General features: G+C 35.1%; 1 protein-coding gene across 2 annotated transcripts; it reads right to left on the bottom strand.

Annotated features, from left to right (window-relative positions):
• Nucleotides 1-4685: 4685 nt before the first annotated feature.
• On the bottom strand, nucleotides 4686-9820 carry LOC131067429 (uncharacterized). Of its 2 annotated transcripts, XM_058002434.2 has the most exons (4): nucleotides 7431-9820; nucleotides 5350-5466; nucleotides 5147-5248; nucleotides 4686-4972 (listed from the first exon to the last, which is right to left on the bottom strand). In XM_058002434.2, the coding sequence occupies exons 1-3, from the start codon at nucleotides 9255-9257 to the stop codon at nucleotides 5189-5191; spliced, it is 2004 nt and encodes a 667-aa protein (XP_057858417.2). In that variant the 5' UTR covers nucleotides 9258-9820; the 3' UTR covers nucleotides 4686-4972; nucleotides 5147-5188. The 2 variants fall into 2 exon arrangements, with proteins under 2 accessions (XP_057858417.2, XP_057858416.2); XM_058002433.2 differs by having other exon boundaries at nucleotides 4686-5248; nucleotides 7431-9818.
• Nucleotides 9821-72089: the final 62269 nt, after the last annotated feature.

The raw sequence follows: 72089 nt of genomic DNA on the forward strand, positions 1-72089 counted from the left end.
TGAATAAAAAAGAATGGAGGAGAGAAAAGTGTAGAAAGAATGTAGGTGACTATTCTGATTGAGATAAAGTGCAATGAAGACCGTTGACCTTTGTCCTTGATGTCAAAAGGTGAGAGAAAGTTATGTTTTTTGAGTGTTGTCATCAATGACAAAAGGGGAGATTGTTGACAGTTGTTGTCATTGATGTCAACACTTAGCTTGTGTGTGGATGACATACTCAGTATTGTGTTGTGTTTGTCAAATAGTGGAGAAGTGATGTGGAGAATATTGGAGATTGTTGTCAGTACAATTATGGTGTTATACATTGGTGTCAACCCTATGCTAATGGAAGTATTAAGATGAGGATATGATGATTAAAATGATTAGGATGATTAGTAATATTATGGTTGAATAGGATGAAGTGATTAAGATTAAGAGGAATGAAATGTATGATTAGGGGGATAGAATGATTATGGATGATTAAGATGAAAAATAATTAGGATGGGAAGGATGAAGTGGACTACTAAATGGATAACTGGGATGATTAGGATGAGAGAATTAAGATGGGCTATTGTGACAAGAAGTATGATTAGGATGAAGTTGATAAATGGAATGTTTGAGTTAAAGATGATGTGGAAAGATGGACTTGGAGGAGACATAGTATTAAGAAGAAAGACAAATGATTTGTTTAATTTCAAAATATTTTGATTTCTATAGGGTTTTTTTTTGTTTCTTTTTTGCTTTTTGCTTTTTGAATTTTATGATTTTTTTGGATTTTTTATTAAATATGAAGAAAACACAATGAAATAATGCAAAAGACATAATCCTATAACTCAATTTGGACAATGTGTTTCCCCCTATGGTTTCAAGTGTGGAAGGCGAGTAAACATTCAAATATATAAGACACACTAACAAACCTACTCAAGTGGGATAGTCAATCCTTGTAGGTACGAGGCACCACAAAAAAATATAGCTTAAAAGTCTCAACTAGGCTTCACAAGTTCAACTATGGGTATCCTCCATATATGACAAGGGTAAATGAGGCCTAATCCGTAGATGAAAGAAAATATTGACAAACATTTGGGAGGCTTAATTTGTTGATGAAAAAAATTATTACCAAACATATGAGAGGAGAAGGTAACCCACTCTCCGCCTTCACTTCTCTAAGGTGCCTAAAGTTCTTAAAGGCTTAGCTACGATTGACAATATTTTACTTCTAAGAGGCATGTCTTTTGATTCACCCCATGATCTTTATACTCTATCGAAAAATGGGAGTTGAGGTCATCCCCTAGAGTGATCACCTCTTAGAGAAAGCCCTCTAAAAAAGAAAACAAGACCACTTATTTCAAATCCTCAAGAGGAGAGCATATGTAAGTGGGCCTTGAGGATTGAAACACGTATTCATTTTAAAACCAAATCCATATTTGAAAGGTTAATTTGTGTCCACAAGTCGAATGAGCCAACCTACTTTTGGTGGTGAAGCAGAGCCATGCAAAGTTAAGTGGTAGAATCAAATAGTTGCACTTTCAAAGTGGTAGTGGCTTGGCAGAGATCCATGGTGGTGGCCTTGTATGAGAAAGTGTAGCTTGGCAGAGCTCTAGGGTGGTGACCTCATATGAGTAGTGGTAGAAGCAAGCTAATTGTTGATCACAAATGTTAAGGAAGCAAGTGATAAAAGTAATGACATCATTCCACAATGATATCTAGTCAATGGCGGGCATGGGGTGAAGCTCTAAATTCTAAACATGCATGTTGAGCTTTCCTTGTGATTGAACACTAGTTTATTGAGGAAAAAACTATGTTCATGGTCTTGGAAATGACAACTTGTCATCCAATATGAAAGCATATTGGAAAGTGATCCAAGAAAGATAATTTTCACCAAGGTTTAAATTGGCAAAAGATAATGTTGAGAAAGTAGAAGAAGGATTGAGCAAACATCATGGCATGGTCTAGTCTTTTTAAAACCTTTTTAGGTCTAGCCTATAAATTGCTCAAATCGTACCACATCATATCATATTGGTAGTGGCCAAGATTGGGTTCATAAAGCTCCAATTTATTTCACTAGCTATCTGACACATAGGCAAGGCCATTTATTTTTCATAAGCCATCTCTATCATATTAAGGTCTTTACACAAAACCCAAGTGGTGGTTGGAATTGAACTAGCAATACATCTCCAAAGAGGATATCTCTCCACAACATCATTTGAGGCATAAATAATATAATAATCCCAAAGGAATGATTATTAATGTTGAAAAGGGCACATGGCACTCTATTCGTGGGGTCACATCCTTGGCCTACTAAAAGTTGAAGCCATGTAGGAGATAGAAGGGTGACAAAAATATACCATCTTGCTTCATGTTGGCTACATAACACATGGTTGGAAGGCCATATCACATGACAATTAGCAAAAAGATATAAAATAACCTCTTGCAAATAGAGAATGTCTAAACCTATGAATTGCATATGAGCATAACAAATGGAGTACTTGTGTGGGGGGGTCCATTAGCCCCCTGAAATTCTAGGGAATACTATTCATAAGTGGGTGTCGAAAGGCATCTTGTAGTTACCAACTCAACCTGAGTAGAATGACTATTTTACAATATCACTTTCTAGGCTTCAAAGATTCCAATTTAGAAGTGAAGAGGTACTTGCTATCACTTGGTCAACAATTCTATGTCCTCTATATACCCTTGCAAACTATAAGACCTCCTTTTCTTGATAGGAGGAGGTAAAGTAGGATGAACATTTATAGTAGTTAGTTAAGCCACAGAAAATGTCATGAGTTAGGTAAAAGCCACTTCCACCTCACTAGATTCCTCCCTAAAGGAGGAGGTTATAACCCTACTAAATTGAAGAGGTTTTTAAGCATATTGTAATACTTGATTCCCCAAGCTAGGTAGTGTAGGAGAAGACTTGTTTTGACCAAATTTCTTGGCCTTGTAGCTAACAATAGTAGGCCAGCCTTCCTCTTCTTTCGCAAAAGGTGGCACCTTAGAAGAGAGTTGAGCAATGGCCTTTGGGTGCAAAGAAGCCATGGGGAAATCCTTAATGTTATGTTATGATGATTCACACTGATGGTGTAAATTATGTATCATAAGTACACTTATCTTAAGTTGACTTAGGATAATGCATTCGTTGTAGTTTGCATATGAGACACTTAGTGAATTATGCATCTAGGGAAGATGGTTGTAGGAGAAACTCCACCTTTTGTGGTGTTATCTTGTTATCACATTCCACCTTTGGTGGTTGATCCACCTTTAGTGGTATTATCTATTGTTTCTTCTACCTACCCTTACCTACTCGTGTATCTCATTAGGCCACATGTCATGATTGTGTGCTCTCATAGCCTTGTCTTTATAAGAAGGCCCATTTACATTGTATGTAATCCGATTGATTTTTTTTGCATCTTGTTGAGAATACAGTTTGTTCTTGTCTATCTATGTCTCTCTTGTGTTGTTCTATTCATTGGGCTCTATATCTTAGGTACACTAATGATAAATGTTTGTAAGGTTGATGATATAATGAAAACATTGTGTATATCTGGTTTTGTCAACCCTGATATCAATAGTATCCTTGTGTTCCTTGGACAAGTCCACCTCAACACAAACCCATTACTAACAATGGGCAAAACAGAACCTCTTTGGTTCAACACAGACAACTAATCCTATAGAGGAGGCTATTTGACTTAGAAAATTCCAGCAACATGGGGGTGACCTAGAAAATTCAACCTAGAGAAGGACTTTAAAGTACTTATTGTCCAAGAAAAAAAAAACCATGTGTCCACGGTTTGAAAACAAGAGGTGAGGAATGGACAAGCCAAGGGCCATAACTAAGCATTGTCTCATCATGATTAGCTTCAACGAAACAAAAAAGAAAAAAGTCTTTGGTTAGGTTTTGCATGGTGACAAGGCGGATCCCATGTGGGGTACAAGCTTTGCCAATCTAGTCTTTTAGCATACTTTTAGGGGCGACCCTACCCACAAAAAATCCAACCAAAGTAAAGGATCCTAGCCAATGTCACGTATTACCAGATTTTGGAATATGAAGCACAACATTCAATGGTCATGGTGTAGTAGAAGACACCTCATGAAAAGCACAACATTCAATGGTCATGGTGTAGTAGAAGACACCTCATGAAATATTTTTGGAACAAACTTCCGAGAAGGCTTGGACAAGGGTGCCATTGTTTGTCCCTGTCAACCCTTAAAGTCCAACAATAACAATTGCAAAGGGGGAAAACATTTAGACGTAGAAGTGAGAAGGATGTTACAATAAATGCAAGCAAATGCGTAAAACTTCTACTTTTATGAAGCAAAATGACATCAACAAAGACACACACAAGAAACCCTTGTAGAGTTTTGAGGAATTTGAATTAGTGTAATGTTGTGATATTTGAAATCATCAAATATATTGGTTTTTATATACACAAGATAACGTGCTAATATGTTAAAATAAATAAATAAATAATAAAAATTTCATTCTACAACCGCAGCCCTTGCTAATTGCTGGAAACATTTGTCCTTAATTTCACTGACTGAAACTTTTTAATTTGTTCTCTAGTTCCTATCACAGATAAAAACTACAAAATAAAAAAAACAGTCAAATTCTTCAGACTAATGGAACAAAATAGAAATATAGAACATCACACGTGATGTAGATTCATCGTCACAAGAACACAGGAGAAGCCTTCAATCAATCCATCAAGTAACAGCTCAAAATATTTGTGTTTTTATATAAACTCTCAAATTACAAATATACAAATGGAGAATAGGATTGTTAAAGACCAAACTAGGCTTTTTAACAAAATACCCATTCTCGATCACAACAATTTACCATTTTTCTCCTTAGAAGGTAATGGAGTTTTCACAATCAGACTCATCTCTATGCATTTCCACCTCACGAAACGCCATAAATTGGGTTGAATGAACAAAAATGCAGGCTATCAAGTGTTGTCTTGATTACTAAATTTGGCACCCAATGAGATTTAATATGCTGATAAGAGATTGAATAAATTATAATCAATGGCAAAATAAAAATGGAGCTAGAAATTTCTCTCTTGTAGCACACAAGTTATGTGCTTTCTGCCCAAAAATATTTCAGAACTCACATCCAATTCATGAATGCAGGAAAGAAAGAATTTTGCTGAATATGGAACCATTAGCAGACCTTTGGTATTACAGTCATGGCCTCACTGATCCTTGAAATGCTTCAACGTTTCTCCATCCCAGATGATTGCAACCAAGGCAAAGCTTTTGTAGGCTGGGAGTTCTGTCATAAAAGGGTAAAAAAATTAAGTTACCTTGTTGAAACTGCCCAAATAAGGAGAGATTTTCTATTTGTTAAGATATATGTTGGCTTGAGAAGCATACCTTTTTTTTTCTGATGCACTGTATAGTTTGTGTTCCACTTTTCCTACAAAAGCCACTTTTGTTGTCATGTCTTATAGTACTGGCAAATCCACAGGTGACCATAAAATTCCTGAGTAACTGCCATGACAAGGAGATATTTCCTTAGATTATCTAGATTATTCAAATTCATAGCAAAAATGTATTCAATCAATCCAAAATATAATTAAGACAAGATTTTCCCCAACAAAAGTGGAATTCCTAACATGTTGTAACTATCAATAAATGTAGGAACATATCTTAAAACAGCTACTTTACATGGTTTGTTAATGAATCGAAGAGAGGTTGAGCTGAATATAAGATGAACCAGGAAGCAAAATGGTAGAAACATGATGCAGCTAATAATATAACCAATGGATGAGATTTTGGAAGTGTAAAAGAAAAAAGGGAATCCAAGACTAATCCATTTCTACATAGAACATGTATCCATACGATTCCATAGTCACCTGGAAATGGAAGGATAAAGGAACAGCGATGGTAGTTCGAATCAGGTTAAGGATGTTAATGAATAGGGTACATCTATATCGCATAGAAATACGATCACCAGAAAAATGAGGGTACATGAATGAGGACATTGTCCTCATCCCCATCTGTCTCTTGGTGACGATGTCTTTGTTGGAATGTGTCCAGATTCGTGCATGGTTTAACAGTCTCTTGTGAGATTCTTAACTGGTATGGTAGCAGTTTCCTGAACAGGTGCATCTTTGGGAGAAATGGTCATCTCAACTCCCTTCAAGTGGTACCTGAGCAAGGTCACTGGTTTGAACCCTTTGGGTAACGCTAAGGGGGAGATTATTGGAACGTGTCCAGCATCTCCCTTCAGGATTCATGACATGATTTAACAGTCTCCTATGAGATCCTTAAATGAGATGGTAGCGGTTTCCTGTCCAGGTGCATCTTTTAGAAGAAACGGCCAGCTCAAGTCACTTCAGTCCTCTAGTCCCCCTAAAAATTTGGGATATAGGGACACAAATGCATTTCAAATGAGGGTAAGGGAGTAAATGTATAGGGTACATTTATATTATATATAAATACAATAACCACAAAATTGAGGTTACAGGAATGGGAACATTGTTCTCATCCCCATACTGAAGTCTGTAGGTGACTACGTCCCATAGCCTGCTGAGAATTAAGGATATAGGGACAGAGATTCATTTCAATTCAGGGTAAGGGAGTAAATGAATAGGGCACATTTATATTATTATAAAATACAATCAGCATAAAATGGAGTACAGGAAAGGGAACATTGTCCTCATCCTCATACCGAAGTCTACAGGGGACTATGTCCCATAGTCTGCTGTTAATGCAGGGGTCTAAGTCCCATAGTCTGATGGTAATGCAGGGGAATGGGGACAGGGATGCCATTTTGAATCAGGGTAAAGGAGTCAATGAATAGGTTAAGCCTATATTACATAAAATTTAAACAGGATCACTAGAAAATGGGGCTACAGGAATGGGGACAATGTCCTTGTCCCCATGCGTAAAGTTTCCAGGTGATTGTATTGGACAGTGTCATCAATTCCAATGTGGAGTTGAAATGATCCCCTGAATCTAGGACTGATACCTCAGGCTGCTGCTCAGCCTCTAGTGTGGCTATGGTAGAACTCTCAACACAACCTCTAGAGACTGAAAAGGTTGCACCTTCTTCATCTCTAATGCAATGTTGAAAGTAAACTGGCAAAGCAGACACTTTTAAAGTTGCTTGATACTTGGATACCATGTGTCTTGTCTGGTCGAACTTCATTTATACTTGTAGAAGCTATCCTGTTCTGGTCTTCATACCATATGAAGAGACTTGCAACAAAAAAGTTCCCATATGTTTATCCATAACATTTTCTTAGGCCTTGACCGTGATAACTTCAATTATATAATCCATGTAAAAGAGATGTAAATTTTCAGAAGAGTCCCTATTGTCAATCTCTAGTTCTACCTATATGCACAGCAGGGAATTGGCCAGTGTAGCATAAACTATTTTACCTACCAAAAAAGAAAACAAAATGAATAAAATCATTAAAATGTCATCATTGTCAGAAGTAGAAGCATACCACGGAGAAAAATTGCATCTTGGCGGGATTCGCACTCTTGGAATGCTTTCCACAAGATCCCTTATATTTCACCGCTTTCACATATTCTACAGATGCCTTATTTTCTATACCATTCTTATAATGCCTCTGCGCATTGATTGGACTATCATCTTTCACTGGAGTAACAGAAATATTGTTCACACAGTTTTTAAATCTTCCAAAAGGAATCACTTCCTTTCTAGATCTACTTTTTGGTGAACCTGTGGGGAGAAACTCTTTGCCAGGATTATAGTCAGGCAAACTCAAAGGAACCAAGACCTTGCAAGAACAGTTTGATGACTTGTCATATCCTGATTCTTGGCCCACAGTTGCAACGTTCAATTCTTTTGAAGAGATGTGATCAGTAAAACCAGTATGGCTATCATCATCATCGTCCTCCTCCTCATCATCATCATCATCTTCTTCTTCATCTGTATATTCTTCATCTTTCTTCAAATTTGGATTTTGGATTTTCCTTACCTTCTTTGAATTGAAAATATCCAATACCTTATCTTCTGAAGATAGGGATCCCTGAGAATTCCAAACGCTTTTCTTTACTATTGAAGAAACTCTTTTCAGTGAATATAGGGGACTTGAAGCTTGCACAGAATGAGATCTCATTAGTTCTTGATGGTATTTACGCGAGCTGCTACGCTGTCCTGACAAACTTTTCTGCACTAGGGATGACCAAGAACCGTCATTCTCCAAAAAATCCTGCTTTATTGTCACTGGCATATCATTTTCTTCTTGCACTTTAAAGTTAGAAAAGGCACAATCCTCCACTGGAACTGCATTGGACATATCTACCACAGATATGAGACAGTTTGCCAGAAGGGCAGGAGGGGATTCAGAATTCGAAGGCCTACTGTAATCTGAAACAGAATTATTGCTTGAGAAAGGGCTACCTGTGCATGCGGTCTTGGTCATTTTGTGAGATTTCTTATCAGAAGTATGAAGCCCAAGTTCTGTACTTTTAAACCCCATCCAAGGACTATGAAACCTTCTTGGGGCAAGCTCTGCACTTCGAGTCATCATATGTCTTCTGTCCATTGGATACCTACTGCTTCTATCATCAGCAAAACCACCAATTCCCACCATGTACTCTTCAATAGTTTCAGGAAACATCAAATCGTAACTTCTCCTAGAATATATCTCTTGAAAGTCTTGAGAAGAATAAGTTGTCTTGCAAAGTTCAAGCAATTCCTCTTCGTCTTCTTCTTCCCATATGGATTCAAGATCAGAAGCTGCAAAATCCTTAGCCAATTCACGCTTGTAGATTTCCATTCCTGTTGGGACTTTGGCGACTTGGTTGATGGGTTTGGATGCCCTGCCTTGCATGGGAAATTTGTATCTTCCTGATAGGCTGTTTAGCGTTTTTCTAGAAGACTTCTGATCGCCTACATGAGGATACAATTTTGATTGTCTAATGGGAGGCAATCTAAGGGTATACTCGGGATTTTCTACAGATGGGTTCTTGGGTTTCCCTGGCTTTTCTTCCCAGTGAAAAGGAATGGATGCTATTACTGCAACTGAACCAGATGGGCTATCTAATTTCTGGCTTTGCACACTATTGCAGAGCATGGCATTAGATTCCAATGGAAGCTTGAGCTCCTTCTCTTCACATCCTCTGCAATTTATCTCATTTCCAATCAAAGTACTGTTGATCAAGCTTGAATTCTCTCTGTCTGATGATTCATCTGTCCCTATACTATCTTCTGTACTTCCAAAGCTTGGGCTTGGGGGATTTTCTTTCTCAAAATTGCCAAGCCCCTTTTCAGAGAGCTCTGAAAGAACTTGATCAAGCAGCATCTCTCCTTAAACTTCAAGCAAATTTTCGACTTCCAAATCAACTAATGCTAGATTTTAGTTTCTCAAATTGTTATAACCTAGGCCAAAACATATGTTCTAATAAAACCCAAAAGAAAAAATAAAGAAAGAAGGCACCTTTATCCTCCCATGACTGTTACCGGCAGCATACTAGCCAGTCTTCCCTGCTGGCATAGTATCAAACTTTGCATGTGAAAAAAAACGTAAGACAGTATTCTAGTTCTAATAGACTTGGTACGTTCGGTGAAGCATCCACATCAAAACTTGTTAATCAAAGAAAAAGATGTTGATACAAAAACTGCATCGCTAAAGTTGATAACTGTCTTCCTACCTGCTCCGATTGACTAGGGAAACGGGCCTATAATCATGTCACATTATTACATAAAGCCCTGCAAAGTTTTAAGCTGATGGTAGTATGCTACAATCATAGGATAAGCTCATTCCCGGGCTAAGAAGTGCATTCAACACACTCAAGTCATGGCTTAGAAACAACACTTTTGAAGACCATTATTCACAGTGATGATTTTTTAATGTTCTAGAATGAAACTACTGGTTAAGTGTTTGAAGTCAATCATGTTGTGTTCTAAAGTTGGTTGACATGGCTACTTATGTAGCCGACCAGGGTTCAATCACAATAGAAAGCTAGGTCCCGGCTTCTGGAAAAGAGATCACCACTTGTATTGTGGGCACCTTTTACATCATGAGAATTTCTCATATTTGGACTTCAAATATACAATCTCGCAGGCTTTTTAAAACTTTGTTATCCAATATATTTATGAAAAAATAAAATATAAAATGACAGTTTAGGTATTTTGTAAGACAATACTTTACTGTGAGATTTTATCATGCAAACATCTTACGAAGAATTTGATTTAACTAAGTAAAAGTCAGTACTTTTCAAAGCCTAGAATGTTTCATTTCAAATATTTTTAGTAGGGTATAAATATTTATAATTCTTAAATATTATTTCATTAATGTTTAAGGTGTTTATATAGCAAAGTGATTGGTAAACGAAGTAGCATAATTTATCTTTTTTTATTTTATTTGTTATATTTTATTCATTTTGACATTATCAATTTTGTTCTTAGTTGGTCTAATGGTAAAGAACTTGTATTCTTGAAAGAGAGGTCACAAATTCAAATCTTGTATGGATAGGATATGATAGCAATTGTATAAATGTGTTTAATGTACAATGTTTAACGAATTTGTTCATGTTTCCTATGACCTTGAAGGTGATCTTTTAACTCTTGAAACAAAAAACTCAACAAACCATACATATATAAATACATAGATAAGGAGGATGCTCCCATAATATAGATATACTTAAATTCTAGATGTCACTTATTATGATAACTGAAATAAGAAAATGAATATTAAGAATATATAACACAAAATGATAACAAAATTTGTGTTACAAACAAGAAATGAATATATATTCTTAATACTCATAAGAGCAAACTAGATGTACTTTTTTACATTGAAGAGGGACCATTTACACTTGGACTTGATCACATGAGGAAGGAAGGACAATGAGGGAATGCTTTGAATCTTGGTAAGATCAATGTCATGTACAATTTAGTCTATTCAATGAAAACATATTTTTCAATATTTTGAAAAATATAACTGCCCATTTATGAGCTCATTTTGAATATTATTAAAACTTCTATTTTAATTCTTTAGGACTTCTTAATTAAACAATGACTCCCAAATATCATTATAATATGGTTGAAATTACTTCTTTCCATTGATCTCAATTTCCATGTCTCTAATTTGAGAGGAAAATCCACATTATTAAATAAAATCTCCAGTACTATTAGAATTTTCTCTTACTATAATGCTTGGCAGCTTGTTCCCCAAAACAATAGTTTTAACAATTTAAAAATGAATCCCATGAATAATAGTGGCATTGAACTCTTTCTTTTAAATTCATATTTCCCTAAAGTCTAAGAGTGAAATGAAAGGAAGGCATGCATGTGAATATAAAGCGGTGGATGTTCGTGCATGGTATGTATGATGGGACGTCCACAAGTGTTAAATCAGCAATTCGGTTGAGCGGTGGGCACAAGGAGTACCATGTCCCCCCATGTGCATTGTCTTTTATGGACCAATACCTATACACTTTTTGGTGGGAAAATGGGCTTCCACTCCCTTTCCCACATCAAATTAATTTGACCTAATTTGGTATTACTTTTTATCTTTCCTTTAAGCATCCCAACTATACACAAAATTAGAAATATACTTCAAGAAAAAATGTCACTAAATATATAATCATAAAAGTGATGAGCACTTAAATTCATTTGAAATGTTGTTAAAATAGTTATTATGAGAATGAAATTAAAAAATTCAAGTTATTAGAATAATAAGATTCATATGATAAATTGGTATTGACATAATGTGATAGTTTAGATGTAGTGTTGTTATTCTTACTATTAAGGTTTGAATTCTGTTGGGATATTATTATTGAATATATGTGTTGGGAATGAGATCGCAAATGAGGTCCTCCATTTGCGACCTTATTGATTCATAAATCTGGATCAAAAGAAATTATCCCTTTTTCCAAAAAAAAGACTCATATGAAAAGGTAGAAAAAAAAACATTCTTTCAATCATTCTTATGTATAGATGATATCACATCTTAGTTAAGGATCTTGATTTGGTTGTTTATGTCCTTCATTCTCTTTTTTGTATGATCTTTATTTTGAATATATGTAAGAAATTGCTTAAGGGGTTATTATGGAAATTGTCACTTTCTTGAGGGGAAGGTCTCTTGTGAGGAGAAAGAAGACTTTTACTTCTTCCTAAAATGGTAATAGGAATATAGTTAGCTTCATTTAAGGAATATTTTTTTCTTGCAAGGAAAGTAGAGCTTGATATTCTCTACAGAAATTGCCACTCTTTAATCTTGAACCTCTAAAATCACAATTATAAGTACATGTTTTTAGGAATATCAAAGTGGCAATTTTTATCAACTCAATTTTATCCATCTTGAAATAATATTTCTAAATGAAAGATATATTGCTTATGTAAAATTTTACATAAGGTTTTTTGGGATATCAAGAAGAATCATAATATTCCATGCCTAAAGATTTGAAGAAAGAACAAATACAATGGCAAGTATCTAGTGATCAAAAGAAAAATTAAAATAAATGCCTAAAGGAATTCACTTTCTTTCTATTAAATTTTAGGTTCAATCCAACTTCATATCTTTCAATATAATAAGAATGTCATCTAAGATGTATCTATTAGTTATGAAACATATTTATAAAGGCGGACAATTAATGGCAATTGAGATAAAGAGCCTTTGATACAAATCGATTAAAATATTTAGGCCTCTAACTAATAATTAATTATAGATAACCTATATTGGAAATGATTTGATGTTTAAATGTGAAATATTACAACCATTAATTCCCACATGCCCTTTATAAATAGCTAAGGAAGCCATTAAGACTAGCTAAAAACTTTTTCCAATAGTGTTTTTTTATATTAAATATAGAAGATTAACATCAATACTACATCAAAGATCAAACATTATACTAGCTAGACAAGATTCAAAAGACTACCTATGTAAGGACCATGCAGGGTCATAGACCCTTACACTAATTGACTTACAAAACTAAAGTTTTACCAAGACATTTCATCATAATTAGACCTGATTCATAGGGCTTGAAACTATCTTTTCTAACTAAAATGATTGAAATATAGCTACAAAATATGACTTTTCCTGTTACATGCCAATCATTACAAAACAAAGCTTTTGTTGTTACCTAACTATCATTATTAAACATGTCTTTCTTTGATGCATGGTCAAGTGCCATAACTATAGCTACCTTATGACAAGCCAGATTTTAACACATGATCTATTGCACCATCTTCAACAATGTTATTGTTATGAACTCTAGTTTTACCTTTTGCATCATCTTTTTTCTTACACTTTGGAGGAGACCCATAGTCATTATAGCTCTTTTAAAACTTAGGGAAGGCCCTTGAAAACATGGAGTGTTCAAATTTATTGAATGGGGGTGAGTGTAAGATCATGGGGAGCTAAAAAGCATTAATGACCAAAAAAATTGTGTTTTTTTCCTTACCAAACATGCCAAATTCCACTTTGACTTTTTGTATGGGTTGAAAAAAATTTGAATTTGGTTTGTAAATACCAAACCAAAATGGACATTTGTTAGTAACGGACATCCATCAATATAATGGATGTTCGTTTCTTAATTATAAATTTTAGGTAATTGCAACATCTTGCATACTTCCCTAAGTATGGAGTAGGTTCTCCAATTAGATTGAGGAAGATCATATTCACTACTTAATGAAGCCCAAGATTTGAACTACCCTTCTACCAAGGTATCGTGAAAAGATCTAATCCCTTTCAAAGACCAATTCTTTGCAAAACAACCTTGAATTAAGACAAGGGGTTAATTTTTATGTTCTAGATTCCACTAGATGGATGTGTATGCATGAAGCTTGTTATTGTTTTCCATTATACCACTATTACTAATACAACCCTTCACCATCTCCCAGACTTTGTAGATGCCCTTAAACATAGTGGACCCTACAAGAATAACTAAGAAGTTGCTAATAAGTAGGTCACATAAGGGAAGTAGCTTCCATTATTTTTCTTGCTTAGGGATAGAGAGCTTGGTATTATTTCTAGATAACACCTTATAAGGCTCATTTACTTCAATGGCCTTAATAATCCACTTAGCAACAAGTGCAACCCCATGAAGCTTCAAATCCTTAAGACCCAAAAGTCCATAGGGTTTATCTATGCAACACCAATCCCATTTGAGATAATGTTTTTTCTTCTTCCCCTTTCCATATGACCATAAGGATTTCCTAATCATTTTTTTAATGTCATTAACTTGATAATTGTTGAATAGCCAGACAACAGAAAAGTATAGGGTATAGGAGGATAAGATTTTCTAGAAAATCTAAAATCTTCTAGCCAAAGACAAGAACTATTTATTTCGTTTGTCTATCTTGCATTCAACTTTGTTTTTGATCCAAAGCTACATATTCCTTAAGTCTAGATCATTAAATACACAAGGGATTCCAAGATATCTAAGTATCTTATTGGGAGCCCCCCAATGCAATTCATACTTAATGAACCACCCATGAGGGGAATCATGTCATCCTAGAAAAATAGACTTTGATTTAGATATCTTTGCACCAACTCAACAACACAAAAAATGTTCAGTTTCTGCATAAGTAGCCCAACATTCTCCTCTTCAAGTTCCAAGATTAAAGTAGTATCATCAATTAATTACATATTAAGGAGGTCCTCCAAATTAGGGCGGGATTGACCCCTAACTTAGGAGTCATAGAGGAATCTCTCAAAATATAAACAAAGCATCAAAAGCAATAATAAAAAGTGTAGGGGCAAGTGGGCATACTTTCCGAATAGATCTCTCCAAAGAAAAAGTTTTAGATTATAACCCATTTATATTAATTTGGGCCACAAAATCCTTAAGAAGAATCTTCACCATCTTACATAATCTATTAGGGAAGCCAAAGGCTTCAAGATCAATTACTAGGAATGACCACTCTACCATATCATATGCCTTCTCAAAATGCAAGAGAAACATAACTGCATTATGGGTAGAGTATCTGGCCCTTTCCATGGCCTCCTATCCAGTTAGGATATTTTCAAGAATGTGTCTACCTTTAATGAATCTAGTTTGAGTGTTACTAATAATGTTGGGAAGAATCTCAACTAGCCTCAATGCCACAATATTAACAAGGATCTTATAAGAATCATTAAGCAAAGTAATTAGGTGCCAATTCTTAATCAAATACCTAACACCATCCTTTGGGAACAACATAATCAACCCCTTTATTAATATTACTTCCTAGAGAACCACTTTCCACAATTTCCTTATATAATTGGAGCAAGTCCTAACTTACCAAATCTATGATTTTCTTGGAGAAAACCATCAACTCCTGGAGACTTATCATTGTTGAAGACCCATATTGCTCTTCCAACTTCATCCAGCTTCATTTCCTTATTAAGATTACAGAAATCTTCCCTGGAACTAATTTTTGGAATGAGTTGTCTATATATATTTCTTGCTCTTTGATTATCCACATTATTTCCTTCAAAAGAGAAAATATTTTGTAGAAGGTAAAGAAATTATTTTTAGACTCTTCATTATCAAATGTCATTATATATTTTACCTAAAATTCATCAACTATCTCCCTTATATTCTTATTTTTAATGCATCTAAAGAAAATTTAGAACCCTTGTCCCCACTTTTCAGCCAATTCATATTTGCCCTAACTTTTAGTCTTCGAATCTTGTTAGCTTGCAACCTGCTTAGAGAGTGTTTGGCATCCGCTATATCTTCACATAACTCTATATTAGCATGGTCATTTTGCAATTGAGCCTCATAGACTAATAATTTCTCATTGAAATTATCTTTCAACTTTCTTTTGTCTAAAGCTCTTTTTTTCCAATGGTTCGAAAAATTACTTTCCAGTTGTTGACATTCTATTCCCATCTATCTATAACAAATTTATCTTTTAACATCCATCTATTAACCTCTCTAAGAGTGAAGACAACATCATTGTAGTCCTCATCTTTTAGGAGGTTGGTATGAAGAATAAAGCAATTGTGATCATTAATATTATTATTCACCATACTATTAATTTGAATATTGACTTGGATAGGGTGATGGTCTGATAAGGAATAAGGGTATACCTTAACAATGCACCCATTCTCTTCTTTATTAAAGCTAAACACATCCTTATTTTAGGGTAAGTGCACCAAGATGGGGGACCAAAAAGATGCCAAATATGGTGTGCACCCTATTTGGCACATGCCAAATTTAAAGTTATACATAAAAAATAGCATTCTCATTCTCATTTTTGTTGTGCACCCACTACAAGTCTCCATTTTATTGCTCCTCCAAATTGCTCTTGCGAAAAGAAGAAGCTATTTTTTGCCCTTGAAGTTGTGAAATATTCATCAAAATATCGTCATGATGCTGAGGAACTCGAAGTGGTATGTATTTTTTATTTTTTAGTGTCAATTTTTTTATTAAATTGTAGATTGAACTAGCTTTTTTAATTAAAATTTATTTTAATTTCCAAGAATTGATATTTCACCCCAAAATGTTGAAAACCCTCAATCAAATCCTCACGAAGACTCTCCTAAAGAACAAGAACGGAAAATACCTCCTTCAATTCCCAGACATCCCCTAGGTACATAAGAAACATACTAGGGCAAATAATAAATAACAAACAATAGCTTAAGGAATTGATCACAAGGCTTAAAAATCTCGCTACAAGACTTGTGTGCTCTTTTTGCAAGCCCCTGAACCAATTAACCTTTACACCTTGGATGCAAGAGGTTCCCTATCCATTGTTGTTGCCATGAACGGATAAAGAATCATTTTTGGGATAGGTGGTGGATGGTATTTGATTAGGCTCTAGGCAATAATTATGAGGTACCTCAATACTCTTTGAGGAAACTCTATTGTGATTTTTTCCTTAACGAGATCCCAAACTATTAATTATGGGAGGTAAAATTTATTCTAAAACATGTGGAATGCATTCAAATGGACACTCCAACTAAATAGGACCACACCACCTTTGATTGAAGGAAAGATCCATAAGCATAGTGAAGAGTAAGAAAATGTTTCATTCTTCCAAAGCTCCTTGATATTTAGGTATGCTCATAATGTAGGAGAGACATTTTTGATTGAATGTTGGTTCCTCAAATGTGATATTTCTCAATTTAATAGGATATACTTGAGTTTTTTCTTATATATTATTGTCTAAATGGAGAGGTAGGTTTACACATATTTTCAACCATGGGCATGGATGGTTGGGATTTGATCATAATATGCACGACTACAATGAATTTGCATGTGAGGAACATATGAGAAGAATGCAAGTAGAGGGAGGGGATTAAACCAAGTTGATGGAGGACTAGAATTAACTTTCCTTGTATGCAAACATAGGATGAACACATGTTGATGCTTGGGGAAGGGCAAGTGGAGGATAAAACTTAATTTCTAGTAGATCGTCAAGATATTCATAAATTTGAATGGAGAGTGGAGATAATATATATATATATATATATATTCAAGTGGTGAGGTGGAAATCATTTAAGTTATTTTTAAATGATGTGAGAGTAGAACATGTATTAGCCTAAATAATACTTAAATGAGTGATTTATTTAATTAATTAGTAGTGGAAGGTTAGTCTCAAATAATTAAATAAAATTTATTTAAGTAATTATTGGTGTAATAAGATAAGTTTTATTTTAATTAATTGATGGAGAGGAATTAGTCTAGTTAATCAAATATAAAAAATTTAATTTAATCATATGATGAAAATTTATCTAATTAATTAATTAATTACAATGAAACGGTGATGATTAGTTGATGATAGTCTTAGCTAATGTGATGCTTCTTTGTATCCAACCTAAGCTATTACTTTCAATCTTTTTGGCTTGGAAGTGCCTCCTCCAAGTTGTTTTTTGAAGTACTTGATTATTGTCTTTGAAGAGGTACACACACACACACACATGTATATATCTATATATATGTGTGTGTGTATACATATATACATATATATACATACATACATATATATATATATATATACATATATATATATATGTATATATATATGTATGTGTATATATATATATATATGTATATATATGTATGTATATACATATATATGTATGTATATACATACATATATATACATATGTATATATATGTATATGTATGTATATATATACATACATATATATGTATATGTATGTATATATATACATATATATGTATATGTATGTATATGTATACATACATATGTATATATATGTATATGTATGTATATATATACATATATATATATACATACATACATATACATATATATGTATATGTATGTATATATATACATACATATACATATATATACATACATACATATATATAGATGTATATATATACATGTATATATATATATATACATATATATATACATATATATATATATATATACATATATATATACATATATATACATATATATACATGTATATATATACATATGTACATATATATACATGTATATACATGTATATACATGTATATATATGTATATATATCTATATATATGTAATATTTATATATGTATATATATGTATATATGTATACATATATACATATATATATATACATATATATATACATATATATATATACATATGTATATATGTATATATGTATATATACATATATACATATATATATATATATGTATATATATATGTATATATATATATGTATATATATATATACATGTATATATATATGTATATATATATATACATGTATATATATATATACATATATATACATATACATATATATATACATATATATACATGTATATATACATATATATATATATGTATATATGTATATATACATGTATATATATATATATACATATATATATATATATATGTATATATATGTATATATATATATGTACAAGTGGTGAGGTGGAAATGCATTTTTATTTATTTTTACATGGGATGACTCTATGGAATGTGTATTAGCCTAATTAATTAAATGGGCAATTTATTTAATTAACTAGTAGTTGAAGGATAGTTTCAATTAATTTTAAAAAAATTATTTAAATAATTATTGATGTAATATGATTAGTTTTATTTTAATTAATTGATGAAGAGGAATTAGTCTAGTTAATCAAATAAATAAAACTTAATTTGTTAATTATTTGATAAAAATTTATCTACTTAAATTATCAAATTAAGTAAATATTAAATATGATGAAATGATGATGATGCTTGATTAAAATGTTGGAACCAATTTTTAAATATCTACACTTATATAAGCAACTTCAATAACACCTTGTAAAATATTTTTTATTGATAATAAGGAGTTCAACAGAGGAGCCCAAAATAGCTCAGAACGAGTACATCAAAAAATGAGTCACCACCGGAAATTACACTTTAGTACATATATGGAGAGAAAGTAAATATAACTTAAAGAGGAGCATTCCAGAAATTGTCCACCCAGGCAGTCCAACCGAGAGGGCCTTCCATCCAGATTATACTTTTGTGAGCTTGCACCTGGGAGAGTAAAGCAATCTCGTCCATCCTCGTATTAGCACTCTTTCTGATTTCTTCCTTGAGTTTATTGCACGCACTTTCAAAAGCCCGTAGGTCTTCAAGGGTTCTTCGCCACATATAACCATTCTTTAGCTCATAGTAATAGAACGTAGCTTGTCCCGCCTTGAGAAACCTTTTCAACTTCTTCCTCTCCATAATCATAGAAACCTAAACCTGCATGAAAATTTTAAAGTGTGTGAGTTTCCTGGAAAACTCCGTAAGAGCCCTTGGCTTACCTTGGTATTTCTCCTCATTCCTGCACTTCCAAAGCTGCCACAAAATATTAGAAGAAAGCATGTTCCAGAACATATTAGCATCTTTAGGAATACCAGAAATATGACCAGTGATAATATCAAGAATACTAGCAGAAATCAGATAGAAAATTCCAAACATGCCCCATATTTCTTTGGCAAAGAGACAGTCAAATAGAATATGCCTCCCAGTTTCGGGGAGTCTACACAATGAGCACAAATCAGAGTCAGAGTTGCAAAATTTAACGGGGAGCTTATCAAGTAAAACCAGCCATTTAAAACAATTAATTTTTGGCTCAATAGGCGTCCTCCATAAGAGAGAGAACAGCTTGTTCCAAACTTTAACATCTAAAGAAGAGTACCAAACCTTGTTAACATGATTAATGATATCATGAGACTGATTGAGAACAGCATAAATATCCTTGGCTTTGATTTTTGACAAGACCACACCATTCGGCCACCTGCAATGGAGATATCTATGAGAGTCGACATGGCACATTGTAGGAATGTTTCTGACGGCCAATCGAATCATACTGTATGTCTTCTTTTGAGAATCAGGTATGTTAAACTTGTTTTTGATAGTCTCCCAGGATAGAAGGTGATCAGACTCAAAGAGATTAGCGAACAGCTTGATCCCTTTCATAGCCCAAGCCTTGGCAGAGCATCCTTGCGAAAGAGCAAGGGGCTTCCCATGAACAATAAGATTCCACCAAATAGACCTTTCACCATGCAGTTGGTCCTTATAATAACTGTCCTTATTAGATAAGTGTTTCTTAGCAATATCCCAAGCCTTCCAAATTGACTTAAACGCAGCCGAACCTTGAACAGTGACAGGAAAGTCACCAAGAAGAAGATCACCTAACGGGAGATTTTTCCAAAATTTAGCCTTCCTGGGGAACCCTCTCTCAATATTATGTCTAACAAGAACCTTCCAAGGGTTATTACCTTCCAAGGAGTGAAATATCCATTTAGAGGAGAGAGCGATACCCTGAATTCTGAGATCCTTTAGGCCAAGTCCCCCGAGAATCTTATCAACATGACACCAGGACCATTTAACAGAATGATGCTTCTTAACACCTTTGCCATCAGACCAAAGGAAAGTTCTAATAGCACTTTGAATTTCTTGAATTTGGTAGTTGCTAAACAACCAAGCAGACGAGTAATATATACTGTATGATGATAATATTTTTTGGCAAACTTGGATCCTACCGGCTAGCGAAAGAGTTCTATTGTGCCATTTATTAAGCTTATTGAGGATCTTGTCCTTGATCCAAAGCCACATATTTTTGAGGGAGGGGTCCACAGAAAAGGGTATCCCCAGATATTTCACAATTTTACTAGGGCCGCCCCATAAAAAGCCAGAACTAGCAAACCACTCAGGAGGAAACTCATCCCAACCAAGACATATTGACTTGGCATGGGATATACGAGCTCCCGAAGCAGAACAAAAGAGATCCAATTTACCTTTAAGAGCATTGAAGTTATTCTCAGTAAGAATGAAGAAAAGAGCAGTGTCATCTGCAAACTGACAATTCAGGAGCTCATCATTATTAGGAAGGCAGATACCTCTTACATTAGGGGAAACAGAAAAATCCCTGAGGATAAAAAATAAAGCTTCAGACGCAATGACAAATAACGTAGGGGCTAACGGACACCCCTGTCTGATAGACCTACTAAGGGGGAATGAGGGGGAGGGAATACCATTGACCTCAACAGTAGCACAGGCGTCCTTCAGGAGGGTTTGAACAGCAAGGCAAAAAAAAGGGGGGAATCCAAAGGCTTCCAACATCATTAAGACGAATTTCCATTCAATTCTATCATATGCCTTCTCAAAGTCAAGAAGCAGCATAGCAGCGTTCTGTTGGGAAGCCTTAGCCCAATCCATGGCTTCCCAACTGGTGATCAGATTTTCAAGAATATACCTGCCTTTAACGAAGCCGGTCTGTGAGGGATTAATAAATTTAGGCAGAATATCGACTAATCTAAGAGCAAGGACTTTGGCAAGAACCTTATATGACACATTGAGCAATGTAATGGGCCTCCAGTTTTTGATGAGAGCCTTATTGCCCTCTTTAGGGAGCAGCTTGATAGTGCCTTTATTAATATCTGGTCCTAGGGAGCCTTTAGAAATAGCTTCATTATATAAATCCAGAAGGTCTTTACTAATCCAGTTTAAGTTAGCCTTATAGAATTCCACAGGGAAACCATCCGAACCCGAGGCCTTATCATTATTCAGGGCAAGAACCACAGCCTCAATCTCACTTAAGGAAATAGGCTCAGCCAGCCTGGTGACATCATTAGGATCAAGCTTAGTGGGAATAAGCGACCTACACTTGGATCTATAATTATCGGCCTCCATCGAATCATCAGAAGAAAACAGAGTTTTATAGTAGTCAGCAAACGCACATGATATAGCATAAGGGTCGGAGATCTCCTGGTCATCTATGGATAGCATATCAATGTATTCTTTACTATGCTTGTGCTTAAGGAGATTAAAAAAAAACTTAGAACCTTTGTCACCCACCTGTAACCAGTGCGCCCTAGACCTAATCTTAGCTCCCCTAATCTTAATCTGTTGGTGATTTCTAAGCGCATCTTTGGCTGCAAGAACCTGGGATAGCCGATTGGGATCAGAAGGATTGGCCTGCACATTATACTCAGCGATTTGCAAGTTAATGTTCAACTGTTTTTCAGCAAACCTGAAGTCCTTGGCCTTCTTTTGGCCAATCGTTTGAAGGAAGCTCGTCCAAGTAGAAATATTGTATAGCCACCTATCCAACTTAGAACAATTCCAAAAATTAAGTTTATTAATACCATTGATAATCTGCAATGCAACCAGGACGTCATCGTCCATAAGAAGACTGGTATTAAGAATGAATTTGTGCTTCCTGGGGGAAGGATTGGCAGGAGTAGAAATGAAGTTAACACGAGCAAGAATAGGGTGGTGATCAGAAAGAGTAGTGGCAATAGTTTTAACAATGCTGCCAGAATCACAAGGAATGAAGGTAAAAAAGAATTTGTTCGCATAAAAATGATCAAGTCTAGAATAGATCCTGGAAGGACCCTGTTGAAAGTTGCACCAGGTGTGCCAAAGGCCTTGGTGGGTGGCTTTATTACTAGTCAGCGGGTCGAAAAGGTTCTTGGTACTAATGAATCTATTCCAGTGATCCAACTCATTATTATTCCAATTAAACGAATTACCACCAATTTTATCCTCCTGCGATTCTATCATATTGAAGTCACCCCCAAAGAACCAGGGGATTTCAGGCAGGGAGCATAACCAATCCCACAAATTACCTCTTTCTATGGCATCATTAGGAGCATAAATAGAGCATATGCCAAAGGGGAGGTGGTCCTGTTCAAGGATACACCACACCGCCCTTTGACATGGGGAGCAGCCATGTTGGACGATGGACTTTTCCCACTTAGGGTTAGCCAATATGGCGACTCCCCCCCTGCCTCTATCATGATTTGTGTAAAATTTAACTGCATCCTTCCATATGAAATTAAGATTAGTATCTAATTTGAAACCAGTAGATTTAATTTCCTGTAACATAAAAAAATCAATGTTCTGCTGAGAAGATAAAGCCCGCTTAATAACAAATTTCCTGTCAGGAGACTCGAGCCCCCTAATGTTCCAAGATAAGCAATTCATGAGGAACTTAGTTAAGCTGAGGTGACGCAAAATTACCACCTTTAACAGAACCAGAGTCAACATCCATGTAGGGAGTACCAGCTTGGCTTTCAATGGGTGGACCCGCTGGAATGACTTCCAGCATGTATCCATCCTCAATCTCTTTAAAAAAATTTTGAGGAGTCTCCTTTTTCTTTCCAGAACATCGGGTGGCAGAAAGCGAGACGACAGTCTCTTTCCCCGAATTGATATTGTTACTTCCAAGATTACCCGCACTCACATGACGGTTAGCGGTAGAGACAGCCCCCAGGTGGGTATTAGTATTATGCATGTTCTTAGTAGTACTCGCCTCTTTCCTTATCCCTGAACCATGATTTGCTTTCCGCTTTTTTTTATCGCGAACCAAAATAAAACCATCATCGGAATTAAGATCAATGCCAGAAAAGTCCACAAGGGATGGTTGGGTTTCCACGGTGGGGCCAGAGACATCACGGGGCGTATTGTCGGAAACCAGTGACAGGGTTGAGCACACAGGGTTACTATTGTCAACGGCACTGGTCGGGGCGGATGCATTATTAACCTTAGTACCTGCATCAGTATTTTCTTTGGGAGGAGGGGTACACTGGACGCCAGAAGGGCTTCCATCATTAACAGGTGGGGTAGTATGGACGACTTTAGGTTTTCTAGGAAGATTCCTCTTAATAATAGGACAATCACGCCTAAGATGGCCTTCCTTGCGGCAAAGGAAGCATGCATTCAGACCACCCAAGACCTCAAGAGGACAGGTAAAAGACTCATTCGCAATATCAACCACAATAGACTCAGGGATTTCTTTGCCAGGTAACAGAGAGATGAGCAGTCTAGCGTCCATATTGGGGACAAGCCGTGCAGATTCGTCCATACGGATCGTTTTTCCAAGCGGCTCCATCAACTGAGGCAAAAAATGCCAAAGAAAGGGCGGAACTTTTTTAACTAATACCCATCTGGGGGCAGCTAAAGCCAGCACCTCGTCATGGAGTACATCCGGCGACCATGCAAGAGCCCTAAAAGTTGTTGCACCCACAGACCAGAATTGTCTTTTCAAAACTTCCTTTTGAGCCTCCGAATTAACAAAAAATACAACATACAGACCCTTTTGAATCTGTCTACAGAACGAAATATGGTAACCTAGCTTATTATTCCAGAAATTGTGAAACCAATCATCCATAAATTTCCTTGGCGGGCACTTATCAATTTCAGTGGCCGAAAAGAAAATTGCAAGATTACACAGCCTATTCTTTTCCTTTAATATTTCATCCAGCATATCAGAGTTAGGAATAATAGAAAGAGATATAGAGGGAGCCGAGGGGCTCTTACCAGCTTCTGATGGCGCTTCATTCGAGCTAGGGGAGATAACATCAAACCTGGCTTTACCATTGAAACCAGTCGTGGAAGCCACAGCCTCAGAAAACGATTTAGGTCGAGAAATGGTGGGTGCAATACCGGCTTCACCGTCATTGCAACCATCAAGTAAATTCTGCACTCGCGATCCATTATGATCGCCTGTGTCTTCATAACGCGTCGTAGAGGGGGGAGCTGGGGAAGCGGGCCGAGGTGCCAGGTGTTTCCCGGAGCCGCCGGGATCACCCGCGGCCGCAGGTGGAGATGCCACCATCAGGCAACTTGCCTGATAGACGTCAAGATTTTTTCAAACTTGCTCTGCAGTTTTTCGCACCTACTTTTAATCCGAATTTTCCTATTCCCAATCCAATCAAACCTTGTAAAATATTGGCAAAAATATCTACACTTATATAAGCAACTTCAATAACACCTTGTAAAATAATGAAAATGCCAATAAAGACACCTTCAACAATACTATGTAAAACTAATTAAAAAAAATCAGTTGAATTATAAAAATTAAATCTACATACCATTATAGTCAAACAATAACAAAATTTAATAGTATTTTGTAAAACAAATTAAAATCTATTAAATGATGTAATTAAATAATATATTTTAAAAGTCATAAAAACCATTACAATCTAGAAAACATTAAAAATTATTTCCGTCATCATCAAATAAAATATTAAACAGGCCAGATCAAGAGGATCAAATAGTAGAAATCGGTAAAAATGCGTTATGATTTGCAAATTTTGTATTTTTAATCAAATATGTTTTGTATGAAGAATAAACGACTTCATATAAAATCAACCAAAAAAAATCTCTTTACAAACTTTAAAAAAAAAAATATCCACTTAAAATCTACCCTCACAATTACCTAAAATAAACAATAATAGTATATTGCATTTCTATATATAAAACCTATTTTAGAATGTATACTATATACTACTTTGAGTCTTATCTAGTTATAACTAGAATATAACTAGAATCTCAGCTAACCCAACTACTTAACAAATAGTTGACCAAATATGTTATAACATTGTCTTATGTCATAAGATTGCGCGTGTTTGATATTATACAAACGTGTGGGACTTAAAACAATAACTTTAAATTATTTGACCGAATCGTGATTCTGTCTGCCTTGAAAAGCGGCGCGATGACCGGAAGTTTTACCTAGTTTCAAATGATAGGTATCATATGAAGAGAGTAGATAAAGCAAAACATGTATAAACTATATTTAAATACTCTTTTATGTCAAATCATAGTGACAATCTAACAACTTTCACCCTGATCTCATCTCATTGTCATATATAGTTAGTGTTCGGTATGGGGTTGTTTATTTAGGTTTCTTCTCTCTACCTAGGAGTTACTTTTCCTTTTTTAATACATCAATCAATTATTTTTGTATTATTATTATTATTAAATATTTTAGAGTAGGGTTGGAATGGTAAAAGATGTTGAAATTAATTGTTTAGAATTTAGAATAATAAACATAAGTACTTGGCTTTAAGTTCGATGTGAAATATAATTTGGTTAAGTGTTTTGAAGTAATCTATTGTTGTCATATAGTTTTAGAGTTTGTTAAAGATGTGTATCATAAGTTAATAACGTATTTGTTCTTTTGTCAAGGTTATTCTTATGATTGCGAATATGGTCTCGTGAGTGCAGATCTAAACTAGGCTTGTAAATCTAATATTTTCTTATAGATCCAATCTCTGATAAATTTCAAAACTTTGCTTTTTATTCATCTTAGAGTACTCTATCTATTTTCATATAAAATTGGTTCTTATGCTTCTTTGTTTTGCCCATTGCATGGATAATTATGCCCTCTTGTCAAACCATATAAAGGATGTCAAGGATGACTTTTGAATAAGATTGAGGACAACAACTAGTCATGTGTGTGCGCCCTACAATTGCTAATGCAATACTAATATCACTAGATACGTCTTTTTAGGTCTACCATGTGTGCTAAAAGGTGTTTGATTCATGTATTCATCACATATTCTAAATAAGTTAAGGTGTGCCCTTAAATACAACACTTGAGTGGGTAATTCAACCATTTCACACTTCAAGTAAGTTCATAATGGTCAATTGGAAGGAAAGCAACTATGCCCAAATTTGAATTTAAATTTCCAAATAAAGAGATCATTTGTGCTTGTGAAGATCTAATCTTGGACATAAAATGGACAAGTTGAGGATAAGGCTCATACCCTACGAATGAGTGCAGAAGAAAACAAATATCCAAGATCAATTCATTATCTAAATTTTAAAACAAAGAGATATTTTTTGCTAGTGAAGATCTAATCTTGGGCATAAAATGGATAAGTTGAGGATAAGGCTTATACCCTTCGAATGAGTGCAAAAGGGAACAAATATCCAAGATCAATTCATTTGCCAATTTTCATATTAAAATAATCATATTTTTATGGTAATTATTGTACTAGGGATGAATAGATCAAAGTGAATCTAAAACAAAAGGGGAATGTTTCAAGTTATTCAATTTTTACCTTTATATTGTACCTTCACTCCAAATTACAAGTGAACTACTATAAGAAATCATGTCAAAGTAAACACACACAACATGAAAGAATTTAATTAAACACATAAAATGATACATGTGCATAGGGAAGAAGACATCAATAAGCATCCATGGAAGTTATATTGAATAGCTTCACTTATTTAAATTGTAGAGGTAAAAAGATCTATGAAATAGGTATCCTTAGAAGTGATGCTAAACAACTAAGAATTTTTATTTTGGTCAAAAATTAATTCTATAACCCAAAAATTGAGCTTTTATATTTTATAGTTTGAGAACTACATTCTCTATACACTTAAATTAGGAGCAAGGTTAAGACACCTTTCTTAAAATTCTCCCACTTGTTGAATACCTCACAAGAGAAAACAGAGTATCAACACTATTAGCTAATTATAGTGAGTTGAAAGTCCCATAGACTCATAACACCACCTACAAATTTTGGTGCTCACTAACTTCATCAATGCAAATGAAAAGTTTCAAATTTATCTAGCATCACCCTCCCATCCTCTACCATTTAATGAACAATATGATATTAAGCATCAATATATTTTTTCTCACATGAAAGTTTTGGTTCTATGTCAAACATATGCCACTTTAACATAGAGCTTCCATAACCAAATATAATCACTTAAGTTAGGTGGCATCCTTATATACATCAATAGCCACCATACACTTTTATTCTATAGTAGAAAAATCAACCAAAAATTGCTCCTTGCTCATCTAATTATAGCACCACCAAAAATAGTAAAAACACATTCAATGATGGTTGTCGATTACCTAGATACTTACCATGATAACAAATATTCAAGGAACTTCTTCATTGCATCCAAGTATACTCTTCTAGGATTAGACATGAAACAAAATGAGGAACACCACACTTTGGCAATGCATGACCTTGTGTAGATCATAATATACATCAATCCCAACAACACTGGAATAAGATACTTTGGTCATATCTTCCATCTCACTAGGAGAAATTAAATACTACTTAATTGATAACTTAGCAATAATAAAAAATAGTAACACGAAAAGGACTACAAGTTGACATATTGAATGTCTTCAACACATAGTTCACATACTTTGGCAAAACCAAAGTTTTTTATTAGCTTTATCTTTTCTAATCATCATTCTTAAGAGGAACCTAGTGCACCTAAGTTCTATGTTATCTCAAACTTTGTTGAAAGTTGAGACTTCAATTTAGAACTCATACCCTTTTTCTGACCAAGAAGAATAATATCAACATATAACACAGTAGGATGATCCCACAATAGTGTATCTTGGATTGGTCAAATTGAGACATTAAAATCAACATTTAAAACCAAGAATTTACCTTCTACCACCTATAGCAACTAAACCATTAAGGATTGAAGATGACACAAAGTAGTGGTTTTTAAATTTCATGTGTAGATTCTAATTTATTTATTTTTAGAAGAAATTTGTGAAATTTTTTATGTAAATTTTTTTATAGTTAACACCATTTTTAAAGAGTGACATTTATTGCATAATATATAGCATTTTTACAAATAGGATAAAGTTATACATTATTAAACATAGACTAGTGACAAAATATGTAGTGGCCGCATATTTTTCATAATTTTCTTGTATACTTTATTTTATATTAACTTTTGAGGTGATATTAATTATAACTTAGTTATAGTTTCATTTCATAACACATAATATTTTTTGTATATAGGGGAAAGGACCTAGTAGTTGAGCATGTACCAATTGTTGTGAGGGTTGTTGATAACTTTTGTTCTAAAAATTGAACAAATAAAACCTATTGTTTGAAACAAAAAATATCAATTTTTGTTAAGAAATGTACCAACAGTTGTTAGGAAATGTACCAATAGTTGACTAGAAATGTACTAATATTGTAAAAAGTAACCAATCAGGTGATGCCATGTCAGCTGCACAACTATTGGGGTCTCTTTTGCACGCCTATTGGTCTCACTTTTTTTTGGGGCTGTTTTGGACACCTTGGCAAAACGCATGCTGATGTGGCATCATATTTGATGATGTGGCCCTGAAACCTTAGTTATAAGCAAGGGACTTGCCAAGTAAGCTGCTGTAAAAAAATCAAAGTGACTTGAAATTTCCAAGTAGGATTTTGAGAAGCGCGAAGTTAGGGTGCACAACTACTGGGTCCTTACCCCTATCTAATTAGATTTTTAAATTGAAACCAAGCCATTAATATATAATGTATAGATAAATTTTATGTTTTTTTTCTATTTTTCTATATTTCTATGTTTATGGAACAACCTTGATTTTTGGTGAAAAATCTATGTTTAGTAAAAAAATAGAAACTAAATATAAAAATTAAATTTTAAATATATTTAAAATTCTATTTTTATAAATCTTACTCTAAGGGCTACAATTTTGAAAATTTTCTTTTCATGTTGATTCCATTTGTCTGTCCAATCCAAGGTTTTGAAATTTTAAAAAATAGAAAATTTGAGGACCAAGGTGTAAAGGCCCATCCAGGAACCTTCAAATGAAAGTCCCTTTCCTAACTTTAAAAATAATTAAAAAATGAAAAAGACCATTATTCACCTAATATTTTTAAAAGAAATAAAGAAATCACCTTTGAACAAAGGTGTTGCTAATTTTTTTCTCTCCATCCATACAAAGCTATAATGTCTCACAAGTGGGACACACTATTGTGGGTCTTGCCAATAATAAGGAAGCAATCACCATTCGTATTATAAAAGATGCAACAATCTAAATTGGACCTCAAAATTTTGAAACTCAACACAAAAGCATTAAAACATTGGTGCCACGTCTTAGGAGATTGCTCAAGACTATAAAATGATTTATTCAACTTACAAAATAAAATTTCCTTTACCTTTTCAATATGGCACTTTAGTTATGCCATATAAATTTCTTCCTCCAAATCACCATGAAATAAATTTATCTTCACATCCATCTATTCAACCTCAAGAGAAAATGCTATTGCTATAAATAATAGAAATAAAATGGATTTCATAGTAGAAATTGAAGATAAAATCTCACCTAAATCAACTCCCTCAACCTATGAATATCCATTTGCAACCATTCCCACCTCATACTTATCAATAACTCAATCTAAAATAATTTTATTTTTAACACCTATTTTCATCCAATAGATTTATGTTCATCAAGAAAAAGTTCTAGATCTCATGATGAATAGTACTCCCCCTCAAACACACACATAATATAAAAATTAAAACTTTCATGAAGAGTACTCCCCTTCAAACGCATAAAATCACAACAATATCAGCAAGGAATATCACTCTCCCTCACTCATCCACTCTCAAATCAAAATGCACAATTACAACTACGCATGCCAAATGCAAACAAGTTGAGACTTTTTCTCTTCAAAAAATGTACCAATATAAAATTACATCAACTCAAGACCCTCAAGACATATTTTTATGTGTAACGGTGCAAAAGTGACCCTATAAAGGGAAGAACTATTTTTTCTTGAGAGACAATTTCACAACATACATTCAAATATCTCCAACTAGTGAAACTGGTGAAGATGTCTAACTAGAGAAACTGAAAGAGCAGACAGAGAGAGTATTCGGTCTAAGTCTGAGTATCTTGGTCAAGGACGCCAGCGCGGAACATAGACCTCTATGTGGCATGTTGTAGTCTCATACAGACCGTGAAAAAAAAATACTCAAACACGAAAAACCCAACTTTGTTCTTCAAATATCCTGCAAAACCCAGAAGTTAGAAACATGACAGTGAATAGAAGATAATAAATATGAATGAAATAAATAAAGCACAAGCAAACCCTCATGTGTTTGAATGCTTCTAATAAACATGCACACAAGAAGAAGATAAAAAAATGTTGGGAGTTGTGTTTAGAGGCCTGCCTCAGTCAGACCCATGTTTCGGTGTTTCCACCTCCATGAACAACCTAGATAGATAGATAAATCAAAAGATAAATAGCTAGAATGATAAAATGATCAAATATATAGGGGATGTGATAAATCCCAAGATTCTCAAAGATGAGATAGATAGAATGATAGAAAGATATTACCAAAGAGGGTTGAGAAAGCCAAGAGAGTTGCCAAAGGTTATTGTGAGATCTTGAGAGTGTTGTAGCAAACTAGATACTATTGTAACAAGTGAGAGAGAACAAAAGAAATCTATGAGAGCACAAAGAATGAGAGATCTTTATTGAGAGAACCAAGAGAGATTGCATGAATGAAAGAGAGATTTAAATGAGAGACTAAGAGGGAAAGAAGAGGCTAGCGAGTCGTTTAGGAGATTTGAAGCCATTTCCACTAACCAAGATAGGTGTCAACTGCTAAAATGTGTAGAATTGGCTTTTGAATGATAAGATGTTGTAGGGCGAATGCACGACACACCACTATCTGCATGGTGCGCTAGTGTTTAGATGAATCATGATAAAAAATGATAAGTGGCAAGAGAAACCTGTGACTAACACAGAACAAAAGTTGAAGGATAACTACTGGAAAAGGTGTCCTGAGCATCCTGAGAGGGAAAAGGCTGATGTAAGGGATAAAATGAGCCAACTCAAATTCTATGGGAATGGACACTAAAGTGGCTACAAAAGTGTAGGTGGAATTGCAAAGGAGTATGCAATTTTTTACTCTACATTATGGTATTATGGGATGCACCACATTACTCATACATTCAAAAATCAAATTGGGACAAAAAAATCCAAACTATGCAACTTCTCTACAAACTAAAGCTTTTACACTTTATCTCTAATATCTTCTTGTTTTAATTATTCAATTAATCGATCTGAAGTCTTCATATACATTAAAATATCAAATAAATATATAAATACTTTTTGATATTATGTCTTCCGAAGTCTTCATATACATTAAAATATCAAATAAATATATAAATACTGTTTGATATTATGTCTCCTTGGTTGATTAATTCTTGTAATATGCCCACTACCAAATTTCTCCTATTTGCATCAATCCAATCTATTTCGATTCTAACCTAATTTTCAAATTTGTGTCAATATTGGTCCAAGACCAAAAGCCAAATAAACATGGGTTGTGAATGAATTTGTATATTAGTCCTCCTTGACTAGAAATGATAACCTTGGTGACCACATACAACTCCAACAACTACAAAAAAATTGAAAATATTCATTGTGATGAATATTGTGTCAGTTTCTATTATTTAAAAATATATTTGACAAAGCAACCTATCGCCTCCTAAGAGATACGAGTATGGATTTGCTCTCAGATTTGGATAAGCAATCCCAGTGACTTGACTACACCTAGACAGAGGATTTGAAATGATGATATGCAAGCTAGATGAGATTGATTGTGCTAGACTGATACAAGAGGCTAATTAAGCTAATGATATACATGATTAAGCTATGATGATGATGCAATTAAGCTAGAAAAGAGATTGATTAAGCTACATGATTCAACAGTTATGCTAGAAAATGATCAAATTAAGCTAATGCAATTGCCTATAACAATAATGCTCAAATGATATGCCTATAGTAACCATGCCAAAATTGATAATCAGATGGGATCCTTTGTGCTCCAAAATGGGGGATAATTATAGGATTTCCAAGGCTAGGGGTGAGGTGGCAGGAATCAACGGTCAAGATTGAGTCTGAAGATATCAAGGGTGAAATTGGAGGAGGTTGGAGAAGAGGTTGGAGAAAGGGACACTTGTCATCTCTATGGTGACAAGTGTCAAGGAGCCTTGCTCATAAGAAGGCAAGTGTTCATGGGAGGAGACACATGGCCAAAGTGCCATGTGTCTCAAGGGAAGAATATCCATACCATAAGAGGTTAGGATAAGGAGGTTAGGATGTACAAGATAGGATAGGGTTAGGAAAACCCAAGGTTAGATGGAATGGGTAGGTTAGGTGGTTAGAATTTAGGAGGCATGTGGGTAATTTGAATTTAAAAATTCAAATAATAGGAAAGACTAATTAATTTTCAACAACTCATAAATTGATTTGTTTTAATTAATTAGGGGATTAGAAGAATTGATTTAAATGGGGGGAGTGTAAGGAAGTTAAGTAGCAGAAACAACTTCCTACACTAACCTTGAGAGGAGGGTAATGCAAAACTTTTTCAGATCGTTACAATAGTTACAGAAAATACAAATAGATATAATAGCAATCATACCACAACACAGTGATTTACGTGGGGAAAACCCTTTCGGGAGAAAAACCCCACCCTCCAAAAGCAGCTCAATATTTTATTCAGCAATCAAAAACAGATTACAACATACTTGCAGAGCAAGCTCTTCGCAGGAGTACCACTAATCAGAGATTCAGAGGCAACTCAATAGCCATAAGACTCTTTCACACAACCTCTATCTCACACACCTCATAAATAGGAGATACAATACAAGAAACCGTCAAACGGTATTACAAAACCATGGGCTAAAACCACCCAATAAGGTGTAGCCGACCTTATCTCCCTTCTAGACGCCCTATGACATGTTAAAGCACACATCAACATGTGTCGCTCCCCTTTACAACTCATTTATGTATCCGATACAAATTATTTTTCCTATTTCAGGAGTACAAACTTCCGGAGGCCATAACTTGAGAACCGGGTGTCCGATTGACGAACCGTTTGAAGCACCGGAAAGCTCGCAAAGTGCTCTATCACCTCGTAACCGCTTCGTTGGTTACGACCACTTTTCAGGGCGTTTCAGAGCCTCTAAAGTCCCCAAAATTAAGTTTAAATATTTTATTGCACCCCTCCAAGACGAAAACATTAATATCTTCAAAACTAGCTGTGACCTTGCGACGCAACTTTACCGGAATGCTTATCTAACCAACCAGAAGCTTTAGGGAGAGTTTCGCACCATTTCGTGCTCAAATGAAAACTTACTATAAATAGTAACCTCGCATAAATGCAAGGTTGAGACACCATTTTTCCCAACAGGGAGGATTAATTAATTTGAATTAATTAATCAAAGGGGACTATTGAAATGAACCTATTAAATAAATCCTTAGATTTATTAATAAGTAGATGAAAGGGAGAATTTAATCAAATTGCCTAATTCAATTAAATTAGGAAGGGGGATTAATTGAATAATTTATTATTTAATTAATTATCTTCAGACCATTTTTAGGTGTATATATTTTTCCCCTCTTTGAAGCGAGGTGTGATGACGCGTTGATTCAAATAATAATCTCGTTTTGATGATGATATTGGTTCGATAGGATGCCCTAGACATTGATTGATAAATTACAGTACGATGATGCCCCCTTGAGAGATCAATTGAGATAATTGATTTTTGGAGTGTATGAATTTTTTGCAAAATTGATATCCCAATTAGAAATGATTCGATTTCTGCAACTGTGGTTGATGAAAATATGAGTTCTACGATCACGGTGATGTGATTTCTGATGATTGATATAGCTTGATGAGATTGATAAGATCAAGATTTAGTTTGGTTTCAGGAATGATACCTCCTGTATAAGACAAAGATGATCAAAGTGTCTAGTTTCAGGAATGATATATCCTATATAAGACTTGATCAAAACGTCTGGTTCCAGGAAAGATGCATCATGTATAAGACATGATAGAATCAATTTAGATGTGATTGATGAATAGAATTGATAAGGTTGATTGAGTAAAGAACTGATAGTTTGTTGATATCAAGTTACAGGAGGATTCAGATATGCTGATGTTGGTTCGGTTGAGGGGGTAACATAAGATTTGCGTTGGGTCCACAATATCTGAAAAGAGATGAGTCATCATTCTAATTGTGTACACGCTTATGATGATAACTTGATGATTCCTATGATAGAGTTTAACCTTGGATAAAATGAGCTTGTGGGATCCCATGCAAGAATGAAATGAAAGCTAAATGCAAATGAAATGCAAAGCAACAACCGGACCAATCACTGGGTTGTTGTGTTTTGTCATCATTTAGCTTTTTAAAATGTGGGAAGTGATTGCAAACATGGATGGTATAATTAAACCATGATGACCTGAGCACTACTTTCCTGGATTTTGATATTGCAAGTTAGCACAAGCATCGAAGTATAATTGAACCAAGATGACCTAAGTGTTGCTTGCATAAAACAGGCAGTATTAACCATTTCAATATGCAAATTGGAAATGTCTTTGATGATACTCTAATGATCATGTCCTTAGACAAATTTGCACATATTAATAATTAATTTACAGACAATAAACAAGAAAAATATCATGTTCCTTCCTTGTTCCTTTGGTCAGAGACATCCTGGAGTCACTCAGAAATCATGATAGCAAAAATCAAGATAGAAAAGTTGAACAATCATGTTAAAATCATTATCCAAAAGATATCATCCATTGAAAGGTGTGTGATGTGCTTAGACTAACATGTGATAGTTTGATGGTTGACAATTTGATCTTGTGTTCAACGTTGGATGTGTCTCAGTTTTCGCTTGATAAGAGTTGCCTGACTATTGTTCTCCCTATTTTATTAAGCTCAAAATGATCAAAAAATTTGCCCCCAACTACGTGTAGGATTTTTCTCCAAGCCTAGAAACAAATTCATTATGATATACCCAATGATCCAAACCATGGTGAGAAATCATCCGGGATGCCTGTGTATGTACAAAGGCTTTATGATGGATATGAACAACGCTGATGGAAAGGAATGCAAGCGGAAGGATGCATGAATCAATAGATGGAAGAGCTAGCTGACAGATAGCGCATGTTTGCCAGGTTTTCACCATCTGTTTTTATTGCACTTTTTCTCATATTTGATTTTTTGTTTGGAATTTATTTATTTATTTATTTATTTTTGCTTTTTAACTATTTTTGGATTTTTCTGCTTTTTCATTATTTTTGGATTTTTTTTCTTTTTCACTTTTTTTGGATTTTTTGTTTTTTCAGACATAAAACTTCTTTAGATGCATGTTATTCATGGGTTCCTCGAGCTGATCCCTGTCCGATGTTGATAGTTGATATGCTCTTGACCCAAATACTGTTGTGACCACAAACGGAACTAACCAGTTTGGTTCAAACTTCCCTTTCTTTTCTCGATCTACCTGGTTGCATGGAATTTCTTTGAGTACTAGTTCCCCAACTTGAAATATTCTCAGTTTGACCTTGTGATTGTAACTGTGAAACATTCTTTGTTGATATACCTTTAAATGATCAAAGACATTTTGTCTTCATTCATGGATTAATTCTAACTCCTGCAATCTAGATACTCGTTGTTTTTCATCTGGGATAAGACCTTTTAATGATACTCGTAGAGAAGGTATCTCTACTTCTATTGGTAATATTACTTCTTATCCATAAACAAGAGAGAAAGGTGTGGCACCTATTGGTGTGCGGATACTAGTACAGTAGGCCCATAGAGCAAGGTTTAATTGAATATGTCAATCTCTTCTAGCATCATTCACGATCTTTTTGAGGATTTTCATAATGGTTTTGTTTGATGCCTATGCTTGCCCATTCCCTTGTGGATAGTAGGGTGTGGAAAATCTGTGTTGGATCTTGAATTTCTCACATAGTTCTTGGACATCTTGATTCTTGAATGGTTGCCCATTATCAGTGATAATGGTCATGGGTATTCCATAGCGACAAATGATGTAGTTCAAGATAAATGCAACAATTTATTTTCCTGTGATATTGATGAGAGGTACTACCTCAATCCATTTTGTGAAATATTTTGTAGCTACAAGGATGAATTTGTGACCATTGGATGAAGAAGGATTTATCTTTCCTACTAGATCAAGACCCCATTGGCAGAAAGGCCAAGATGTTGCCAAAGCATGAAGTTCTTGTGTTGGTGCATGAATCAAAATTCCATGGATCTGACATTGTTTGCACGTTTTAGCTATCTGAAAAGAATCTCATTCAATAGTTGGCCAATAATAGCCCAAGCATATGAGTTTTTTCCAAAAGGGTAAGACCACTTGAATGAGTACCAAAAATGTCGTTATGGACTTCATATAAGGCCTTCTCATATTCTTCTTGTTCGAGACATCCTAAAAGAGTACTATCCAGACCTAGTTTAAAAAGTGTATCTGCTACGAGAGTATAATGGTAGGATTGGAGAATAAAGTTTCTCTTTTGATTTTTTGATAAGTCAGGAGGGAGGATATTATCTTTCAGGTATGTGTAAGTTTGGCCATAGCGGGAGGAATCATGCCCAACAAGGTGATAGATAGTTTGGGAATCAGGACAATTATGAATGGGATAAAACAACTCTTACACCAGGAATTCATAATGCTCTTGATTTTCCTGTGTCTGAAGGAGAGAAGCAAGTGTTGCCATGGCATCTATTGCTTTGTTGTCATTCCTTGGAATCTGTTGAAAAGTTATTTCTACAAATTATTTCTTGATATCATCAACCATCTTTTTATAAGGAATTAAATTTTCATCCTTTGTTTGATAATCGTCATTGATTTGATTGATGATGAGCTGAGAGTCTCCAAAGACTAGATGTTGTGTAATGTTCCATTCTATAGCCATTTTGATACCTGTAACCAAATCTTCATATTTTGTTGTATTGTTGGTGCATGAAAAGCTTAATTTGTATGCTTTTGGAAATTTATGACCTTATGGTGTGATGAATAGAATGCCTGCTCCTGATCCATGTTGTGTATATGAACCATCAAAGTATAATTGCCTTATTTTTATGGTGACTATTAGGATATCAGTATTGGGAAACTCAATCTGTAAAGGACGATCATCTTGAAGTGGTGCCTCTACTACTTGGTCTGCAATGACTTACCCTTTGATAGCTTTTCTAGTCTACATACTCAATATCAAACTCACTTAGAATCATGATCCATTTTGCTAGTCATCCTGTTAATGTTGCCTTGCTGAGAAAATACTTCAATGGATCGATTTTAGCTATCAACTTGATGGAGTGAGATAGTAGATAGTGTCTTAATTTTTGAGAAGCAAAAACTACCGCCAAGCATGCTTTTTCTGTTGGTGAATAGTTGATCTTGTATCCTACTAATGTTTTGCTGATGTAGTATATGGCTTGTTCTTTTCCTTCATTGTCATGTTGTGCAAGTAGAACTCCTAATGATACTTCGATGGTTGATATAGAGAGTAACAATAGCTTTCCTAGAATTGGTGACATTAGGAAAGGTGGTTGCATAAGATAGGCCTTGATCTTGTTGAACGCGTCCTCACATTGATGGTCCCACTTGAAATGAACATTTTTATATAATAGATGAGTAAATGGTTGACATTTATCTGCTAGTTGAGAAAGAAATCTTCTAATTGACTGTAGTCTTCCTTGAAGTGATCTTAGTTTACTGATATTTTGGGGAGATGCCATTTCCATGATTGCTTTGACCTTAGCTGGATCTACTTCGATACCTCTAGCTGAAACAATGTATCTCAATAGCTTGCCTAAAGTGACACCAAAGGCACATTTCTTGGGATTGAGTCATAGCTTATACTATTCTAACCTGTCAAATATCTTTTCTGGTATTCCTATATGGTCTTCTTTGTTGTATGATTTGGCCAATATGTCATCCACATAATCTTCCATAAATGTATGCATCATGTCATGGCTCGCTAATATGTAGCACCTGCATTCTTTAGTCCAAAAGGCATGACGTTCCAGCAGAAAGTACCCCATGGGCATGTGAAAGTTATCTTTTCTTGATCTTTGGGTGCTATTTTAATTTGATTGTATCCAGAGAAACCATCCATTAGACAAAACATGGAGTGTTCAGCAATTAAATCTACAATGATGTCAATGTTAGGCAAAGGAAAGTCATCCTTTGGACATGCATTATTAAGATCTCTAAAGTCTGTGCATATTCTGATACTTTTATCTGGTTTGGAAATAGGAACGATGTTGGATACCCATTGAGGATATGCTACAGGTCTGATGAATCCGACATCCAATAATTTCTTTAGTTCTGCTTTGACTAGAAGAGCAATATGAGGATGCATTTCCTTAATTTATATTTAACTGGTTTGGCTCCTGGACTGGCATTTAAGTGATGCATAATAAGCTCTGGATCCAATCCTGGCATGTCTGCATATGACCAGGTGAAATTAATTTGTCGTTGTTTGAAGAATTCCATATATTGTTGCATTTATTGCTCCGACAAAGAAGTTGTTGGATGGAGAATTTTTGGTTGCTCTGTTGTCCCAATGTTAACTGCCTCTGTTGGTTCAATCAAAATGGATGACCTTTCTTGATAATGTGCAGGTAAAGTGTCAAATATCCCACCTTCTAGTGCCTCGAGGAGGTTTTCACCGTTAGATGTGTCCTTTCTTTTTACTTTTTCCTGATGTAATGTTGCCAAGAAATGGTTTTCAGCATTAGACTTGATATTTTTTTCTTTATTTTCACTTTTGCGATTAGGAGATTTGGCACCCACTTAACTGGAAGATGCGTTGTTGAAATTCCTGGTGAAATTTGGTGTGGGTTTGATTGCATTAAGATATACAGATATGGCATGGTCATTAGGAAAGGTATCAATGGTAGTATGTCTTTCATTTTCCCAATCAATAAGTTCAGGGTGGATTAGAGGTAGCGAGTGATCAGGTTGAGATGTTTCGAGGGTATCAAGGGTCAGGATAGATATGTCAAATTTGTTGATATGTATGTCAATGTCTAGAATGGTACTCTCATCAAAATAACCTTGCACAAGGAGCTCCTGATCATCCTCGATTAAGTCCAAGTCAACCGAATGTGATTCTAATTCAAGTGAGCTATTTCCTAACATTTGCCCTGCATACATGTGAGCTACATCGACTCCTACATCTTCTTCAAAGAAATTTTCTTCAGCTAATTCCTCAGAGTAATAGGAATCCCATTCCCATTCATTAGAATCTATCTCACTTGCAGCTTGCAATCTATAGATTTGTTCATATAGTGTTTGATTTGTTTCTTCTTCTTTTCTTGCTATATCTTTTCTTCATTCATATTCAACCTCTTCTAGACTAAGATTGAGTTATGTCAACCTTGCTATGAGTTCTCCTTGAGTAGTACTAGGCTCACTCTTGTTTTGATTGAGAATTAATGCTTCTTGGTAGGTGCTTTTAGTTTGTTTTTCCTATTGATTTGAAGCTTTCTTCTTTTTCCATTTCATGTTTTCTTGTACTTGTTGCTTGGCTAATGCTTCTTCCCTTTCGATTGCAAGTTGTTATTGTCTATTTTCATCATCCTCTTATTGTTGGTTAGACGATGTGTCTTCTGGTAGAGTAACTTGTCCATACCCTAAGCCTGATGAGTATGAGGTTGGATAGGTTTTGAGATACCTTCTTTTCTTTTTCCTATAGGACCTATTCCAGTGTATCCCATTTTTCTAAGAATGTTAAATCCTTTTCCATACTTTTTTGTGGGTATGCGGACATTGTTGAACTTTTGTTAGACTTCTTCATCCTTGTATAGCCACTGTAGTACATCTTTGTCTTATGTTTCCTCTGATAAGGTCCCAACACTAAGAAACGCTTCATCAAATATTGGAAGATGTTTCACAACTGGTTGTTGTTTAGAGTTTGATGGTTTTCCATAGGACTTAGGAGAGAGTGGTAATTGTGATATTGAATATTCTCCATTCCCTTGATCTCTTAGCTACATTTGTTTTTCCATATTTGACAAAGTTGAGGCAAATTATTTTTCTTTGGATTGAGTGTTCGAAGATGATGCCTCCCTATTATGAGGAACAATGACTTCTTGAACTAGTTTGAGATTACTACAGTACTGAAATGGATTTGAATCTGTTGAGATCGTGATTTCCAACCCATTGCAGGGAAACTTTAGGCAATGATGATATGTTGATGGAACAACTTGTATATCATGTATTCAGGGTCTTCCCAAGAGTATGTTGTATGATAAGTCCAAGTCTATAACTTGGCATGCTGTGTCTTTCTATAAAGGTCTCACTCTGATGGGTAACATCACAATTCCTTTAGAGGAATGCTCTTCTTCATCATAGGCTTTGATGGTGATCTTTTTCTGGGGATCAACTGCATCTTTTGAATAACCTAGCGCACGGACAAGACTCAAAGAGAAAATGTTTAAGCCAACTCCTCCATCTATTAGGACACGTTTAACTCACGTCTTATGAATGATGAGTTTGATATGCAAGGGAGCAATATGGGGATGTTGCAAGGACATGTCATCTTCTTCAGTAGATGATAAGTAGTGAGGGGTTGTGAGGTGTCCCACCATGGTTTGGAATTGATCTATATCAAGATCTTTGGACACTGTTGTATCTACTAATACTCTTTCAAGAATTTCTTTGTGTGCAGGTGAAAGCTTTAAAAGTTCTAAGATGGATATTTGTGCGGGCATTTTTTGCAATTGCTCCACTAGATTATATTGTTTTGCAGTGGATTACATGTTAGTGGTAGGACCTGGAAAAACAAATTTATCTTTGGTTCTTGTGATAGCATGAGCAGGTTCTTGATTTTGCTTTTCTTTAACTAAAATCACATTTACCACATTATCATGTGTATGAGCGTAGTTTACCTTTGCTTTACCCTTGCCATTATTTGTTGTTGATGATTCACCCTTCTCATAGTTTGGAAATGGAGTTTTAAAAGTTGTATGATATTCATTTGTCGTGTATCCATCCATAGTTATTACTCCATTATCAATCAAATCTTGGATGACATGTTTCAACCATTGACAATTATATGTGTGATGTCCCTTGTTTTGATGGAAATTGCAATAATGGTTATCATTCCACCAAGTGGGTTTTACTTGAGGTTCATAGTTCCTTCCTTTTGGAAAAGTAATCAATTTGTTTGTGACAAGTGTCTTTAGTGTTGACCCAAGTGGTTCACCAATGTTTGTAAATTTCCTTCGAAAGAAATTGTTGAAAGTTGATTTTTTATGATTGTTGATTTGTTCAGTTGTTGCTGAGTGAGTGGATAAATTGAAAACTGGTTGTTTTGGTTTTACATTGTTGTTATCCACTATTCCATCGTTGATGACATTTCAATTTCTATTCCAAAATTTAGGATTATCATTATTATTGATGCTAACATTGTTGTTAGGAGGATTAACGCCTTCTTTGTATAGCTTCAACTCACCCTTCTTTACCATATCTTCTTCCATTCTGATACCATTATCGATCATCTTTTCAAAATTTTGATGGCATTGCATTTTTAGATGATAACTCATTTGTCCATTTAGGTTGTCAATGAATATGTCTATCTTCTCATATTCTGGCACCATTTGAGGATATCGTGAAGCTAATTGTCTCCATCTCTGTAGAAATGTCATGAAAGGTTCTCCACTCTTTTGTTTAGTGTTACATAAATCAAGCATTGTTACCTCATGTTGGATGTTATAAGAGTATTGTGAAACAAACTTATCCACCAATTCTGTGAATGATCTAATTCTAGGTGGAAGTTTTGAGAACCATTCCATAGCTAACCACTTAAGCTTTTTGGAAATGATCTCATCAGATAGGTATCCTCATGTGAAAACTCCATACTCAGTGTGTAAAATTCTCGTATATGATCTTGGGGATCAGTGCTTCCATTATATTTATCGTATCGAGGAGTTTCACAACCTGTAGGAAATGGTATCATGTTTAGAATTTTTTCGAATGGGTAAAGACAAATTTCTTGAAGCAAGTATCTTCTAACAGTTCCTCTCTGCATATCTTGAATTTGTGTTTTCAGCGTTTGTATTTGTTGTGTAAGAGTTGCGACAGGATTATCAACATGATTTGTCCTTGTATGAGTGTGTGTTCTAGTATGATCTTGATCTCTTCTTATGTCATCTTGAACCCTTCTTGTGTCTTCATTAGATTTAACATGGTTGAGAATTTCTTCGTCATCCTTTTTGGGAATGGAAGTTTCCTCATTAGTTCTTGTGTTATCAGGAATTGATGTGTCATTAATTTTGAGACCAAAAATATCCTCATGTCATTCGTTATTAGGGGAAGAGTCACTTCTCTTTTGTGGTAACTTGCTCACCTCAAAATCTTGGGGGAGTGTAGCACTAAATTTAGTTAACATTAGGAAGTATTTTTATTTTTCTCCCTCCAATATTTTTGCCATAAATTTATCGAATTTAGGATCTTGTTTGATTTCTCGGAGATGTTGTTCTATTATTTCCCCTTCTTCTTGTATTTCATTTTTCGGTTCCATGGTTCTATAATCTTCAGTTGTTTCCAATGTTTCCATTTCCATTTCTGCGATCTTATGTCTCTACACTCTAGTTAAAACGAGCATACACGTGTGTTAGATATTGTGCTAGGATTCGATTGTCCAAAAGTTGTTTTGATAAGTGATCAACTGTCAATGTAAATGTGATAGAGTGATATGACACAAAAAGATTATTCAAGTGTTTAAAAGTTTGCAAGTTTTTTGATCTTCGATTTTGGAGTGCAATGATGATGATTTTGATAAAAATCAAGTCCAATAAGAATGATATATCCTATGATGTGGGACAAGGTTATCCTGACCAAACGTTGTAGTTTCATGATAGAGGATGATAGATCCTGATGAGAAACTATGTTTTGAGTGATCAGTTTATCAAAGAGGGTGATAATGTACATTGATATGTTTAGATCTTGAACGTGTTGAAGGTGAATACTTGAAAATCTTGAGGTGTCTATTTCTAGAATGTGATTTGACAGATGATAACTTGACCAAGCGAACCAAGGAGACCATATAAGCATAAAATGATAAATATCAGGTGTTTATGCTCATTGTAAATTGACCAAGCAAATATGACAGAACTAAAAAATACATGTAAGAAGACACCTCTGGACAGACAGAGACATAAATTTGTACAACACCTTATAGAACCCTGAACGACAATTTAAACAGGCTCATACGACAAACCAAAAATCTCGCATGACAAAAGACATAAACTCGTACGAGATTTCTCACAGAACCATACGACAAAAGATGACACAAAATTCTCTGCTAAGCTGACTCATACGACAATTCTCACTGGACCAGACGATAAAAGATGACATAAAATTCTCTACTAAGAACTAATAAATGAAAACACTTAGCTCTAGGTTTGACGTAGACTATGAATTTCTCAAGTTTCCTAAAGTAATTTATTCTTATCATAGAATTTAGGGATTAAAATTTGTAGGTATCAAAATTTGTAATATCCTTGTTTCTCTATCACAATCACTTATATGAATATAGATTCAATTCTACAAGGGTAGAATTTAATTAGACCATGAAAGTTTATTTCTATTGATAGATCCAATATTTACTATTTTTTCTTTGATTTTTATTCACTATAGAGTACCCTATCTATTCTAACATAAAATAAAGGTCTTGCGATGCCTAGTGCACATGTGGTAAAATAATTACCCCCTTATGTAAAACCATGAAGTTGATTCTAAGTTGATAAATTTGAAACTAGATTGAGAACATTGAGAAATGGCATGTGTGCACCCTAGAATGCTTAAATGTAATGTAGCTATTACTAGATACATATTTTAGCTTGCGATGTGTGCTAGAAGGTGTTCAATTCACGTATTCATTTGATATTATTTTTAAATCATATTAATTTCTTAAATACAACACCCTAGTATGTATTTTACTATTTCATACTTCACGTTATCTCATAATGATCATTTGAAAGGAAAACAACTAATTCCAACTTTTAGTTTCAATTTTGAAACAAATAGATTGTTTCCAAGACTAAATATTTACTCTTTGTTAGAAAATAGATAAATCGAGGATTAGGCCTAGACCCTAAGAAATAGTTCAAATCAAAAAAAAAATTCAAGATCAAGTTTTGTGCTAGCTTCAGGTTGTAAAAATCATCAGTTTTCATGTGTTAGCTATTACATTAGAGACAAACTTGACCAATGAGATTTTGAAATGAAAAGGAAAGTGCTAGAATATGCAATCTTCGTGATCAAACTCTTACTATGGTTGTTTCGCCATAAATAACTTTCTTACAATAATTCACAAAAAATATTTGAAGTCAAATATTGTAAAAGATGTGTCTTTGAATAATTTCAACCATCAAATTCTTATATCATATTGTGAAATATAAAATAAAATTGGCAAATTGATAGATGAACATTATTTAAAATATTTTTATAAAATAGAGTTTGAAAGTTTTGAAATCAAGTAAATTGGGATATAGCGCCTTAACCTTTACATATCAACCTTCAAGGTGGTACAAAGGGATCTCACAAGCAACGAGACGACCAAAGACCAAAAAACTAGTTGATAGTAAGAACTAGAGTGTTAACCAAGACAAAACATGAGTCAACTAAATCATCTTGAACAGAGCCTACATCTACTAGTGGGTTTTGCAGAGGACCCAAAAAACATAAGCCAAAGACACTTTGAGTTGAGAGGAAAATAGTCAAAGAATGGGTTAAACCCCCACAAACAACAAACAACAAACACCTTCAATAGTTAAAAAAACAACTAAATCCCTTTCAACTAAAGCCAAAAACAAAACTCAAATTTATGAAAACCACAAAACTATTCATATACTCCTCCAAAGAATAATTGCATACTAAACCTTTTCACAAAATCTCTCAAAGCATCAGATCAAAATCACATTGATCAAGACATGTTTCTAAGCAAGATCAAAATCAGATACCTATGTCTAGCATTAGCTCATCCTCCCATACAAAAAATGACTCTCAAGTAGCTTCCATATCTCCCACCATTCATTCATCCCCTAAAGCTTCATATCCACCATCTGTTGGTATTTTGGTATGTTTTTGTCATTGATGTCAACACCTTCTGAAACACTAGCACTTTGGAAATCTAGCAACATTCATCGGCAAGCAAGTAACTATTCCACAGTTACTGGTATATGGTTCACCAGCAGGATACAATATTCACCGGCACTTGGAATGATAAGGAAGACAATTGGTAATGTCGAAGACATCGTATGGACACTTTGTTTTGAAGAATTAATCATTGGTATATTCATATTTGCATATTTGCTTTTACCGGCAAATAGGTCCAGGGTTATCTAGGGTTACACCGGCAGGTTTATCTTTTCCAGATCAACATGGCATGCTATGGAGATGATTTATTATTGTTGTAAATGCATTAAGCCAACATGTTTAATTGGTTATTGCATCGGATATTATATTGTATGTAAAATGTTTTTTATTGTAATATCTTGTAGAGCAGACCTACTAAAATTGGTCTTAGGTTATGGTATAAATGTAAGATCTCATTTGTAAGATCGAATGTGGAATGCAAAAAAGAATTGTGTGAAGGTATATGCAAGATTAAGAAGAGGTATACATGAAGATGTCATTTGAAGGTGAAGCTAGGTTTTTGTAGAAGCATATCAGCATTGCACCGATACTGAATCCAACATATGAAGATGCTATTTTATGCAGTACATTCTTATTGGATCTAACCATCCAACTGTAGTCAATATGACTCCCACTTTGTGATTGAGCAGTGAGCTCTAGGCTGTTGGCCTTTCTACATGTGCAGACCCCATTTATATACACTTACTATCTACGGTAGTATCATCTGATTGTGGGTAAGGTTTCCCAATGTGGTTTTTCCCCTTACAGGGTTTCCACGTACAAATATTGGTGTTATGTGTTGTGTATGACTCTATGTTTATGTTTCATGCGTTAATCTCTACCGATATAGCAATTTACTGTTAACACTATCTACCAACACACTTAACTGGTTTACCGGTATTAAGCATTAAGTTGGTTAATTAAATTTATTAGACAACTGATTCACCCCCCCCCCCCCCTCTCAGTTGTCTCTGGGACCTAACAATTGGTATCAGAGCTTAGTCCTCTTTTGCAGAAGTTTAACAACTTGAGGAGATCCAGTGTCTACTAATTATTTTAGGAAGGACAGTCCTAAACTTGATGGAACCAACTATGGGATATGGAAGATCAGTATGGAGACACATCTGAATTGCATCGGTAAAGACATCTGGGAAGTTACAAAGAATGGTTATACTATTGTTGTAGCTAGTCAGACTTCTCCAACTACCTTAGCTAAAGATGAAGAGAATGATTGTAAAGCAAGAGAAGCACTTTTGAGCGCATTATCAGATCAACAAATCATGGGATTATCAGATAGGTCTACTGTTAAAGCTATTTGGGATCATTTGGAAACACTAAATGAAGGAGATTCCATAGTCAAGATTGCAAAACTTGAAAGCTTCCAAGTCAGGTATGAACATCTAAAAATGGAAGAAGATGAAAGGATTTCTGCTTTTATGGAAAGAGTATATGAAATTGTTTTGGGTATTAAATGTTGTGGAGGAACCTTGAGTAAGGATGAAATTGTTTCAAAAATCTTAAGAGGATTGCCACCGGCATATAAAATGAAGGTTACTACTATAAATGAGTTGAGAACAATGTCTAATACATCAGTAACTAGGGATACATTGATTGGAAAACTTTTAGCCTTTGAAATTGAGGAATTTGGTCCTATTGCTACTATAAAGACTGATCTGACCTTTAAAGCATCAACATCATTTGCTCCATCATTTGACAAATCAGACTGGAAAGCCTTTTATGCAAGAGAACTTGAAGAAACCAGGAAGGAAAATGAAGAGCTTGAAGAACTTGAAGCACTATTTGCAAGAAAAATGCCAAAAGGTCCAGTTGGAAGTAAGTATGAAGGTAAAGAACCCTTTAAATGTTTCAACTGCAATAAGATTGGTCATATGGCTTTGAGATGCCCTGATAGACATGATAGACTAAGAGAAGAAGCTAGAAGAACATACATGCCTAATCCTGAATATCAGAGATACAGATCTTAGAAGAACAAAGACAAATTCTATTACATTGTTGATGAAGGTGTGACTAATGATTCTAATGAGGATCTAGCAGACAATGGATGGGTTTTGTTGCTATAACAGAAGATCAACTGGCACCTACTGCTCAACCGGTAGAACAAGCCCTAGCAGCCAAAGTTGAAGTAAAGGATGAATGGATCATTGACTCCGGATGCTCACATCATATGACAGGGGACAAAGGTAAATTCTTGAACTTTCAAGAATACAATGGAGGTTTAGTAAGATTTGGAGATGACAAAGCATGTTCAATCAAAGGTAAGGGTTCAATATCTCTTGATGGTAAGCATAACACTGACAATGTCTACTATGTTGAAGGATTAAAGCATAATCTTTTAAGTGTTGGTCAATTAGTTGAGAAAGGATTTCAGTTACAATTTAAAAATGGAAAATGTAAAATCATGAATAGAACTGGTTTGGAAATTGCAACTGGTAATCAGACTAGAGGTAATATCTTTCATTTGAATAACAGTGAAAAGGCATACTTGATTGCACGTATAGATGAAATTCGGTTATGGCATAAGAGACTATGTCATGTAAACTTTGATTGCATGGTAAAAATTAGTACTTCTAAGGCAGTTAGAGATCTACCTAAAATTGTGAAACCTCAGGATACAATTTGTAAGGAATGTCAATTTGGAAAACAAGTTAGAGCTAGTTTCAAAAGTATTCCAGAAAAATCCAATAATGCTCTTGATTTGATTCACACTGATTTATGTGGTCCAACTAGAACTAAAAGCTTACAAGGTGATAGATATTTCATGCTAATTATTGATGATTATTCTAGAATGTGTTGGGTTACTTTTCTCAGAGAAAAATCAGAAGCACTTGGAAAGTTCAAATTGTTCAAAGCAATGGTTGAGAATGAAACCAGTAAGAAAATCAAATGTTTAAGATCAGATCAAGGAGGAGAATTCACATCTAAGGACTTTAATACATTCTATGAAGTGAATGAAATCAGAAGACAGTTATCAACACCTCAGACACCACAGTAGAATGGAGTTGTTGAAAGGAAAAATAGAACTATCTTGGATGCAGCAAGAAGTATGTTATCAGAAGCAAATCTACCACTTGTGTATTGGAGAGAAGCAGTTAGCACTGCTGTCTATACATTCAACAAAGTTCACATCAAAGGTGAAACCGGTAAGACCCCTCATGAACTATGGTTTGGTAATAATCCTACTCTTAAATATTTCAGAATTTTTGGAAGTAAATGTTATATTAGAAGAGATGAGTATATTGGCAAATTTGATCCTAGAAGTGATGAAGGAATATTTCTTGGTTATTCATCTAAGAGCAAGGCATATAGATGTATTAATAAGAGATTGCAGAAAATTGTTGAGAGTACAAATGTAAAGATTGATGAACAATTCTGAGGAACTTCAAGGTATATAGACTCTGAACCGGCAACAGAAATTGTGACAAATGAACCTACACTAAATCCACCGGTACAGAATGAAGATCCAGTTACCCCGGTATCATCAGAGGACTCCACAATAATCGAAGAACAACAGCAAACTAAGACACCCCGGTATGGAAGATTGAATCATTTTGAAGATCAAATAATTAGAAACAAATTTAAAGGAGTTATGACAAGAGGAAGATTGGAAAATGAAGAGGTATGTCTTATTTCTCAAATTGAACCATCATCTATCAATGAGGCATGTGAAGATAAATTTTGGATTAAAGCTATGGAAGAAGAATTAGGACAAATTGAGAAAAATAATACTTGGACATTAGTTCCCTGGCCTAAAGATAAAAATTTAATTGGAACCAAATGGGTATTTAGAAACAAACTTAATGAAGATGGTAAGGTTGTCAGAAATAAAGCAAGACTAGTATGTAAGGGATATTCTCAGAAAGAAGGAGTTGATTACAATGAAACCTTTGCACCGGTAGTCAGAATTGAGGCAGTCAGATTATTCTTGGCTTTTGCAGCTCACAAGGACTACAAAGTTTATCAAATGGATATTAAATGTGCATTTTTGAATGGAGATCTTGAAGAGGAAGTATATATTGAACAACCTGATGGATTTTCTTTGACAGATGACAATGATATGGTTTGCAGGTTAAGAAAAGCTCTGTATGGATTAAAACAAGCCCCAAGAGCTTGGTCTACAAGGTTGGATAAGTATCTTTTAAAGATTGGTTTTACTAAAGGAAATGCAGATAGCGATTTATATTACAAAATAACTAATGATGACATCTTGATTATTGAAGTATTTGTTGATGATATGATCTTTGGAGGAGAAGATGGATTATGTAAGGAATTTTCTATTAAAATGCAGCAAGAATTTGAAATGTCTATGATTGGAGAAATAAAATTCTTTTTAGGATTATAGATTTCATAGACTGATAAAGGTATATTTTTGAGTCAATCCAAGTACTTGAAATAATTACTAAAGAAATTTGGGATGGAGAACTCTAAACCGGTAAGCACACCTATGACTACAAATGACAAATTATCTCAAAGGGATGAATCTACACCTGTTAATCCAACTAGATACAAATCTATGATAGGAGGTTTACTGTATTTGACACAAACTAGGCCTGATATTATGAATGCAGTATGTATTGTTTCTAGATTTCAAAGTAATCCTAGGGAAAATCATGAATCAGCAGTAAAAAGGATTTTCTGGTACTTACAAGGCACAACAAATCTTGGATTATGGTATCCTAGAGATGAAAATTTTGACCTATGTGCATACACAGATGCAAATTGGGCAGGAGATGTGGATGATAGAAAAAGAACCACTAGAGGAGCATTCTTTCTTGGAAAAAGATTAGTTTCTTGGTTGAATAAGAAACAGAGTTGTACATCTTTATCAACAGCCAAATCAGAATATGTTGCAGCAGCAACTAACTGTACACAGGTACTATGGCTTAAGCAAATGTTGAAAGACATAAAGGTAAAATGCAAGGAACCTATTACTATATATTGTGATAACACTGCAGCAATTGATATATCTAAGAATATGGTATTACATTCTAAAACAAAACATGTTTCTATCAAACTGAATTTTCTAAGGGAAAAAGTTGAAGAAAAAGAGATAAAACTGGTTTATGTGAATACTAAAGAACAGCTTGCAGATATTTTCACAAAACCTTTGCCTAAGGAGACCTTTGAATATCTCAAAGATCAGCTTGGAGTCATACCACCACTGATAGAGACTTAGACAGTTGATGATTGTCATCAACCAGCATAATTGAAAGACAAATCTTTTACTCCGGTGTTTGATGAGGAAGCTACTTCTCAGGGGGAGTAGTTAGTATATTGAATTGATTGGTATTTTGTATGAACTTGATTTTTGTAACTTTGGCATTTGATGTCAAAGGGGGAGAGATATCTATGGAAAAACACATTATCTTTTGAGAAGAGATTGGTATTAAAGATTAATCTTTGGATAAACACATGTTGCTCCCAGGGGGAGAAATTGTTGTTTAAAGGAGATTGTTGGTTTTTGGTATTTAGCATTTTTGTTTTGGCACTTTGATGGTTTTTCCATCTTGTGTTGCCATCAATGCCAAAGGGGGAGATTGTTGGTATTTTGGTATGGTTTTGGCATTGATGTCAACACCTACTGAAACACTAGCACTTTGGAAATCCAGCAACATTCACCGACAAGCAAGTAACTATTGCACAGTTACTGGTATATGGTTCACCGACAGGATATAATATTCACCGGCACTTGGAATGATATAGAAGACACTTGGTAATGTCGAAGACATCATATGGATACTTTGTTTTGAAGAATTAATCATTGGTATATTCATATTCGCATATTTGCTTTTACCGGCAAATAGGTCCAGGGTTATCTAGGGTTACACCGACAGGTCTATCTTTTCCAGATCAGCATGGCACGCTATGGAGATGATTTATTATTGTTGTAAATGCATTAAGCTGACATGTTTAATCAGTTATTGCATCAGATATTATATTGTATGTAAAATGTTTTTTATTGTAATATCTTGTAGAGCCGACCTACTAAAATTGGTCTTAGGTTATGGTATAAATGTAAGATCTTATTTGTAAGATCGAATGTGTAATGCGAAAAAGAATTGTGTGAAGGTATATGTGAGATTAAGCAGAGGTATACATGAAGACATCATTTGAAGGTGAAGCTAGGTTTTTGAAGAAGCATATCAGCATTACACCGGTACTAAATCCAACATATGAAGATGCTATTTTGTGCAGTACATTCTTATTGGATCTAACCATCCAACTGTAGTCAGTGTGACTCCCATTTTGTGATTGAGCAGTGAGCTCTAGGTTGTTGGCCTTTCTGCATGTGCAGACCCCATTTATGTACACTTACTATCTGCAGTAGTATCATCTGATTGTGGGTAAGGTTTCCCACCGTGGTTTTTCCCCTTACAGGGTTTCCACATACAAATATTGGTGTTATGTGTTGTGGATGACTCTATGTTTATGTTTCATGCATTAATCTCTATCGGTATAGCAATTTAATGTTAACACTGTCTACCGGCACACTTAATTGGTTTACCGGTATTAAGCATTAAGCATTAAGTTGGTTAATTAAATTTATTAGACAATTGATTCACCCCCCCCCCCCCCCCCCCTCTTAGTTGTCTTTGGGACCTAACACCATCTTCATCAAACAATATATCCAATGATGGCACCTTTCAAGTTTACCCCCTGGCTATTCATAACATAAATCCAAGCTAGCACCTTTCTTTATACAAATCCCTTATACAATCCAAAAATTCTAGATCCAATGCCACCATTTGTTTCATTCCCAATCAAGCCTACTCTAGAGAGGCACATTCAAAATCCATGCTTATTATTCCAAAGTGTTTATTCCTTCCAAGAATCCCCATACATATATCCAGCTCATACCCCATGTCAAGAGGATAATCCAAATTCAAATGAAACAAGTCCTAGCATAAACCAAGATCAAGATACCAAAATCCTACCATCCCATCCAATTTTTGACCGATATTCCTTCTTTTGAGATTCTTATGATGATCCCCTCATCCCTTTTTATTCTATCCAATATTTTCCTCTTCCATCTCAAGAGAAAACCATATTTCCAAATCCCATTCATAATCCACCTCCTAAGCAAGACCATGATATCCCTTTCATCACATCCAATGATCTCATTCATAATCAAAAGAAAAGCACAAATTCCAATGATCATCTTCCATGTCAAGATCAAAGTGTCCCTTAAAACTCCACGCCATGATTCTAATCCTTGTCAAGATCCCATCATCCCTACCAAGCTAGTCGTGAACTCCTTACATATCAAATGGGTTCCTCTATGTTCATCCCACTTAGTTTACTTCACGAGATTATCATTTCTTCCATGTACCATATCCATCTCAAGATAGACTCACATTTTGTATCAAAAACAATAAGTATCCCATTGGTAAAAATATGTGTCAAAGCATGCATTATCAAGGTAAAGGGTTGGGCCTACATGAACAAGGTATATTAGAACTCCTCCATATAAAATAAAATCCAAATTATCACATGGCCTTGGCTACATAGCTCACACTCAAGACATTGGTATCCAAGTTGCTAAATCCCTCATCCATCCATCCATCTAAGTCCAAACATGCACATTTCCTATCCTCCAAATCCATTTTGGGTCCTCATATTCCAAAATCAAAGCCTTCATCCCTTCCATTTATCTTAGGTCCTTATATCCCTCCATTCACTATCCATGTCACTCCTAGCTCACAATCTAGTTATTGTTAGAACATAATGTTATTACAGTTATACCCTTAAAACAATAATATATAATTTTCTAATATAAGGTTATAAACCTTATATATTATATGCTTTATAAGCATATCCCATTTGAAATAATTATAATGTAATTATTAAATTATTAATTATTTATGAATGGGGGTTATTGATGCAGGATCATCCCCGATTCACATCAATCTTGCATCAACCAAAAAACATTTGCTTTTTTCTTTTTTTTGCATTCAATAGTCCTTTCTATGTGTCTCGGTTTTGGCTCACCGGTTCCTGTGGAGTTGGATTCTACTTGAAGACTTGATCATCCTACTTGCTTTCTAACCGCATCTCATTTGGATCACTTTCCGGTAAGATATTTGCTACCGATTTCCTTGATAGTTTCTTGTTACCGATTGTCTGAGACCTATTCTATTGATCTACTTGAACCCATTCTGAAGCTTGGGGAGCCTTGGACATTGATCTCCTTGTTGCTTGGCGTATGGCCAACCTTCTATGTTTCATCCTTTGGATTTTCTGAAGGAATCTCTTGATGGAGGCCAACCTCATTCATTTTTTCACATTAGGGTTTTGATCCTTTTTGGGCCGACCAAATCCTTTTGGATCGATATATATATTTGTAATCATGCCTTCGAATGCAATCAATCAGAGAATCAAGGGGTATCAGATAGATAGATTGTTCCTAGAAGATATATCTTTCAATTCAAGGTCCCGGTGTGACCTATTCTATGAGGCCTATGTGCCGGTATATCGTAACCTGGTTGTTACCAGTTGGATGTAATTAACTTTCATGCAAAAAAACTATCTATTATGCATTGCCTCCATCATATCTGTGTGTTTGCGTTGTGTTAACTCTTGCTGACCAGTGACTACTTCAAGTGGTATCAAAGTGAAGTTCATTCTAGAGGCTACGTGTCCTAAATATTTTTGTAGGGTGGCGGATTGTATATTTGATCTACAATTGCAGAGGATTGGCGTGGATCAATGGCACAAAGAGGAACTAGGAATGGCGGAGCGCATGGGAATGCAGACCCTTCTATAATGGAGATGTTGAGAGGAATAGCAGCCTGGTTAGAATTCGTGGAGACAGCCCAAAGAAGAGGGTGACATATTGAGGATGTGAGCGAAGATAAAGGAGAAGAAGCCCCAACAGAACAAGTGAACCTACCGGTAGTTGATCCGGAGGAGGAAAGTTTTTTAAGGGTTTTGAGTAGGGTGAACACTAAACCTTATTTTACCCCACCGAAATATGATGGGAAGTTAGATTCAAATGATTAATGGATTGGATCTCGAAGATGGAGAAGTATTTTGATTTTGAAAAAATAGCAAAAGAAAGGAAGGTGAAGTATGCTTGTACTCGGTTGAAGGGTCATGCATCTCTTTGGTGGGAGCACTTGCAAGTTTATAGGCAAAGCAGAGGTAAAGAAAAGATTAAGGCATGGGATAGGATGATTGCTAAGTTAAAATCAAATTTTGTCTCGGTAAATTACCAAGTAGATTTTTTCTAAAAGTTGCAGAATCTAAGACAGAAGGAATCTAGTGTGAAGGAGTACACCGAAGTATTTTACAAGTTGAACATCAGATCTGGACATTTGGATGATGAAATTGAATAAATTGCAAGATATTTGAATGGATTGCAAATGTCTATACAAGATGAAATCAGTATGATCAAATTAGAGAGTGTTGAAGAGGCTTACCAGTATGCAATAAAGGCTAAACAGAAATTGATTAAGAGGCATGAGCAGAGACAAAGAGGTAAAGGTGGAAGGTTTACTGAAGGAAGATTTCAAGGAGGAAGAGGATACGTTAGAGGAAGAGGAACCAATACAGATCAAAATAAGGACAAGGGAGTGAGAAAGGAAGGTAATTCACACCGGAAGGTGATAGAAATTTCTATCTGAGGAGAGAACCGAATGGTTACCAAAATGAGAAAATTGGAAGACAAGACAAAAGGACATTCAGAGGAACCTATTTTAAATGTGGAGGAGAAGGACACCATGCATTTGAATGTAAGAAGTCAAAGGCTACCGAAAGAGCGTAAGTGGTAGAAGAGAACCCCATCGGATCAGACAATAAACCAGAAGATGGAGAATTGTTGATGATGAGGAGAGCTTTGTGTCATACCGAAAAAGATAAAGAACCCTTGCAGAGGAAGAACTTGTTCAAGACCAGATGTAAGGTATCTAGTAAGTGTTGCAAAGTTGTCATTAATAGTGGTAGTTCAAATAATATTATTTCAGAAGAGATGGTGAATAAGTTGAAATTGGAAAGATTGAAACACCCTAAGCCTTACCAGATAGCATGGATTCAGGATAAACATAAGTTGTTAGTAAGTGAACAGTGTTTAGTAAAATTGAAAATTGGGAATTATCATGATGAAGTTTTGTGTGACATTATGTCTATGGAAATTTGTCATATTTTGTTGGGAAGACCTTGGCAGTTTGATAGACAGGTAATACATGATGGGAGGAAGAATACATACACTATTGTGGCCAATGGGATTAGTGCAAGAGCATCTAGTTTAGAGTACAAATTCTTCATTTTGGTGTGTTTTTTCATATTTTAGTTTGAGATGGTGAATAAGAGTCTTATCTTAGGTCCTCATATGTTTTTAAAATGTTTTGGTAGGTTGAATGTCCTTAGGACAATGCATTTGCTCAATTTTGGCTTGTAAGCCCTTGTAAGCCTAAAATGGCATAATCTTGCATTTTGATTTAAAATACATTGAATAGCCTTGTTTGGAATTGGGACATGTTAATTTAAAGGTCTTTAGTCATCCTAGATGATTTGGAGGAGAAAACAAAGCATGTAAGGCAAAAATGCACTTTTTGGCAAAAGTTGTCAAAGTTGCTTGACAACTTTTTGCAACATTGAGCAACTTTTTGCATTTTTGAGCAAAGGGTTGGTTAGGAAAATGATGGAGAGTTAGTTAGGCCAAAAATGGCATATAAATTCCCTGAGAATGAATGTAATGAGGTGGTTGAATGCCTGGAGTATATTGGAATACAAATTGGAGTCCATTTTTTAGTTTTACCTTATGTTTTTCAAAAAATTAGAGCAACAGTCCGTACTTAATGGATTGATTGCATTGTTGTTCTTTGATTATTGTTTTTTAAATGATCTTGTAGTGATCAGGAAGCATTTTGATTATTTTTTGTGCAGGTTTGAATTGATTTGTTAATTTTGTAAGCTCTCGACCTGAGTAGGGGTTTGAGAGGCCCAAACATGGTTCCAGCTTGAAGTCCTCTGAGTTCTTCTCAATAACCCTTGGTATTCAAGCCATAGAATCTTTTTATAGTTTAAATATTCTTTATTTTCCTTTGGAGGTCATTGAAAGGCCAATGAGCATCATTTCCTAGGCAAGCTCAGTCATAGTTCGATTGGGAAATGAATGAAATTATACAAGTGCTTGCAGGGATGAGCAAGGTTGGAAGTGCAGAGTGTTTGGAATAATCAAGTGGGGTGTGGCAGAGCATATGTGTGGGTTTGGAAGTGTGGAGATCAAGGAAGACACCAAACCCTTAGAAAAGACCAAAACAAGCCTAAAACCACCTAAAACAAGCATTTCTCGGGTTCTGTACCTATACAGTCATACGAAGATTTCTCATGTCATAAATTAGAAATTACTCCCAAAAGGGTATCCTAATCATCAAATATTTTATGTGGTTCTTTGGGTAAATTGTGAGAAAATCCACAAAAATTGGTTAGGTAGGGCTAATTGGGGCTCTAGGACTACTAGGCCTAGAAAATAGGGAAAGGAAGGAGCGATGGGGAAATGAATCAAACCCATACTCAAAACTAGTTGATTACCCTTGGAAAAAATCATAAACACCTACTACAACCTCTGCAAGCACTTGTTAGGAGTTTGAGAGTGTGAGGTTGGATTTACCCTTGTGAATCCCAACCATGCTTGAGCAACCAGTGAGCACATCTTGATTGGGAGTACTCCTAGAGAGTTGAGATGTCTAAATTGACTAGTAGACTGGATGAAAAATGAAGAGAGCCTACTAGGACAACACTTGACTACCTTTTTCAAAGGATTGACTCTCTCTGAGTATACCTCCATCATAGTGGTATCAGAGCAACCAAGATTTGGGAAGAAGCCAGTACATGACAAACACTGAATTAGTAGGAGAGAATAGTCTTAGGATGGTGACCAATGCAGAGCTAGAAAAGAAGGTAGAAGACCAAGAGGAATAAAATAGACTCCTCAGAGAAAGATTACTACAACTGGAGAGAAAACTAGACATAGTTGAAGATAAAACTGAGAAAGTGACATTCAAGGTTAATGAGGGGAAGGGTAAAGAAGTTGTAGAAGAGGATAGGACCGCTGAACTAGACCCTATTCTATCTGAAGAACCTTTCCTTAAAGCAATCAAAGCCTTAGGAGGAGAATCCCTAGAAGGAGTGCCACTTTGTGTGGAAAAATGTAGCCTGAGGTAGTCCTAGAATGGATAGAGGGATTGGAGAATCACTTTGAATGTGATGGAATCAGTGAGGCACAAAAGGTGAAGGTGGCCAAGTCTAGATTGAGAGGGGCAACATTTGCTTGGTGGAAATTTATTCAAGAAGAGAGGCAAAAAGAGGGCAAGAATCCCATAGCTACTTGGAAGGGCATGTTAGCCAAGGTAAAAGAGGCATACATCCCTAAAGATTATGAGATCCAGTTGCATAAGAGGAGACAAAATTTGAGACAAAGAGACTTGGATGTGAGTAGCTACACTGAGGAATTTCAGAAGTTGTGCTTCAGATCCAAGGTGGTAGAGGATGAGAGCATCAAGGTAGCCAGATACTTAAATGGCTTGAGATGGAATATTCAAGAGGAATTAAGATTTTTATGCCCCAACACCATGCACAAGTGCTATCAGTTGGCACTAAACATGGAGGAAAAGAGCAAGAAGAAACAAGAACAAAACACAACAAAGGTAGAGGTAGGGGAAGAGATGGCAGAGGCCAGAGAGGTAGTTTTGGTGGAAGAAGTGTAGACCAAAGATCCCAAGGGGAATCCAAGTTGGTTGAGAAAAGTGGGGATTCCAATAGCAAGAGCAGCTATAGAGGAAGGGGATCTAGAAACTCTAGTAGAGGAAGGTCTAGTGGATCAGGAAGAGGGTCCTATTTTGCTACCATGAAGTGCTACAATTTCCATCAACTTGGACACTCGACCTATAGATGCCCTGATAATTCTTCTTCATCCCAAGGAGGTGAGAGGAGAGTAAATTATGCTCAAGAGGATGCAGCAAACATGAAAGCATCAGAAGTAAGTTTGGATTCAATGGTTGGAGAGAACCTCATGATAAGAAGAGTCTTGATTAAAGAACCAGTTAAGGAGGAACCTAGCCAAAGGAGATCCTTGTTCAGAATAAAATATAAGATCGTGGGAAAGGTATGTAGAGTGGTGGTGGATTCATGATCCACAGACAACATAGTGTCAAAGGAAGCGGTGAGTAAGCTCAATTTGCCAAGAATACCACATAGTGATCCTTATAGAGTTACATGGCTCAACAAGGGGCAGCATGTTATTGTAAATGAACAAACTTCAGTGGAGTTCACTATAAGAGGCTACAAAGACAAAATCTTGTGTGATATCTTGCCCATGGATGCTTGCCACCTACTCCTAGGTAGGCCATGGCAGTTTGACAGAAAGGCAATACACCACAGAGAGAAGAATGCTTATACCTTCCAAATGGATGGAACCACCTACAAAATCCAATCCATAAGAGACCAAGTATAGGGAACATCCAAAGGTCCTAATGTGTTGTTGGTTGGTGAGAAAGAGTTCATTAGCACTCTCAAGGAGGGAGAAGGAGTGGGGTTTTCCATTGTTGTAAAGCCAAAAGAGGACAACAAGGAGAAGAAGATGAGCATTCCTAAAGAAGTGCAGCAGGTCCTAAATTAGTTTAAGGACATCATTAGTGATGGAACACCAACTACATTGCCTCCTCAACATGCCATAAGTCATCAAATTGACTTTATACCTGCAGCTTCTTTGCCCAATAAGGCAACTCATAAAATGACACCAGATCAGAACAAGGAGATAGCCAACCAAATACAAGAACTCCTAGACGAAGAAATAATCAGGAAGAGCATCAGCCCATGTGCAGTACCCATCGTTTTGGCTCCAAAGAAGGTAGGTACTTGGAGACTTTGCACTGACTCTAGAGCCATAAACTAGATTACTATCAGATATAGATTTCTCATCCTAAGAATTGAAGACTTGATGGATTGTTAGGGAGTTATTGAATACTTCACCAAGATAGATCTCAAGAGTGGTTACCACCAAATCAGAATAAAGGAGGGTGATGAATGGAAGACAACTTTCAAGACTACATAAGGACTCTATGAATGGCTTGTTATGCCATTTGGACTCACAAATGCCCCTAGAACATTCATGAGACTCATGAATGAAGTACTTAAGGACTACATTGGTAAATTTGTTGTTGTTTACTTAGATGACATCTTAATTTTTAGCAAGTTTAAAGATGATCATCTTAAGCATATAGAAATTGTCTTGAGTTAACTTTGTGATGAGCAATTAACCTTCAATTTTGAGAAATGTGAGTTTATGAAACAAGAGTTGGTGTATCTTGGGTTTGTAGCCTCAAAAGGTGATTTGAAGATGGATACCTCTAAGGTATAACCATAATCAGTTGGCCCACACCTAGGACAACAAGTGAAGTGAGAAGTTTCCATGGCTTGGCTCAGTTTTATAGGAAGTTCATTAGAGGGTTTAGTGAAAAATGTACACCCATGCTTGAGACAATCAAGGGAGGTATGAGAACCAAGTTTGTAACAAAGGAAGCACAAAGAGGTTTTGATGTCTTGAAGACAAAGGTGGCTACTCAACTAGTACTTATCCTTCCAAGCTTTGGCAAGATCTTCTCCATTAAATTTGATGCAAGCAACATAGCGGCTAGAGCAGTTTTGAGTCAAGACAATAGACCGGTTGCCTTCTTCAGTGAGAAACTCAATGATGCAAAGAAAAGGTATTCCTCCTATGATTTGGAATTGTATGCACTTTTCCAATCTCTTAGGAAATGGAGGCATTATTTTCTGCCTAAGGAATTTGTGGTTTACACTGATAATCAAGCTCTTAGCTTTCTTAATTCTCAAGAAAAGTTAAACCATATGCATATTAAATGGGTAGAGTATTTGCAATCATATACCTTTACCATTAAACACAAGAAAGGACAATGTAATAAGGTAGTTGATGCATTGAGTAGGAGGTTACTAATAGTGCAAGAAGTGCAGCTTAAAAGCATTGGAGTGGATAGTTTCAAGGAATTGTATGAAGAAGATGAAGACTTTGTTGCTTCCTACAAGGTTTGCCAAGGGTTTAGAAACCATTTTCATAGTGAATATGTAGATTACACCTTGCAAGATGGCCTTTTGTTTAAAGGAGGACAACTATGTGTGCCTAAAGGGTCTATGAGAGAAAACTTGATGCAAGAGAAGCATAATGGATGCTTGAGTGGACATTCTGGTTTGAACAAGACTTTGGAACTTGTCCAAAGGTTCTACTTTTGGCCTAAAATAAAAAGAGATATTGGAAGATATTTGGAGAAATGTGTGGTTTTCCAAAGAGCTAAGGGTACATCTTCCAATGCCATTCTTTGTCAGCTTTTACCTATCCCCAACCGGCCATGGGAGTGTGTAAGTATGGACTTTGTTGTTGGTTTGCCTAAAACCAAATCACGTTTTGATAGCATTTATGTTGTGGTAAATAGGTTTAGGGTGAACTCACAATACTGGTTCCCACTTTTTGACCAACATTGACAGTTAGATGAACATTTTGCAAAAAACCTTCACTTTCCGACACCTATAACTTTTAAATCGTTAAGAATTTGAAGATGATGTAAACTAGTGATTTGTAACATCCTTTTTGTAGATTCTAAATATATTTTTTTCAAATTTTTTTGAATAAAATTTTATTGATTTTTCCATATCCCTCAAAAGTAGTTTTTTACAGGAAACAACATTTTTTAAGAGTGATGTGCATCCCGAAACGTATAAATTTTTTTCTATAAATGATAAAATCTTATCTCTTTTAAATTTTGGTTTGTAACATCAATACCCAAGGCATGCAGTTGGTTTGATAGTGATATGTTGAATATTTTTTATTTTATTAAGTTTTGAAGTCCGACTAATTATAATTTAGATATAGGTGTACGTTTGAACACATAACTTGCTCTATATATATCAAAAGTGAGTTTTATTTTTTTTGTTAGAAAGAAGACATCAATACCTAGGGCATAGATATTTTTCAGAATTTTTTTGAATTAGTTTGCTATTTTTCCCAATGCATTGAACAAAGAAGTTCATGTTTGGTGAAAAACCTGCATTCATAAAAAATAAAATAAAAATATATTAATAAAATTAAATATATTAAAAATTATACTATTTGGAAAGCTTATAATAAGGACTAAATCCTCAAGAAAATAAAACTTCTAAATGAATTTGTTTGACCCCTCAAAAGCTAATGTAAAGTTGGTTTTTTATCAGCATTTGATAGATGCAAATGAGACTCCATTGCAAGTATGATTTAGAAGTAGAGAGGTTCTATCAAAGAAATTTTGATCTAAGAGCCTTTGATCTAACTCTCTTCAATTAATTACTTCAAATGGGACCTCTTAAAGCTTAAATAATTATATTTTCCAAAAAATGTATGATTTCAGCAAAAATCAGGATGTACCAAAAAGTGGGAACCGGCTTTGTGAGTTCACCCTTTAGTAAGATGGCTCATTTTATTCCATGCAAGGTCACTCATGATGCTAGCCACATGGCTCACTTGTTTTTCAAAGAGGTTATTAGAATTCATCGTTTACCTATCAGCATTGTGTTAGCTAGGGATGCAAAGTTTATTGGTCATTTTTGGAAGACTTTGTGGCAAAGATTAGGTACTAATTTGTCTTTCAGTTCATCTTATCATCCCCGAATGGATGGCCAAACTTAGGTGGTCAATAGAACACATGGAAATCTACTTAGATGCCTAACAAAGAGTATGGTCAAGCTTGGGATCAGATCATCCATCAAGATGAGTTTGCCTACAATGATAGTGTGAATAGGTCCACCGGTAAAAGTCTTTTTGAGGTGGTGTATGGCATTCATCCTATAGGAGTTTTGGAGCTCAAAGTTGTGGGAAAGATGGGATAGCAGAGTGGACATGCCTTAGACATGGCTCAATCAATGTAAGAGGTTCATGAGCAGGTTAGGACAACCCTATTGGACACTACCCAAAGGATCAAGGACAAAGTGGATGAGAAAAGATAAGATATCTAATTTGTTGTTGGTGACATGGTGATGGTACATTTGAACAAGGTAAGAATTCATAAATGTGTCCCTAGCAAAATTCAGATGAGGAGGATAGGTCCTTGCAAAGTTTTGGCCAAGTATGGCAATAATGCATACAAGGTAGACTTACCCAATGATATGGCTTTGTCACCCATTTTCAATGTGGCAAATTTGGTGTAGTATAAGGGTACACTTCCAACAAAATATAGAAGAGTTTTAGAGGTCTCTCAAGCACTTTCAAACCTGCCCTTACCAGCTGCACCCATTCCCCAAGCCGAGAAGGTGTTAGATTATAGAATTTTGAAGAAAACAACGCATACCGCCTACATGGAGCACTTGGTCAAGTGGAAGAACCTTTCAACATCAGAGGCTACTTGGATACCTGAGGTAGACTTCTCTAAGCATGGAGTTCCACTTTCTTTACTACCTCAAGGAGTCACTTGACTTCTTTTCTTTGGGGAGTATGGTGCAGGAGCACCTAGTTTGGAGTACAACTTCTTTTTTGGTGTTTTTGTTCATAGTTTGGTATGAGATGGTGAACAAGAGTCTTCTCTTAGGTCCTCATATGTTTTTGAAATGTTTTGGTAGGTTGAATGTCCTTAGGACAATGCATTTGCTCAATTTTTGCTTGTAAGTCTAAAATGGCATAATCTTGTATTTTGATGTAAAACGCCTTGAATAGCCTTGTTTGGAATTGGGACATATTAATGTAATGGTATTTATTCATCCTAGATTGTTTGGAGGAGAAAACAAGGCATGTAAGGCAAAAATGCACTTTTTGGCAAAAGTTGTCAAAGTTGCTTGACAACTTTTTGCAACGTTGAGCAACTTTTTGCATTTTTGAGCAAAGGGTTGGTTAGGAAACCGATGGAGAGTTAGTAAGACCAAAAATGGCATATAAATTCCCTGAGAATGAATGTAATGGGGTGTTTGAATGCCTGGAGTAGATTGGAATACAAATTGGAGTTTTAGTTTTACCTTGTGTTTTTCACAGAATTAGAGCAACAGTCCGTACTTAATGGATTGATTGCATTGTTGTCCTTTGCTTATTGTTTTTTACATTCTCTTGTAGTGCTCAAGAATCATTTTGACTATTTTTTGTGCATGTTTGAATTGAGTTGTTAATTTTGTAAGCTCTCGGCCTGAGTAGGGGTTTGAGAGGCCCAAACATGGTTCCAGCTTGAAGTCCTTTGAGTTATTCTCAATAATCATTGGGAATCGAGTCATGGAACATTTGTATAGTGTAAATATTTTTTATTTTCCTTTGGAGGTCATTGAAAGGCCAATGAGCATCATTTCCTAGGTGAACTCAGTCATAGCTCGATTAGGAAATGAATGAAATTATGCAAGTGCTTGCAGGGATGAGTAGGGTTCGAAGTGAATAGTGTTTGACATGAGAAATTGGGGTGTGGAAGAGCATATGTGTGGGTTTGGAGGTGTGGAAGGTCAAGGAAGACACCAAACCCTTAGAAAAGACCAAAACAAGCCTAAAACCACCTAAAACAAGCATTTCTCGGGTTCCGTACCTATACGGTCATACTCAGATTTCTCATGTCATAAATTGGAAAGTACTTTCAAAAAGGTATCCTGATCATAAAAGATTTTGTGTGGGTCTTTGGGGAAACTGTGAGAAAATCCACAAAAACGGTTAGGTTGGGCTAATTGGGGCTCTAGGGCTATTAGCCCTAAAAAATAGGGAAATGAAGGAGCGATGGGGAAATGAATCAAACCCATACTCAAAACTAGTTGATTACCCTTGGAAAATATTATAAACACCTACTACAAGCTCTGCAAGCATTTGTTAGGATTTTGAGAGTGTGAGGTTGGATTTACCCTTGTGAATCCCAACCATGCCTGAGCAACCAATGAGCACATCTTGATTGGAAGCACTCCTAGAGAGTTGAGATGTCTAAATTGACTAGTAGAATAGATGAACAAACACTTGACTGCCTTTTTCAAAGGATTGACTCTCTCTGAGTATACCTTCCCATCAGGGATGAAACAAACCTTGTTGCCTTTGGAGGAACCTTTGAAGAATGAAGTATGTACAAATACCAGAATCTGTCAAGTATATGGAAGGAAGTTCATGGATGGACTGAGACATGAGAATGTGTGTTTTGCCTTAATTCCTAAGAAGACTGAGAGACCAGAACCGGAAGGAGAAGGCCTGACAGAAATAAGAGATTTGCTGACAAAGTATGGGGACATCATTTCAGATAATGTACCTGATGGATTGCCACCTGTTAGAAGCTGCACACCGGTTAACACCGATAGAGAATGAAAAACTGAATAGAAAATTGCAAGACCCATTGAAGAAAGGTTTGATCAAGGAAATTTTGAGCCCTTGTGCAGTACCAGCAGTATTAGCACCTAAGAATGGAGAATGGAGGATGTGTACCGATTCAAGAGCAATAAACAAGATCACAGTGAAATACCGATTTCTCTTGCCTAGGATGGATGAGATAATGGACTGTTTGAATGGAGCAAAGTACTTTACAAAGATAGATTTGAAGAGTGGATATCATCAGATCAGGATCAGAGAAGATGATGAATGGAAGACCACATTTATGACAAATGAAGGATTATATGAATAGTTGGTGATACCTTTTGGATTGACTAATGCACCAAGTACTTTCATGAGGATGATGAATGAGGTTTTGAAGAAATTCTTGAGTAAGTTTTTTATTGTGTATTTGGATGATATTCTAATTTTCAGTAAGACAAAAGAGGAGCATTTGTTGCAGTTAAGACAAGTTTTGCAAAGGTTGAGAGAAGAAAAGTTACTGATCAATATCAAGAAGTGCACTTTCATGAAGGATGAGTTAGTCTATTTGGGCTTTGTGCTATCTGAGGATGGTTTGAAGATGGACCCTGAGAAAGTGAAAGCCATTGGAGAGGTAAGATCATTTCATGGATTGGCTAGTTTTTACCGGAAGTTTATCAGAAATTTTAGTTCAGTTTGTAATCCTATGACTAAAACAATAAGGGGAGATCAGAAGGAATTCAAGTGGACCACCGAAGAAAACAAAATTTTTGAGTTGTTGAAATATAAAGTGACTGAGCAGCCCATGTTGGCTTTACCGGATTTCAATAAGGTATTTCAAGTGGATTGTGATGCAAGTGGAATAGCAATAGGAGCAGTTTTGAGTCAAGAAGGGAGAGCAATAGCATATTTCAGTGAGAAATTGAATGATGCCCCGGAAGAGATATTCAATATATGATCAGGAATTTTATGCCATAATTCAAGCCTTGAAGAAATGCAGACATTACTTGTTGCCTAAGGAGTTTGTGTTGTATACAAATCATCAAGCTTTGCAATATTTGAACAGTTAGAGTAAGTTGAATTAGAGACATATGAGATGGGTAGAGTTCTTACAGAGTTACACCTTTGTGTTGAAACATAAAAGTGGGAAATCTAACAAAGTTGTTGATGCATTGAGTAGGAGAAGGAATTTGTTGATAGAGACGGGAGTGACAATATTACGTTTTGAAATTTTGAAGACCTTGTATGACAAAGACCCAAATTTTGCAGAACCTTGGAAAGCATGTAGAGAACTAGTTATGGTTGATAGGAGAAAATGGTTGGATTACTTCATTTAGGTGGGATGTTATTTAAGGGAGTTCATTTATGCATACCTAAAAGTTCCATGAGAGAGAACCTGATAAAAGAGAAGCATAGTGGAGGTTTAGCTAGATATTTTAGCATTGATAAAACAGTTGCATTGGTGAGTGAGCAGTACTTTTGGCCCTAGATTCAGAAGGATGTTAAGAGATATGTCCAGAGTTGTAGAGTTTATAAAGTTGCAAAAGGCAGTAGTCAGAATGTGGGATTGTATAAACCTTTGACAGTACTGGTAAGACCTTGGGAGGATATAAGTATGGATTTTGTACTTGGCTTACCTAAGACATCGAGAGGGAATGATTCTATATTTCTGGTAGTGGATATATTTTCAAAGATGGCTCATTTCATACCTTGTAAGAGGACATCAGATGCATTGCATGTAGCAGACCTATTTTTCAAGGAAGTTGTAAGATTGCATGGATTACCTAAGAACATAGTTTCAGACAGAGACACTAAGTTTGTTGGCTATTTTTTTAGATTACTTTGGAAGAAGATGAAGATAGATTTGAAGTTCAGTTCTACTTTTCGTCCACAGACTGATGGACAAATAGAAGTAGTTAACCGGAGTTTGGGAAACTTGTTGAGATGTTTAGTAGGAGATAAAACCGGAAGTTGGGATTTGGTCCTTGCACAAGGAGAGTTTTCCTATAACAATTCAATGAATAGAAGTATCAGAAAAACACATTTTGAGATTGTTACCAGAGTGCATCCTAAAGGAATAGAAGAATTGAGAGACATTAGCAGTGAAGACAAGAAGAGTTCAAAAGCAGAAGAATTTGCAGATCACATGGTAGCAATGCATATTCAGGTTAAACAACACTTGGAAGACATGAATAGAAAATACAAGGAGAAGGCAGATGAGAAGAGGAGACATAAGGAATTTGAAGTTGGCAATGAAGTGATGGTCTATTTGAGAAAAGAGAGATTCCCAGTTGGAACTTATAATAAGTTGCAGATGAAGAAGTTAGGACCCTGTAAGATCTTGAGAAAGTTTAGTTCTAGAAATGCATATGAGTTGGAGCTACCAGATAGTCTAAGTATTTCACCTATATTCAACATTGTAGATCTTCATGACTACCATGAACTAGAATTTAGTGAGGACGGTATTGTAGACTTGGAGAAATAATTGCCTCAAAAGGAACCAGATCAGATTGAAGAGATTTTGGATAGTAGGATTGGGCGTAGTACCCGAAGCAGTCAATACAAAGAATATCTTGTGAAGTGGAAGAACATACCAGTGGAAGATTCATCTTGGCTTTCTCAGGAAAAGGTAGACCACCTTGGTTTCCCTCTAAACCCAGCAAAAAGAGAGGCTCACTTTTTATTAACCCCGGATGTCTAATGCAAGAGCATCCCCGGTTCACAGCAATCTTGCATCAACCAAAAAACATTTTCTTTTTTGTTTTGTTATCTATTTGCAGTTTCAGTCTTCCTTTATGTGTGTCCCAATTTTGGCTCATCGGTTCCTATGGAGTTGGTTTCTACTCGAAGACTTGATCATCCTGCTTGCTTTCTAACCACATCTCATTTGGATCACTTTCTGGAAAGATATCGCTATTGGTTTCCTTGATAGTTTCTTGTTACCAGTTGTTCTTTTGTTACCAGTTTCCTGAGACCTATTCTAGTGATCTACCGGAACCCATTCTGAAGCTTGTGGAGCCTTGGATGTTGATCTGCATGTTGCTTGGCATGTGGCCGACCTGCTATGTTTCATCCTTTAGATTTTCCAGAGGAATCTCCTGGCAGAGGTCGACCTCATTCATTTTTGCATGTTAGGGTTTTGATCCTTTTTGGGCTAACCAGATCCTTTTGGATCGATATATATTTGTGATCATGATTTGGAATGCAATCAATCAGAGAATCAAGGGGTATCATATAGATAGACTGTGCCTAGAAGATAGATCTTTCGATTCAAGGTCCCAGTGTGACCTATTCTACTATGCCTCTGTGTCAGTATGTTGTAACCCAGCTGTTACCAATTGGATGTAATTAACTTTCATGCAATAAAAATATTTGTTATGCATTTCCTCCATCATATCTGTGTGTTTCCGTTGTGTTAACTCTTGCTGACTGATTTTGACTGATCTCCTCGAGGTCTCTCCTCATCGGTGACTACTTTAGTTATTGAAAAGGTGTGACTAGTGAAGTAACCATTCCTCTTATATTTAAGGATATTTAGTCTCATTTGAGAGGTGTGTGAATTTGACGATTCATAGTGAGTTGTATCACTATGCAGAAGAGATATTATTGGCCGTGTGGAAATATTGGAGTGTCTCCCAGGTTTGATTCTATTTTATGATAGACTACATTTGTAAGTGTTTTAATAAAATGATGCTTTTGGGGGTTTTTACTGGAAAGGGTTTTCCTCGTGTATATCTTGTGTAATGTGTTAATTTATGGTTGTATGATTCTTAATGTGTATCTTGTTTATAATGATTAGTATCCTAAGATCCTGATTTCTAACATTGGATCTAAGCCTATTAGGCTATACTAATCATTTTTACGAATTATAAGATATGAAGAACTTGATGGGAAACATCTTTATGCTCAATCATAACATGTGCAAGGTGATATCTAAAAATTATTCTTGTTTTGTTTCCTAACATACTTGAATGAAATTTCCTTAAATGAATTCTCATGCTAATATCTTTACTATTGCTAGACTAATGACATTAAAGATATTTTAATAGGTAGGTAGGGCAATGATAAAGGGTATAAAATAAATTCATTTTTTACCCCTCTCACTTTCATGCAAAGTTTCAACATCTTATATGACTGCACTCTTTAAACTTTGGTAAAATAATCTAGTTCTTCCTTATATTTTTTTAAAAAGAAAAAATACACCTTATATTATATGAAAAATATACTTACCCTCATTGAGAAACATAATTACAAGAAAATTTTGCCTCATAAAAGTTGACATTTGGGCTTACATAATGAGAGGGAGATATTATATCTTTTTCAAAATTTCACTTTGTGATTTTTTTAAGATTTTTTTTTCATCATTAATCAATTGCACTCGTTGAGCACATTGAGTATAAGAATAATTTCCAAAAAAGAAAACATCTAAAAGTTTACATTTTAAGGAAAAAAGATTTCATTTTTCCTCAAAAAATTGACATTAAAAAACATGAAGTTTATTAAAAAATATCCTTTATAAAAAAAAATATAAAAAATTGATTCTCATTTATAATATATATTTATTATTATAATTTCCTAAGTATTCTGTAAATAATATTTTTTACATTTCTCCCATATTCCCTAGACTATTTACTACTTCTCACCTGACTCCATGTAGATTTCCTTGTGCTTTCCTTCACCGTATACCTATGACCGTTCACTCTTTTTTGGAATGTGTGCTATTGTAGAAAGGTTGTGTTCCTTCACCTTTTAAATGGTCATTGTCCTATAATAAAAGGACTCCATCATTTAATTGCATCTTCCTTAAGAAATTTAGGTATGAAGACCAAAGTCTATACGTAGATTTTTTATCACGAACAATTTATTTTTTATTATTATTGAACAATTCAAAATGATTACAAGGAAAATAAATAGCAATCCAAAAAATGATTGCCTAAAAAGAATAGAATAAGCCTATTTGTATGACTTCTCAATTGCATAAAAATACATTATTGCCATTGTTTATTCCTATCATTTTTCATGATTTGATTGTTAGCAATCTATTTGGAAGTAAATACAATAAATGTAGTTGACAAGTGTAGTGAATATTAGAAAATATAATTGTATAACAATAATTTAGGAAGAGCAAGGTTATCTACATAACCTAATGCATTAACATCTATAACAGAAACTACATCACCATCTGCAGATGTTTCCAAATTCATACACTTTTCAAATGAGAGAGAACCTCCTACTTATTTTTAATGACAAGCGAACTACACTGAAATTTTGTTTTCATCAAAATATATACAATCAAGACCCTTGTTCGTATTTGCTTAAAATCATAGAATTTTTCTAACAAAGATACAAAAAATAAGAGGGATTCCAAGCTATTATTTGGGAGCAGCAATCCTTGAAATTCAATGTGATGCTATAGTTTTTTCATGCATACTTGAAAGATGAGAAACTTCTCCTTTGCATGGATATGAAGTTGCTTCTCCTCTACATTATAACTCAAATAAGTCTCCATTATCTTGTGCACAGACATTGCTTCATGCCTGTATCAGGTCCACAACTTAGAAGCTTATTTATCTCCTTCAATAAAATTGCAAAACTTGAATTTCATCACGAAATAGAATTGACTTCCTTATATGCCTTTACTTTAAGGAGTCGTCAAACATTAAGGGATCCATTCCTTTAGTAGAGGTGTTTGTTGGTGCTAACTTCTCTCTTTTATGTCTAAATGTTCTCTCCACTATCAATATCAATACAGTTGGTCATAACATCTATCGCCACACCACCCATTTTGTGTGGTAATTTTGTTTCTCATGATCCAAGTAAACTTCTTTTCTTTAATGTTAAAAAAAACACAAATCTAAAAACAAATGCTAGTACACAAATGAATTAATAAAAAAATATAACAGTCAAAATAAAACTCTATACACCATAGAGGCAAAGAGTATAAATTGTTGTATTTTCTCTAAGAATACAACAAACTTCTTTAATTTATTTATTTATTGGCAGAAATAAGAGATATATACACAAAGAAGAATTACAACGGATAGACACCAATGGAAAAATCTGGAAACTTTTCCAACTAAGGAAAAACTAAAAACAAATAAACTTTGGGAAACAATCACAACTAATAGATAAAAAAACAATATTTTTCTATATTTTAAAATCCACCCTAAAATAGTTATAAATCAGATTTCTATTTATTTTAACATCATCCCTAAAATTTGATTTGTGGAGATTTTTCAATCCATTGAAAAATTCTTGCTTCAGAGGCTTTGTCAAAATGTCAGCAACTTGATCTTTGGACTTGCAAAAAGAAAGTTTGATCTCTTTATTTTTTACTATTTCTCTGATGAAGTGAAATTTGATATCAATGTGTTTGCTTCTTCCATGAAAGATTGGATTTTTAGAAAGTGCAATGGCTGATTGATTATCACAAAATATAATTGTTTCCTCCATTTGGGGCTGCATCAATGCTTCAAGCATTCTTCATAACCAAACAACTTGACAACCTGCTGAAGTAGTTGCCACATATTCTACTTCTGCTGAGGATGATGCAACAATGGGTTGTTTCTTTGAAGACCATGAAATTGCACCTGAACCAAGACTAAAAACATATCCTGAAGTACTTTTCCTATCATCCTGGTTTCCAGCCCAATCACTATCTGTATAACCCGTTAACTTCAAAACAACTTTCTTTTCATAAACAATTTCATGATTTATAGTCCCCTTCACATACCTGAGTATTCTTTTACCTACTTGTAGATTAGTATCATGTGGATCCTCCATGAACCTACTTATCAAGTTGATTGCATACATAATATTTGGTCTTGTTGTTGTTAAGTACATTAAGCTTCCAACCAAACTTTTATACATAGTAGAATCTACCTTATTTCATCTTTTTTTCTT

The sequence above is a fragment of the Cryptomeria japonica genome, chromosome 9 (assembly GCF_030272615.1).
Source record: "Cryptomeria japonica chromosome 9, Sugi_1.0, whole genome shotgun sequence".
NCBI lineage: Eukaryota > Viridiplantae > Streptophyta > Pinopsida > Cupressales > Cupressaceae > Cryptomeria > Cryptomeria japonica.

What these genes read in the sequence shown, in the direction of transcription:
- LOC131067429 (XM_058002434.2), bottom strand. Translation starts at nt 9,257, where the DNA reads ATGCTGCTTGATCAAGTTCTTTCAGAGCTCTCTGAAAAGGGGCTTGGC. An exon ending in AGATGCAATTTTTCTCCGTG is followed by an intron (nt 5,467 to 7,430) that starts GTATGCTTCTAC and finishes TTGTCATGGCAG; the next exon opens with TTACTCAGGAATTTTATGGT. An exon ending in AGTGCATCAGAAAAAAAAAG is followed by an intron (nt 5,249 to 5,349) that starts GTATGCTTCTCA and finishes CTTTTATGACAG; the next exon opens with AACTCCCAGCCTACAAAAGC.